The 72089-nt window shown below is 36.1% G+C and overlaps 2 protein-coding genes across 3 annotated transcripts; one reads left to right on the forward strand and one right to left on the reverse strand.

Moving 5' to 3' along the window:
• The first annotated feature begins 19891 nt into the window (after positions 1 to 19891).
• On the forward strand, positions 19892 to 26362 carry LOC114275929 (uncharacterized). Of its 2 annotated transcripts, none has more exons than XM_028217788.2 (7): positions 19892 to 20810; positions 21795 to 21897; positions 22018 to 22547; positions 22720 to 22834; positions 22964 to 23775; positions 25673 to 25771; positions 25915 to 26362. In XM_028217788.2, the coding sequence occupies exons 1-7, from the start codon at positions 19989 to 19991 to the stop codon at positions 26035 to 26037; spliced, it is 2604 nt and encodes an 867-aa protein (XP_028073589.2). In that variant the 5' UTR covers positions 19892 to 19988; the 3' UTR covers positions 26038 to 26362. The 2 variants fall into 2 exon arrangements, with proteins under 2 accessions (XP_028073589.2, XP_028073590.2); XM_028217789.2 differs by having other exon boundaries at positions 19894 to 20810; positions 25924 to 26362.
• A 1196-nt stretch (positions 26363 to 27558) lies between these two features.
• LOC114275955 (xyloglucan endotransglucosylase protein 1) lies at positions 27559 to 29708 on the reverse strand. Its single transcript, XM_028217790.2, has 3 exons — positions 29201 to 29708; positions 28313 to 28506; positions 27559 to 28143 (listed from the first exon to the last, which is right to left on the reverse strand). The coding sequence occupies exons 1-3, from the start codon at positions 29480 to 29482 to the stop codon at positions 27765 to 27767; spliced, it is 855 nt and encodes a 284-aa protein (XP_028073591.2). The 5' UTR covers positions 29483 to 29708; the 3' UTR covers positions 27559 to 27764.
• Between the last annotated feature and the right edge of the window lie 42381 nt (positions 29709 to 72089).

The following is a 72089-nucleotide window of genomic DNA, read 5'->3' on the forward strand; positions in this document are numbered from 1 at the left end:
TTCTCTTTTTCCTTCAAGAACTTGAGGTAGGGATTTTCTTTGAGTCATATATACATTTTTACAACTTACATTATTATTGGAACTCCTTCTTGTGATGTTGAACTTGGTTTTTGACTAATGAGTTGTGGGTGATTTTAAAAGTGGATTTCCATAATGTTTTCTAAAAACCTTTGACATTTTGAGCTATATTGTTGTAGAGAGGTGTTATCTTGAATGATTTCTTTCAAAATGAGGAGAAAACCAAGTTTACGGAAACCCTAGAAATTTGGAAATTTTTTAGAAAATGTGGTGATGCTATGAAATTATTTGACCAATATTATGACAAATGTTGAAATGAGAAATTTCATGGTATATGAGAATTAGTTGGTTTGGAAGTTGTTCAAAATGTTGATATAGTCATGGAATGACTAAGTTGATGAAAATGCATGAAATGCGGAAATGTTGTTACTCCTCAATAGATATAAATGAATATATGTTTATCTTGTGAAATTGCATTGTAAAGAGAAATGAGAATTGTGATCACAATGAAAAATTGTGTGAGAGAATTGAAAATAAAAAATAAAAAAAAAATATTACTATATATTGTTATACATTGCATTGACATTTCAATTCATTTGGTTATTACAAGTTGTGAATTGAGATTTGACACCTTTGCATTAAAAAAAAAATGGGGGAAATTGTTTGTGTAATAAGATCTCATTGAATTGTTTCGAGGTAAATACATTGGTAAGTCTGGATAGGGGGTGTAGATGAAATTGATTAAGTTGACCCGAGTGTCCAGGGTGAAAGACCGAAAACACACACGGAGGAGGTACCACGTGCCTTCCTGTTAGCTACCGGTAAAGTGAGGTTTTGGTAGTGCTAGTTATGACTACTTGTAGACACCAACCTAGGGATTACCTGAGTCGTATTTACCACCCCTCGAGCTTGATTTAAAATTGTTGAATTGTTGAATTTTCAAGATTTCATTGTACATGATGATTTTCAAAATGATGAGGTTGCGGCCTTCTTCTAAAGCACGGCATGACATATGCATTTCATCTCATGAGAATTGTACAAAATATATATATTTTGTTAAGAATTTTCTACTGGGTTTTATACTCACCCTATGGGATTTTGTGCAAGAAAAGATGTGGTGATTCCACCAAACTAAGGGTGTGGATGTGTACATTGAGAGCACAAGGCTCTTGTTTTTGTTGTGATTATATTTTTTGCAAGCCAGGGGCTATATTTGTGTGGGTTCGAGTAACCATTTTATGTAACCGGGCTTAAACCTTGGACTTTGTTGCCCCTGAGGGCATTTAATTACTTTTGATTAGATGTTTTACATGATATAGATTCATATACTGAAATCATTGAATGTTTATTTGCATGTGGAACTATTTTGCAAATCTCTCATGATTATATATCCAAGTGTTGGAGTTTTACGTTTGTTTACCGTAAAGAGCAGTAGTTGGTGTACTTTTATTGTGTGTTTTTTTTTGGGCGTTATAAAGACACAATCGCAGGTGCAGTCTCAACACCATGGGCAGGATTACAAATTCACGACCTACTCTCATGGCCCCTCGTGGGCCATGCAACTATCCCAAGTAAAAGACTTGAAGGTGTGTTTTGGTCGCAGGCACAATCACATGGATCGCAGCCTCTTTCGGGGGCCATCGCGGGCCACGCAATTATGTTAGGCCAAGAGACCTGATGGCCATATTTTGTCGCAGCCCCTCGCGAGGGCGATTACAAACATAAGAAAAATCTACCAAAGGTACTAAGTATAAAGCAAGGTCCCCTACAACAATTAAATAACCAAATGACATCCAACAACACCAACAGATGCAATCCAATACTCAAAGGTATAAAATCTTCGGGTGTTAACCGGGGTTGCTATATTTCAGGACCTCCATTTATGCTTTAAATAAATTTGAAGTATAATTACAAATATAATAAAACCAAAACTTTTAACTTATCAATTGGGTTTCCATCGGTAACAAGAATTGAAAAAAATAGAAGCTTTAAGGCTTCAAAGCCCTAATACTTTCTTTCCCTCTCTATTTTAATTTCTTGTTTTTGATGAAAGTGTTTATCTATTTTTTTAAAAAATAAAAACTAATTGAGAAACTACTATATTTCTTAGCTTTTTTGTATTAAATTTTATTTTATTATTTGTTTAACTATGATGGAAAGTCTCAAATTTGTAATATACAAATGGGATTTCAAGTTACAGATTTTGTAATGGAAATGAGTACAGTTTTTCTTGATTAAATATTTATTTGATCATAATATATATATATATATATATGTATATATTTATATTGTCTATTATGATTACATGATTTTTATTATTTTATTTTTTTATGTTTCCTTTCATTGATTATTTGATGAAGAATTTGGACAAGCACAAATTTTTTTTTTTTTTTAAAGTCTAGCACACATCACTATTACTAAAACATCCTTAGTGACAAATTTAATATTTTAAATTTTAAAATGATATAATTTTTTATCTAGATATAATTTTTTAATAAAATTAATATTTTTTAGAATCTTCTCGTCAAATCGTCAAGATCTATTAAACAATATACATGTTGGTTATGAAATTCTTTTAAAAAAATAATAATTTTTTTATCGTCAAAATTAACATCAATAATAAAATTTTACTCTATCTCACTGTAAAATTTTATTATGATTCATAGTAAATTTTATTGTGAAATTTTAGTATTTAAATAGTAAAATACTATCATCATCACTAAACACTATATTCATTATAATTGTTACTGGCAAAATATTGAATAAAAAATTATTAAAATAATGAAATGATAATGTTAATAGAGTAAAATTTTACTATTAATTTAAAATAGAGTCAGCAAATAAAAAACAAATTACATATTATAATAGCAAACATGGTAAAATTTTATTGTCACTTTAAAACAAAGCATATCAACGAATAAAACACATGCCACACATTACCTGAGTAAACAAAAGTAAAATTAATATAACAGCAAACAAACATAATATTATTCAATTAGATTCAAGAACAAATAATCATAACAAATGAAATACAATTGTTCAATCTTTGATGTCACCAAATTTTTTTTTAACAATTATTTACTATTTCATAGAAAGAAACAAATGAATATACATCTCTTGTACGACTCAATTGTAAGTTTTGATTCAATTTTCAAATGATCATTGAAATACAAAATAAAGTTCAAAATACAATAATTATCAAAATTTTACGACTCAACTGTAAAACCATCTCTTGCAATCTTGTAAAAATTTTCAACTATTAGAATATTAAAGATGATGTATATAGATTTAAGTGTATATATAAGGAAGGAAGGAGAGAGAGAGAGAGAGAGAGAGTGTGTGTGTGTGTGTGTTTATCACGTTAATAGTTGAAATAGGAAGAGAGAAGTAATGGAAGGACAAAGTTTTCTAAAATGAAAAAATATATTTTTTATGTTCTTAATCCATGATTAATCAATTTTAAAGGATTTTATGCATTAGAAAATATTTACTTGTTCTTTTAACACTACATAATTATATTAAGAGACTTTTGACTAAATTTTCCTTATTTGATTTTGTTAATTATGTTGTTTAATTTTGATGATGTCTAAAATATTAATTGAAAATTTGTAAATGATATACATATTTCATATTATTTGACACAAAATATTATCTGTTTAAAACATATATTTGTTAAAGATTATTTAAATAAAAATATTTTTGAAAACTCTACTATTCACTTTTTGAAAAATTAGGCTAATCACTATTCATATTTTGACAAATTTGATATTGATTAGTTGTATTATTTTGATAAATGTGATATTAATGAATTGTCTTCTTTTGACAAAAGTGATATATCCACATGGAGTGGTAGGTTATATTTATTTTAAAATCTCTACAACATATATAGAAATTTAAAAAGGGTATATATGTTCAAATCTATCATAAATATTACTTAAAGAGATTTGACTGTATATGCAAATATTTGATTAGAATATTATATATAATGCATATAATATAAGTAGAATACATCACGTGAGTAATTAGATTTGTTTTACACTACATTGATTATATCATGTCTCACACACACACACACACACACACACACATATATATATATATATATATATATTATAATAAAACAAGAAGAAAGAGATGGAGCAAAATCATTTGCCTGTTTAAATTCAAAGATGTGTTAATTGTATTATATTATTTATAATGTTCAATTTGCCTTCAAACGGTGGCTCCATGTTTGAAAAAAAGGAAAAAGTTGGTTTTACTTTTATCATTTTTTCAAACATTATCATTTGCTATCTATTTGAAATCAAGGAGCTTGTGTGTGGAGAAAAATCAAGAACTTGAAGAGAAAAAATTTCTGTGTGCTCCAAAATTTTGAGTATATTGTATTCTGCTTTTTCACTTTCAGATCTAAGTGTAAATTTGTTCTTACAATTTCATATCTACTCTTTGTGAGAGAATTATTGTAAAAGATGGCTTAAGTACCACTTATTTTTATTCATTATTTTTGTGAGATATTTTTATAAGGGTAAGGCATTTATTGTTGAGTGAGACTCAATAGATAACAGTAAATCTTGTGCAAAATCCACAAGCTTGGTGAAGAATTGGTGGTGTGTTAATTCATTTTGATAGTAAAAAAATTCTCAAAGAGGTTCCTTGGGGAGTGGACGTAGGCCTGGCGTGCGAACCATTACAACTTTCAGTGTTTGAATTTCTTTCCCTATCTCTCTTACTTTTATATTGATAATTATTATTCTGTTTTTTATTTGTTAAAATTCTGAATATTGTGTTTATAAATTTTAATATTGTAAAATTTTCTAAATAACCCAATTCACCCCCTCTTGGGTTGCCTATCTGGGATAACAATTGGTATCAGAACCTAAACTCTAGTTTGTGTGAGTTAGTCGTCTTAGAGTAGATCGATCGTGGCAACCCCTAGTTATTCCTTACCTAAGGAATAAGCATCCAATAGGCCACCACTATTTAGCGGCACAAATTTTAGCTATTGGAAAACTAGGATGACCATACATGTTCAGTCTAATGATTATGAATGTTGAAAAATTATTTAAAATGGTCCAAAAATTCCTACCAAAATTGTAGATGGACTTATAGTACCAAAACCTGAAGATGAGTGGAATGAATCAGATACTAGAATAGCCCAAATTAATGTCAGAGCCACAAACATGTTGTATTGCGCCCTAGATGCCAATGAATTCAATAGAATTTCCACATGTAAAACCGCAAAAGAAATTTGGGATAAGTTTATAGTGACTTATGAGGGAACCGAACAAGTTAAAGAATCTAGAGTCAGTTTGCTAGTTCATAATTATGAACTCTTTAAAATGAAACCTGATAAAACTATTCCTCAAATGTTTACTCGCTTTACTAATATTATTAATGGTTTAACTTCTCTTGGCAAAATATATACTAATACTGAAATTGTAAGAAAATTGCTTAGGTCATTGCCAAAAAGCTAGGAGACAAAAGTCATTGTCATTACCGAAACCAAGGATCTATCAAAGCTAAGTCTAGATGAGTTAATAGAATCTCTCTTAATTCATGAGCTCATAATGCAAGAAGAAAAAGAAGAAAATGACAACAACAAGAAGAAAGAAATAACCTTCAAATCCACTTCGAAACATCAAGAGGAAGAGGAAGATGATTCGAATGATGATGAGGAAATGACATTCATCACTAGAAAGTTCAAAAGGTTTGTGAAAAAGAAACAAGGTGTGCGAAATTTTTTTAAAAAAGATTTCAACAATAGGGATTTTCAAAGGAAAGAAAATCACAAAAAATCTAAAGTTACCTGCTACGAATGCAACAAACCTAGACACAACAAATCAGAATGTCCGGAACTTAAGAAACAATTCAAGAAAGACAAGAAGCAAGCCATGATTGCAGCATGGAGAGAAGATAACGATGAAAACAACTTAGAAACCGAAGTTTGCAAAAATAAGGTTGCTAACCTATGCTTAATGGCATTTGGAAACGAAGATGAGGTAAATAACGAATCTTTTACGTTTGATGAATTACAATCAGCTTTTGATGAATTACATGTTAGCTTTTGATGAATTACATGCTGAATTTATGAAACTTAGTTTGAAAAGTAACTATCAAAAGAAAGTGATTTCAAGTTTATCAAAAGAAAATGAATCCTTAACTTCCAAGATAAATACTTTAGAAAATGAAGCCATGAAAATGAAAAAGGAAAATGAGATTTTAACTCGAAAAGAGTTTTCAATTTCTGATAAAAAAATTAGTTGTATTACAAGAAGAAAATGAGTCTTTAAAAAAGGAGCAAATTGTTTTGAACAAAAATATTGAAGACTTGAAAAATACTCTTTCAAAATTCACTCAAGGTAGAGAGACTTTAGATAAAATTCTTAAAAATCAAAATCGTACTTTTGATAGAGATAGAATTGGATATAAATCTTTTTCAAAAGTAAAAACTACCAAAAATGGTTTTGTGCATGCATCTTCTAGTCACTCTCATCTCACATGTCATTTTTGTGGTACAAAAGGTCATATTTCACCTTCATGTCCCGTTAAAAGAAATCATTTTGCTAAAATAAAAAAGATGTGGGTTCCTAAAGACATTTCAAAAGAATCAAATATAACTTTTATAGACCCAAGAAAATATGGGTACCAATAGAAAAATCAGATTTTTGTAGGTATGTTTCAAGACAAAATCAATAACAATAGATGATATCTTGACAGTGCATGTTCGAGGCACATGGCTGGAAATAAAGCTATGTTCGCCACACTCCAACCAAAGGATGGCAAATATGTGACTTTCGGCGATAATAGCAAGGATAAAATGATAGGTGTAGGTAGTATCGGTAAAAATCATTTTCCTATTATTGAAAATATTTTGCTTGTTGAAGGTTTAAAACATAACTTGCTTAACATTAATCAATTATGTGATAAAGGGTATAGAATTATTTTTGAAAAAACTCATTGCACTATTAAGAACACCCTAAAAAACAAAACTTTATTTGTAGGTTATAGACATGAAAATGTATATGTGTTTGATTTGCATAATTTTTCTTTTTATTTTAATATTAAATGTTTATCTGCTATAAATGATAATGGTTGGCTTTAGCATAGAAGATTAGGACATGCTCATTTTAATTTAATTTCCAAACTTTCTAAAAACAAGTTAGTCATTGGTTTGCTAAAAATTAATTTTGAAAAAGACAAACTTTGTGATGCATGTCAATTTGGAAAACAAACTAGAATTTCTTTTAAATCCAAAAATATTGTTTCAACTACTAAACCGCTTCAATTCTTGCATATTGATTTATTCAGACCATCTTGAACATTAAGTTTAGGAGGAAAATCGTATGCTCTTGTTTGTATTGATGATTATACTAGATATATATGGGTATTATTTTTAACACACAAAAATGAAGCTTTTTATAATTTCTCAAGACTTCGTAAAAGAATTCAAAATGAAAAAATTTTTAATATTTGTAGTATTAGAAGTGATCATAGTAGAGAATTTGAAAATGATGATTTTATTATGTTTTGTGATGAGTTTAGAATTGATCATAATTTTTCTACCCCCAGAACTTCTCAACAAAATAGTGTAGTTAAAAGAAAAAATAGAACTCTTAAAGAAATGGCCCGTACTATGGTTTGTGAAAATAATTTGCCTAAATAGTTTTGGGCGGAAGCCATTAACACTGCATGCTATGTTGTAAACTGAGCTATGATTAGACCTATTCTTAAGAAAATCCCTTATGAAATTTGGAAAGATAGAAAACCTAATATTAGTCACTTCCGTGTATTTGATTGTAAATGCTTTGTATTGAATAACAATAAAGATAACTTAGAAAAATTTGATGCTAAATCGGATGAAGCTATATTTCTTGGTTATTCAATTTCTAGTAAAGATTATAGAGTATTCAATAAAAGAACTCTATTTGTTGAAGAATCTGTACATGTTGTTTTTGATGAATCTAACAACATTATTTCCAAGAATCTTGTAAGAAATGATATTGTAGAAAATCAACCAAGCATGGAGAACATTTACATAAAAGAAAATGAAGAAAATCCATTACGCGAACATCAAGAAGAAATGACGATAAAGAAACTTCAAGAAATATATGTTTTTTCAGAAAACGACTCAAATCTACCAAAAGAATGGAAGTATGCTCATGGCCACCGCAAAGACCTCATCATAGGTGATATGGCGGAAGTATAAAAACCATGTTTGTGGTAACTTAGCGTTTGTTTCACAAATTGAACCAAAATCGTTTTTACAAGCTAAAAATGATGAAACTGGATTTTAGCAATGCAAGAAGAATTAAATCAATTTGAAAAGAATGAAGTTTGGTTTTTAATTCCTCGACCTAAGGATCATCTCGTTATTGGTACAAAATGGGTTTTTTTAAATAAAATGGATGAATTCGGAGTTGTTACTAGAAATAAAGTTAGATTAGTAGCTCAAGGTTATAATCAAGAAAAGGACATTGATTTTGATGAAACTTTTGCACCAGTTGCAAGACTTGAAACTATTAGAATGTTACTTGCTTTTGCATGCTTTAAAGATTTTAAATTATATCAAATGGATGTTAAAAGTGCTTTTTTAAATGGGTACATTTCGGAGGAAGTTTATATTGAACAACCTCCTAGTTTTGAAAATCATAAATACCCAGATCATGTTTTTAAACTTTCAAAAGCCTTATACGGCTTAAAACAAGCTCCTAGAGCTTGGCATGAAAGATTGAGTAATTTTCTACTTGACAAAGGTTTTTCTAGAGGAAAAATTGGTACAACACTTTTTATAAAAATAAAAAAGGCGCATATGCTAATTGTTCAAATTTATATTGATATTATTTTTGGTGCTACTAATGAAAATTTGGGCAAAGAGTTTGCTAAAGATATGCAAGGTGAATTTGAAATGAATATGATGGGGGGAGTTAAATTACTTACTTGGTCTACAAATTAAACAAACTAATGATGGAATCCATTTAAATCAAACGAAGTATATCAAGGATCTACTCAAAAGGTTTGAAATGGAATCATCAAAACCTGCAATAACTATAGCGATCCCGGGTTTACCCTTGTTGTACAGTGATCCGGACATGTGTCCGTGGATGTTGGTAGTTGTTTATTATCTTGTTTGCATCCTTTTTACTTTGTATATTGAGTTATGGGATGTGTTGGGCAGGTTTGTTACAGGTTGGTTGTGTTTGGGAGCCTAGTGTTGCTGCCCAGATTTTTGGACCTTCGCTCGAGCGAGGAGTTTGTCGCTCGAGCGAGAGTGAGGTTCGTGTCTGGTGGGTCGAGCCAGGGTGGCTTCGCTCGAGCGAGTGTTGCGTCTGGTTCTGGACCTGAGAGTTGCCTTTCTTGGCTCGAGTGAGCTTCCTTCGCTCGAGCGGTCTGGGTTTTTCTTCGCTCGATTGAGAACTTCTTGGCTCGAGCGAGAGTTTCTGTGTCTGGTCGCTCGAGCGACAAATGCTTCGCTCGAGCGAGCGTGTTTTATATCAGCGGACAGTAGCGATTTTGAACATCACTTTTCACTTTCTTTTTGTGATCAAACCCTAGATCCGAGACCCTCTCTCTCTACACTTATATTCTCTCTAAGAATTGATCTCCCTAGAGTGTGATTCTAGCCTAGGGCCTTTGTTAAAAAGATAGAGGGCGTTGAGAGCTTTGATTTAATCTGAAAAAGTTTGGATTTGGAGCAAGTTGATCTTCGAGTCTTCATCTCCTTTTTGGCTCAAACTTCGAGGTAGGGATACCCTACTCCTTTCTATGGATTTTGTCTTTAAATTTTGGTATTTTGAGATGTTGGGCTTGGGTTGGTAATTTTGTGAAAGTTTGGGGCTTTTGTGTAATTTTACAAAAGTTGGGGTTTTATTCATAATACACCTAGATGCATGTTTGGCATGGAGAAATGGAATTGATGTTAAATCATTGATGAAAATGGGACCTAAGGGTTGAAATGGTAATTATGGAAAATGGCCTAATTACATTGTTTGATTAATTGGGATAATTAATGGTGAGAAATGAGGAAATGAAATGTTGATTGAATATCCATTTGTGCATTTATTTTCTATTTAGAAATAACTGCTTGGGCTATCGGTGGAGGATAGTCGTGATTGTTGTAGACAATGCATGATGATTAGGCAAACTGAAACTAATCAATGAAATGTGTCATGGAACTTGACGGTTGATAGAATACATTAACTGTATGTATTGGGTGATTGTATATAGACCCAATGTATTTATATACGTTATGTGTAGAGGAGGAGATGGGGGATGTACTCCGCGGTTTAGGGGAAGATAGGGGATGTACCTCTAAACCGGATAGTGTTGGGAGAAGATAGGGGATGAACTCCATAGATACAGCTCATATGCTTGTCTAGAGAAGTGAAGATAGAGCTTATATGCTTATCTTGGTAAAGTGTGGATACAGCTTATATGCTTATCTGTGAATGTGGGATATTGTTGTTATACATATCTGTTGAGAATGTGAATATAGCTTATATGCTTATCTGAATGTGGGATATAGTTTTTATACATATCTGTGGAATGATGATAGAGCTAGCATGCTTATCTGTTGAAAAAGGGAAAATGAAAGGTAACTTAGACTCATAAGTTGTATGACATAAATGTGTAATTTATGTGAATGTATCTGTGTTAGCCATCTATCAATTGCTAATCTTTTAGTCATTGTTCATGGTTGGTTTAGTGTATTTCTACTGGGCTGTGGCTCACCCTATATGGGAATATCATTTTCAGGTACAGGTAGCATGCCACCTCCAAGGACATAGCTGGGAGGCTAGAGGCGGACATACTTTTGTCGCTTAACTTTTGATGTATTACATGTAACTTCAAGCCAAGGGCTTAATGTGTAAACGAGTTAGTACTCTTTTGTTATAACCAAGTGTTAACTTGGAAAGCTGTAAGCCCGTAGGGCATTTTGTTTTGATGTTAACATGTAATACTTATGTAATGGAACTCTAATGAATAAAAGAATGTGGTTAGTTTATATGTAAATGCATGTCTTATCTGATGGGTTTAATGTTGTTATTTTGAGGGCGTTACAGCAACTCCAATGAGCACATCAATAAAAATCGACAAAAATGAGTAAGGTAAACTTGTAGATGAAAAGAAATATCGAGGTATCATTGGTTCTTTACTCTATCTTACTACAAGTAGACTCGATATAATGTTTAGTGTTTGTATGTGTACACGTTTTCAATCCGCATCGAAAGAGTCACACATCACCGCAGTCGGATTATGGTATCCTAAAGGAACCACTTTTGAACTTTTTGGTTACTCAGATGCCGACTTTGCGGGATACAGACTTAACCGAAAAAGCACTAGTGGCACTTGGACACTCTTTCACTTCTTGTTTTTGCAAAAAAAAAACTCAGTGGCTCTATCAACTGCTGAAGCAGAATACATTGCCGCCGCTGGGTGTTGTGCACAATTGCTTTGGATGAAACAACAACTTCAAGATTTTGGACTTCACTATGATCATATTCCTATAAAATTTGACAACACAAGTGCCATTAATCTTTCCAAAAATCCTATTCAACACTCATACACTAAACATATTGAAATAAGACATCATTTTCTAAGAGATCATGCACTCAAAGGTGACATTGAATTCAAATTTGTGCCTACAAATCGTTAATTAGCTGACATATTTACCAAGTCTCTAAATGAAGAATAATTTTATTATATTAGAACTGAACTTGGTATGATGAATACTCTAATATAATGTTTATATTAAAAATAATTTTTCTATAAATAAAAAATAAATAATTAAATGAAATAACTATAATAGTTATTATTATTATTAAAATAATAATAATAAAAAAATATATACACACATATATATATATATATATATATTCTCTCTTTTTCAACCACTCTGTCTCTATCTCTCACCCGCTCTCTCTCACACTCTCTGTTTTCTCATTCTCTCGCTCTTTTGCTTTCCCTTTCTTCCTCTCATTCTCAGACGACACCATCTTCATACTCACCATCGTCCACAACCAGCTCTACCATCAACAACATCATCCATCACCTTCATCACTACCATCATCTACTCAAATTCCTCATTGACTTTCCAAGATCCATCATGGCTCTACTTCCATCACCGATCTTCAACATCATTTCTGATTCATCCAAATCAATTACCGATCCATCAAGATCAGTTATTGATCCATCAAAGTCCATCACCGATCTACAAAAATTCATCACTGATCTACACGATCTTCTCCATTCTTTCCGATTATCAAGGTCATCACCGATCAACATGTTAAAACTATTTTTACACTGTGTTATATTTTTTATCTTGCTGTATGTGCTCCAAACTCTCTCGGATTTGATAATGATTGCTTCTACCTTGTCTGAAGAAATTATTTTTATTTGTATTTTCTCTTTTTATGCTAGTGCATTTGGTGTAGTTGTTTATAGCTAGATCTTAATGGCCTTTAGTATTATAGATTGGTAATTTGTTTTTTCAAATTCATGTAATTTTTAGTGCATTAATTTAGGGTGAGACTCATATATTTTGAGATTAACAATTATTATAAAAAAATAATAAAAAAAGGAGGCGTTTGTATATTCTATGCATAATTTTATGGGGAGTATATATGCTCTTTTTTTCCTTTTTTTTTAACTCCTTATCTGCACCAACAAATTTTTTTTTTTTTGCAAAGACAGAATTTATATAAAAAAAAAGACAAAAAGAAAAGAAAAAAGAAAAGAAAAAAAAAAGGAGAAATGCTTGCAATTTTATTGCAGAAGGAGAAAATATTACTCGATTACATGTAAGTTTTCAGAAGGCTTCACAGATTTTTTTTGTTTCATTTCTCTCAACAATTTTTCATGAGACTCTTTTACATGTCTCTCTCTATTTTCGACTTTTGTAAGTCCTGGCATTATAACCATTGCATAATATTGCAACACATTCTCCAACTGCGCATTTTTTCTTTCTAGGTCTCTCTTCTCTCCTTACGAATATTAGCCAATTGTTGTTTTACCAAGCACACCTCATCTTTCCATTGTTGATTTTCTTGTATTCTTACTTGTAATTGTCGAGCTATATTGGAAACTGCAGTCATTGCGTGTGTACTCAGAGCTATAATGTTATTAATAGTATCGATATCATTCCGATTACCAATACTACTAGGACCCTCATTTACAGGAATAGCGTGTGCTTGCACCACTGGTGACCTCTCATTTGCCTGCATTACAGGCACCTCATGCATGTCCGAACCATTAATGGCTAAGGTAAAGAATGACATGATTACACAAGAAGTAACACAAATTTTTCTCTCCAACACTTGATAATTTCGTATCTTTGCCTATCATCCTTGTCACTTTTTATACACTCCATCGATCTAATACTCAATGCATATCTGCTCAAATCTTTTGTTTGTTAACATTTTGTGAGCCAGAAATGCTCCAAAATCCCCAGAATGATTTTGACAAGACCTAAGGACCATTATTATATTTTTGGCATCTCAGATTGTTTTATCAAATGTGTTTATTTCCTATCTTCATATTTTATTTTGATGCTATTAAAGGGGAATAAAAAATATGATATTAAATTGTAGTGCATGCATGTGCTTTAAATATCTTATGTTGCAAAATTATCTTACAAAATTATCAACTAACTTGTTGATTTTTATTTTGTGTCAAATCCATACAAATATTGATATCATCAAAAAAGGGGAAATTGTTAATCATGTTATTTAATTTTGATTATGTCTAAAATATTAATTGAAATTTTTTAAATGATATATATATTTTATATTATTTGACACAAAATATTATCTGTTTAAAATATATATTTGTTAAAGATTGTTTAAATAAAAATATTTTTGAAAACTCTACTATTCACTTTTTGAAAAATTAGGCTGATCACTATTCATATTTTAACAAATTTGATATTGATTGGTTGTATTATTTTGATAAATGTGATATTAATGAGTTGTCTTCTTTTGACAAAAGTGATATATCCACATGGAGTTGTAGGTTATATTTATTTTAAAATCTCTACAACATATATAGAAATTTAAAAAGGGTATATATGTTTAGATTTATCATAAATATTACTTAAAGAGATTTGACTGCATATGCAAATATTTGATTAGAATATTATATATAATACATATAATATAAGTAGAATACATCACGTGAGCAATTAGATTTGTTTTACACTACATTGATTATATCATGTCACATATATATATATATATATATATTATAATAAAACAAGAAGAAAAAGATGGAGCAAAATCATTTGCTTGTTTGAATTCAAAAATGTGATAATTGTATTATTTATTTATAATATTCAATTTACCTTCAAACGATGGCTCCATGTTTGAAAAAAATGAAAAAGATGGTTTTACTTTTAACATTTTTTTAAACATTATCATTTGCTGTCTATTTGAAATCAAAGAGCGTGCCCATGTAATCCATGGCGTTAGTAAGGAGCGTCCTACTTCCAACGGATATATTTTTTGGTACAAATAGAAGTGTTGTGTGTGGAGAAAAATCAAGAACTTGAAAAGAAAAAATTTCTGTGTGCTCCAAAATTTTGTGTATATTGTATTCTGCTTTTTCACTTTCAGATCTAAGTGTAGCATATGTTCTTACAATTTCATATCTACTCTTTGTAAGAAAATTATTGCAAAAAATGGTTTAAGTATCACTTATTTTTATTCATTATTTTTGTGAGAGATTTTTGTAAGGGTAAGACATTTATTGTTGAGTAAGGCTGAATAAATAAGAGTAAGTCCTGTGCAAAATCTACAAACTTAGTGAAGAGTTGGTGGTGTATTAATTTATTTTAATAGTAAATAAATTCTCAAGGAGGTTCCTTGGGGAGTGAACGTAGGCTTAGCATGCCGAACCATTATAAATTTCAGTGTTTGATTTTCTCTCTCTATCTCTCTTACTTTTATATTGATAATTATTATTTTGTTTTTTATTTGTTAAAATTTTGAATATTGTGTTTATAAATTTTAATATTATAATTTTTTTTAAATAATCCAACTCACCCCTCCTCTTAGGTTGCCTACTTGAAATAACCGATTTGTGGTGATTGAGAATTAAGATAGCGTTACGATGATGTTAATAATTTTTGTATAATATATCAAACAGGTCATCATGACTCCTAGAAATTATAGTTATAAACGTAAAAAAAGAAACAAAGAATAGAAGACTTATTTCACTTTTTATTTAATACTTTAGCTTTGTAATATTTTTTTAGAAGGATAAAGACAATATAATTTTCTATAATAGTATAGGAGCTTCAAAACACACAATGACAAAAATACCCCTACTATATGTTTCAGGTAACATTTATTACTTTTTAAATTCATTTGAAAATTTCAAAATTCTATTACTTTTGATCTAAATTTCTATTTTCTTTTTTAATGAAATTTATATTTTTGAAGTTATTTCATTGAAATTTATGAAACAAAATCCATTATCAATACAAAATTCTAAAAATAATAAAAATAACGAAATTTCACTTACATAAGACAGTGCAATTTCATAAACAGTGAAATTTCGATGACCACTTTTCGGTGACCATCAACAATTCTTTTTCTAGTAACTTTCTAGTGAAATTTTCATTGTTTGCAAATATAAAATTTTCAAATAAACCTTTGAGCCCTAGCTATAAACAGAGAAATTATCTAAGATAAGTCAATCCAACAAAACTCAAAATAACACACATTGAAATCTAAAAAGCACGGAGCATTTTCTATTTGTTAAATATTTCGTACTTTGCTAAAATATTTCATGTAGTACAATTGAATAACGTGTCTAATTCATATATCTAATTCAGAAAAATTTACAAATCATAAATATATTGCAAACTAAACTTTTTAACTTAAATTCACTTGAAAATGCAAAACACAAAAACACATTAAGCTGCAAAAAACACAGAAAAATTCCTATTTACTAAATATTTCATAGATTATGATTAATTTTTCCAATCCATAATTATAATCTAGAAAAATTTAGAAATCACAAACATAACAACAATGCAACAAAAAACAGAACAACATACATTGAAATCCAAAAACTATAGAGAAATTTCTATTTGTTAAATATTTCGTAGATTACCATTAAGTTGTCCAATCAATATATATAATTCAGAAAAATTTATAAATCATAAACATATTACACATTTCAGTTTCTAACTTCAAAGCAAAACACAACAAATACAGAGAAATTTTTCTTCGTCAAATTTAATCACTAAAAATTATTTTTTTACATCAATATATATAGTAAAAGCTTCAATCACCATCAAATGGCAAAGAAGATATTAATAAGTTACAAAATACATACATTCGAACAAAATTCTTAGAACAATGAAATCGAATTAACAATGAACACCTCCAATGCAAATGAAAGAACTAAATTGATGGAAAATTCTACAAAATCAGCGCTATATCGAACTTGAATAAACCTTCCAAACAAAAACCTCATAGATTGAGAGCAAAATAGCAATATCTAAACAAAATCCAATCACAATCTTCATTGAAACTGGAAGCAAAATTGTCAAACTAATCTCAGTATATATTATAAAATAGGGAAAAATAAAAAAAAAAATTATTTAGAAAAAAAAGGGGCAAACGGACCTAAACTCAATGAGGGATCTTAACTAAGGAAAAATATCTTGAACCTTTTCTACTACTCAAATTATAGCAGGGATGTATAGCTAATTTCCCTATATTTTTGTCATTTTTGTTATTGTAAACTTTGTTACATTTTAAAGTTAATGATGTATTACAGATTCGTGTATTAAAATAAGATTGGATAAATTACAGTTTATCCCATTATGTTTGACTATTTTACCACTTTGTCACTTAAAATTTATTTATTTTTGTTTTGTTTTGTTTTTGTTTTTTCCACCTTGGCTCTTTATATTTGAAGTTTTTTTCAATTTACTTTAAAAGCTATCTTATATCCAAAATTAGAAAACAAATTATACATTAATGGTCATATGACATAATAATAATTTATTATATAAAAGTTGGATACAAATTCAAACTTTAATATAATAATATATATTTATATATTATTTAGCAGTTAAGCGACATTTTTTGTTTAATTTTAAACAGAAATTAGCTTTAAGAAAAATTTAAAACATAATAAAAAGTCAATGTGAGGGGAAAAAAAAATTATGCCAAAATGAAAAAAGGGTCATTTTTCTAAAAGTCCTATTCCTAATTGTTATATTCCATTTAACTCGTCATCTTTTTTAATATTCCATTTGGTTATGTTTAGAATAATATGACTATATCACCCTTCTAATTTTTTGTGCGTGTGCCCCTCATTCCATGGAGAAAATTTCTCCTTTATTCCATAGAGAAAATCTCTTATTATTCGAGAGAGAATCTCTACATTTCAGGAATAAAATATTTTCCTTATTCCATAAAGAAAATATTTCCCTTATTCTATGGAGAAAATCTCTCCTTTATTTCATAGAAAAAATCTCTCGCATTCTTAAAACCTTAAATCATCTATCTTTTGAAAATTTCTCACTAAATGTTAATATGAATTTTCATATTACAAGTGTATGCTGATAAATAATATTCCCTCATAGAACCAGACACTGTGAATATTCGCATTGTTTGTGCTAGTATAACTATTTTTTAATATGAATATTAACATTAATTATGATTTGTTGTAATGCATTGTTAATGTTGTCATGTTGTTTTGATATTATAAATACACTGTGAACCTTCACATTGTTGATTATTGTTTGTTATTATGTGCATATAACCATTGACTTAGTGTGTATTGTAGTAAATGCAATATTAATATGAACATTTATATCTCTATGTTATATTATTAAGATACACAATATGTTGTGACCAAAATATCATATTCTTATTTGCTTGTATGACTATTTCTATGTGAATATTAATATTCATTGAAGATATGATAATCACAACATCAATGTGAGCTGTTACACCATATAATAATCATGTAAAAATCATAGAAACTCATACAATAATCAGTGATAGGTAAATGCAAACATTCACATTATGCAACAATCATGCAATCATTAGTCTACATTGCACATCATGCAAACATCACATGTTTCTAATGTTGAAATTCAAATCACCAAATGCAAAACATTAAAATCTGATAATTTACAACGAAAATGACTTCAGTGGATGTGTACATTCACATTTACAAAAAATACCTGATTAATAAGCATACATATACACGGATGTATAATACCATATCAACCCATCTTGAAACAAAAAGGTCGAATCAAACTTTAATAAATTATTGAACAATTCCAAACATACATCCCTACCAACGCATACCTATATATAGTTGGAAAAAAAAAGAAGAAAGAAAAGGGTGCTAACCTTGCCCCCATGATATATGAATGGAAGAAAAAAGAGTTTCGAACTATAATAATGAAAAAACATAGAGTTTCGAACAGTAACAGAGTTTACAACTGCAACAATGAAAAAGTGATGATGATGATGAGCTCCTTTATAGATTTGTTCTATTTTGTTTCTTTCTTTGATGATCATCATTCAATTCATTTCTTTGAGTGGGTGTTTGGGAAGTGGGCTTTTATCTAGGTTTTTTTAGTTGTAGGATATTATTGGATAAAATTTTTTTAGTGTTTGGAAAGATAATTGGGTTTTTTTGTGGTTGGATGTGATGTTTGTGAGAGAAAAAAAGAAATAATTATGGGATTAAATGTGATATTTTGTTTGGATTTGTTTTTTTTTGGTTTCGCAAAACCTTTGTCTTTTAGTGAAAAAAATGAGAAAAAAATCTGGGAATCAAGTTCCCATTTTTCCCAACTCTCAAATGGGCAAGTTAGAGAGAGAGAGAGAGAGAAGGAAGGAAATTTCTTTGTGTTGCAAGATTATTTTTCAACCATGTGTTATTGTCAATATTATAAATTAATAATATATATTTAGATTTTAAAGAAACCTATCCCACTAATTTTAAAATTGTCAAAAAAAAAAAAAAAACAAAACAAAAGAAAAAAGAATTGTATGTAATACTTACTATAAAAAATAGAACAAAAGGTATATTAGTTCTAAAAATATTATAAATAAGGAAAAAACAATCCCTTAGAATACAAGTCTATATATAATATATAGGACTAAGCACAATAAAATTTTATAGACTTATTAAATTATAAATCTTCTAAATGAGATTTATAAATAAATCACTTAAAAAAATTAACTAAATATAAAAAGGATGAAATGTAATTTATGTAATAAAATTTTAACTTTCAATCATAGTGGTGTTGTTTGGTGTACCTGTTAAAACAGATTATAAATTATACCTTAACAGATTATAAATTATAACTTTAATCAGAAGCTATTAATCTCTTTGGTATAGCTGTTGGATTATAAATTTAAGTTGCTGAGTAGTGTTTGTTAAATAAGCTGTGAAGTAGTTTTTTCAATTAATTTTTATTTTTTATTATTCACTATTTGTCTACATTTCTCATAAAAAAAAAAAATAATATTTTATAATCCATTTGAGTTTTTTTTCTATTTTAAAAAAAAATAAAATTTTAAGAGTGTAACCGTAAATTAACATGTCTACAGCAGAAGCTGATAATCAGAAGTAAGGGATGAGTAGTTTCTCAGAATCAATTTTTTGGACTTAAAATAAGTTGTTAGAATCAGAAACTGTTTGAAATAAATTTAACCAAATAATTCAAAATAACTTTTTAAAAGCCAAAAGTCATAAGTTGACTAAAAAAATTCCACCAAACACCCCCATATAGTGTGACGAGGACTAAATCGCAATATTTAAACCATATTCTGACTTTTTCCCGCCAATTTTGTCTTTCCCCCCAATTTTCCATCAGTTCATTTCCCGCCATTGCCAACACTACTTTTTCCCTCCAATACTCTCTCTCTCTCTCTCTCTCTCTTTCTGGTATTGAAACCCTAGTTTCAGAGCTCCGAAGCAAGAACAAGCCAGTCATGGAAGCAAAGCTTCGCACCAGGAATCAGAACCAACATTCACTCTCCAAACCCTTCACAGGCATCTTCACTCGTAGCAAGGCTCAGATCTATGTCCATCGCACCCGATCTGGCCGAGCTCGATCTGACGCCATTCGAAAGCGCCACCACCATCTCGACCTCCATTCCTCTCAAGCACCCCCCAGAAAACGCAGAGCACAGAGCGAACAGCACGAGGCTTCTGATATCGACAATATATCTCAAATCTCCATCAAGGATCTTCGAGCGAGGAGGGTTTTCTCTCCTGCTGCGATCGTCAATAACGAGTGTTGTTCAAATGGGAGTTTCGGAGATTTGAAGGATTCGAATATTAATGACTCTGATTCGGGTGAGATAAAGTTGTCTCAGATGAAAGCGCAGGTTGAGAAATTTGATTTAGGGTTTTGTGGAAAACCTAATTTGCAATCAGTAATTGATCATGGTTGTGCTGATAGAGGTGATGCTGATGGAGCATTTTTGGGCGGTGTAGAGCCGGTGGAGGATGGATGGAAAGACAAATTTGAGGAGGGGTTTAGTTGCAGAGCAAATGATTTAGATGCTGCAAACCCTAATTTTTTGGAGATAAGAGGGGAAGGTGGAGTGTGTGATGTGGAACAGAGAAGTGATGATGGTAAAGTTGAGAATTTGACTGAAGAATGCATTCAGATGACACCACCTGATGCCGGTATGTCCAGTGAGCCCAATCTGAATGAAAATACTGGAAATGGGGACATTTCAAAGGGAACTGCTTGCGGTAATGATAGTATTGATCAGAGAAACCACTCCATCTCTAAGAATAAATTGGTAAGAGATTGTCCATCTCTTGAGTTTTTGATTCCTAGTTTTTACTTGAAGTACATAAATTGATTGCTTAGAGAATCTCCAACCCTTGACTCCCTTTTTTTTCCCATTAAATTTGTTGAAGGATTTAGACCAAAAGCTTGATTTGAAATAACTCATTCCAACTGTGATAATCAAATTTTTCATCATATCTTTTTAAAAGTAGCTAACCTATCCCAAATACCTCCTTTAACCAATTCAGGTGGGAATAAAAAAACCATCTCCAATCCTTCATCTTTTAAAATTTTGGGCAAATTATACATGCAGTCACTTCATTTTGTTGCTTGTGTCATTTTGGTCCTATAGTTTCAATTTTGACTCTTAATTTTAGATTTTGCCTCAATTTGGTTAAATTAATAATGCTGTTAGGGTGTTTAACTGAGAATGATCACTGATTTGCTTGATGTTAAGCTACAGAATTGATCAAGTTTACAATTTTGCTTCTAAAAGCATGACACATGCTACTAATGTGCATATTTTTTTATAAAAAAATTTCTAACAATTGGAATCAATCAGACCAATTTGAGATCAATTCAAAAATTTAGGGTTAAAATTGAGCTAATTGAAATTATAGGGACTAAAATCACGTAAGGGTCAAAGTATAGGGACTAGCTGTGTAATTGCCCGGAAGTTTTATTTATTTATTTATTTATCAAACTTTAGTGAAAAAAATGATGTTGGAAATTGGGTGAAAGATTTGATTCATGTCTTATTTGATGAAACCTTTGGTGAAACTTGATTTGATACAAGTTTGATGAAAGGATTGAATATCATTTTTACCAAATTTCTCATCAAATTTAAATTTGACGAAGGATTTGGTGAAGAATTGCAGATGCTCTTCTAGTAATGCTTGCGATAAGAACATTTGCCTATATGAGTATGTTTTGTTGGGAGAGATAAAAAATGATCTCTATTAATGTAAGTTGTCCGTTTGAGTTTGTGGTGTAGGTTCTTAATTTGCATACTCAACCGAAGGTGTTCAAAACCCCAAGCTCATTCAGCTATAGGAGATTGTTACCTTTTCTGACGGATATTGCGAAAGTTGATCCTTGTAACTCCTTGTTCATCATTATCTATCTTTTAATTTTTGTTTTCCTGAAATTTTTGTTTATTTGGTTCACTTGAAGCTACAGTGCATCGAAACTGATTTTTGAGTTTTCTTCCCCCATAGGTGTTTCAAAAATTGAGGAATCTGGTTTAGGAGTTTCTTGTAAAGATCAGAGATTAAATGGTGCAAAGCCTAAATTCTCTTCCATCATGGGCAATTGTTGTTCTCCTAAAGATGAAAATGGAGGCGCATATTCTGATAGAAGAAAGCCATCGGAGAATGGAGAAATAAAGAACTTAGATACTGAATTGTCTTGTAAAGCTCAGAATTGGGATCACCCTCATATGTCTGAGGCTGAAGGGAACACTCAACTGCATAATGTAGATCAGAGGAGCAATGAGGATGGCAACTTTCCTAATGGAGTTGATGAACTGATTGAAGATATTCAGATGACACCACCTGATGTTGACATCTTCAGTAAACCCGAGGTTAATGATAACAGAGGAAATGATGAAGACATTGATTTACATACCGAGGATCATATTTTGGGGAAGGTAATGAAAGGGAGTTTCGGCAGAAATGACATTATTGCTTGCGAGGGTTATTGCAAAAATGTCAATCGGAAGAATGACTGTAATTTGAAGAGTAATTTGGTGAGAAACTATGAATCCCTGAATTTTTTGTTTACCGTTTAATCAAAGATTTATGGATTTTTTTGCTTATTTTCCGATTAATTGGGAATGAAGATTTTGTTTTCATACACTCTATGATGTGACTGAAAATTATCTCTTTCTAAAGTAAGTTGTCTCTGCAATTTTGTTGTAGATTCTTAATCCACGTTCACGGCTGAAGGTATTCAAAACTCCAAGCTCATTCAGCTATAGAAGATTGCTTCCGTTTCTGATGGATATTAGAAATAATGATTCTTATAATTCCTCTGGTAATTTTTATCGAGCTTTTCTTTTCCAGCTTTTCTTTTCCAATTTTTCACTCTGCAGATTATTTTGTTAATGTGGATTCATAATGCTCAGAAGCTGACCTCGTTTATACTAATTTTTTTCTCTGGTAGATGCCTCCAAATGTACTCAATCTCCAAAAGTCGAGAATGTTTCAGAGGAAAAGATACACTTACCTGCGTCAGCTTCACATTGTCAAGGAGTCCCCATGGAGATATCTAAAACAGATTATTCTCCCACAGTGCATCACACTGGTGATTCAAAGCTGAACCCCCCAGCTGCTATATTGATGTCCAACAATGATTCATCTAATAATGAATTAATATTGACATCTGCTGAAAACATTATTGAGCCGTGGTTGCCATTTGACACTCAAAAGGAATGTAAGTTGCAAGTTGAACTGGTTATATCAGATAAACCCATAAGTTCGGAGCCTGCCCCAGAGGGTGTGTGTTCCGACCTTGAAACAGCATCGCCTGCCATGTCAGTATGCTCCTCTGTCAGTCGTCAAACTTTGCATGGAGATGGTGCGGTGGAGTTCTCTCATTGTGTATCTATTGCCAGTCAAGAGGACTGCACAACATTGCCGAGGGAACATTCTAAAGATACGAAGTCAAACAAAGCAGTCAGCTTGGATGAAAACTCATCCCAACTTGAAGCATTTATTCCTACAGAAGTTCCTGTTGATGGTCTTACGAAGGGCATTCTCAGGAGAAATCCACGAGGATGTAGAGGACTCTGCAATTGTCTGAATTGTGCTTCATTTCGTCTCCATGCAGATAGAGCATTTGAGTTCTCTAGAAATCAGATGCAAGATGCTGAGGAAATTGCTTTCAATTTGATTACAGAAGTATCATACCTTCGAAATATGTTGGAAAAATCTGCTGTTGATGCACATGATCATGCCATTGCCCATATAAATCAGGTAAGCAGGAACCAAAGATGCATTTTCCTGTTATTTATTGCTTTGCTGTGGCTGATTTGCATGCTGTGATTATAGTTGTTCTTTTGTTTCATTTGCCTACTTGATTGATATTTAAATTTGTGTGCATTGGTTGCTTTATGTTCTGCTCATGGCATACTATTGACAGCTTTTGTTTATTCTCATAAAATGTAGACTGTCAATGCGGTTAATTGAAAGGGATTCAATAATCTTACAATTTTTTCTAATTTTGGTATTCTAAAGTGTTCATTGGTGCCATCCTCGAGAAGCTTCTTTGGGTCTATTGCAATGTTGATTCTATTATTTCTTTGGTTAGTCATTGGAAATGAGTATCTCAAGCTCACATAATTTCCATTTGTATTTGATTTTAGTTTTACTGATACCCATCTAGCTTAGATTTCGAAACGGAATGTTTTTACTATTATTTTTTATAATACTTGCATACTGTAAAAAATACTAAACAGGTATTGTTGATGTCTAAACAAATTATCTTAACACTGCAGATGCTTCTTCGGTTCTACTTTTCCCTTACACTGAGTAAATCAACTTAATGCTATAGTTGTCACTAGAATAGGCTAGCCTATGAGGAGGTGAAATTGCCAGGATGAGCCTTTGTGAAAATACTGGCTGAAAGTCTGCTTGCTGAGTATGCCTATGTTATTGTTTATGTTTCTACATCAAAGTAGATGATTAAGTGGTTTTGGCCCTAAGTTGATTTCTTTCCCTCACGAGTTTTTCCACATTTTTTACTGCTTTGAAAGGAAATAGGCTTATTTAAAGTGATGGAAGTGTTTTTTCCATCATATTTTCTTTTCCACACATCTTTCCAAACCCATCCAAAGATAATTGAAATCTTCATGATATTTTGCTTCCTTTTCACTTATGTTTCCCAATTTCCACGAGAAATCTAAGAATTTCAGGCTGGGGCAGGGGAGGCTTTTTTAACAACTTTTCCTCAGGCTGAATTAAAAGCCATAAATCCCAGAAAGACTAACAAAAGATGTTGTTTCTTTGAAAGTTGAATTTGTCTATTATGGGAGATTTCCTGTTGTGAGTGACTCTATGCTGAAAAGCAAAAGTACATTCACGAATTTATTTGAATGTCTATGAAGTGTTACTTTGACTTATCAGTTGTCGTCACCTTCACACAAGTTACTAAGCAATAAGCACTTAAAAAAAATAAATCACCAATTGCATCACAGCCTTTTGGGTACACACCCTAAAAACTATGGAATATACAGTGGGCTAGTTTATCGTACAACAATTGCTTACATAGTGCTAGAAAGGAAACTCTTATTCCACTCATTTCCAGGTCCTAGTCTGGTGTTTTGTTATGGCATTGTTTCTGGTTTGTTGGTATGTTCTGACATTTTCATTTGTTATAATATTCTCATTTCTCATATTCTTTGATGAGTGGCGTGATTTTCTTTGTTAACTCGCTAACTCAAATGTTTCCGTTTGCTTTTGGCAACTATTGTATGTATTGTAGCTGCCAGATACAATTTTCACTTCCATTAAGATCAGAATGTAATTAGTTATTCATGGGAAATTGAATGGAAGAAAACATTTCCCGAGACTGATAATTTACTCATAAAATCTTCAGAGTTATTTAATTTCCATAGTTTTGCATATAAAGGGGAAAAGACAACTATGCACACAAAAATCAAATTGACAACAGAGAGAAATGAGTAAAAACTTCACTTTCATTTATTTATTAATTTATTTTATTTACAGAAACAACCTCTCCAAAAGTGGGGGTAAGGCTGCGAACATCTTGTCCTCCCTAGACCCTGCAATAGTGGGAGCTTCGTGCACTAGGTTGCCCTTATAACTTATTATTTATTTATTTATGTATGTCATTTATTTGTTTTTCCTTCAGGTGAAGGAAGCTTGCACAAAAGCTTTCAAGGTAGAAGAATTGGCAAAATGCCGCCTTAACCAAATGAATGATGATCTAAGTTTTCATTGCAGAAGCACGGTACGTGCTGTTACAAACTTTATTCAATCATTAACTGTTTCTCACCTGAAATTATTTTCTATTTATATTTTTCTGCTTATGGCATTTAATATTATAATCTTATTAAGCATACGATACACGGAGTTCATCTTAGTTTGTAACAGCTCTTGCAGCGACCGAGGGTAAAGTTTGCCGATTATGTTGAAGAAATAGTCATTCCCAATGGCAGACGCAGACTTGCTAAGCAGACAGTCGAAAAGAACAAGAAAGAAGACGGCAGAAGTTGATGAATGATTATAATCAATATGTGTGCATGTTGTGTGTAGATGTGAGGTGTATTTGAGCAATGGCTGGTCTTAATATCTTATTGCTCGAGGGATAATCCTGTCTGCACAAGTGGCTGCACATTAGGTAAAGGCCTTTCATGGAGGGCAGAGAAGAACGTGCTTCAGATCTTTAGAGAGAATAAAGTTGAATATCAACTTGTGTGAGTGGTGATGTTTGCATGCCAATTATTTGTGGAATTTTGTACCTACTTCCAGGTTTGATTATGAATTTTGAAATTCACATGGGATTTTATATATCATATTGAACTAGTGAGTTATTATTCAAGTGTTTTATAGATTGAAACCATTAAAGAGACTTGAAAATTTTTATTTACAAATGGAATGGTAGGCAAAATAGACGATAATGGATGCATATATGTAGGACTAGTAGTGTTGGCACATGATATGTGTGCGCCAGTGAAATTATTAAATTGGCAATTACGAATTGAAACAGTTAAATAGGGTTAAAAACTGCTCCAAGCAGTGACAGTGTGAGCCAGTTTTGTCTACATCACTGTGGCTGTTTGCTTTATAATAGTATAGAAGATAGATGGGAGCAGTAATCAGAAGATAAAACATAACTTCTAAATTTGGCAGAAAGCAACAGCCAAAGGTATGAGATGATCCATGATTGAATTGAATGACACTCATGTCACAAATGGAAGGGTTAATATAAAAAAAACTTTTGTCTAGGTAGCTGAGTCTCATTTTTAAATTAATATTTTTCTTTTCTTTTCTTCCCTTTTTTATTTTATTTTATTTTTTGTGTTGGTGTTTTGGTTGTGTAGTAGTTATTCCATTGGCAGCTTAGCTTTTACTGTTTGAACTTTATCTTTTTTCTGTTCTGAAATTTTCAAACAAATGTTTGTTCTAAGTTGTGGATCCTCTATGCCTGATTACGTTTGTTTTTTATTTTGTTTTGTTTTGCCCCTTTTATTATTATTTTTTTTTAAATTCAAAATTAAACTACTGTATGAGTATGTTAAAAATCATTCTTCTTCTTCTTCTTCTTAATTTAATTTAATTTAATTTTTTCTTATGAAAGTGTGCTAAAAAACATTAGTTGCAATATTACTTTTAACAAAATGTAATTTCTAACCATGATTTAACATGGAATGGGAAATGAGTTTATCTGTACACTATTTGTTAAAAATTAAAAAAAGCAGTAATTATTTTAAAGACAGTTATGGATGGGAAATCAGTTGTTTAGTTATGGATGGGAAATCAGTTGTTTGGTGTATGCATTCTGCCTTGGCAGTGGCAATGACTGTCACATGGTGAAGATGCCGTATGCAGGTACGGCAGTAGTGTGTTGTAAATTATGACAAACGGTTGACCTAGTAAGTGCTATGGATGAACTGGTGAACTGGTTGTGGCATTTGAGCCATCACTAGGGCTTTTGTATAGAGCTAGGAAAGTGAAAATGTATATGGGATTGATGTGATTAATGAAGAGCTCTTCGTGAATCAGATGCAAATGACGAGAAGTAAAAAAGTCCTCTAGGTTTACATTGCCAACTTCCCAAATTGTACATCCCTCTTAGAAACAAACAAGATACAGAAAGAACTGGATTTATTTGATATATAATTTATAAAACAAAGTGGAACTTGAATACAAACAGAGCCAGAAAGAATTTTAACCATGGACTATATAGTACAAACTCCATTAACATTTGTTCAGAGGAACCTTCATTGCCTACACTCTGGAGGAAAGCCTTGAGGGAAGCGTTTAAAATCCGTGCAGTAATTGTAAATCATGAAATATTTCTGAACCCATCTTAGTCTTCTTCGGCTATAGGCATCAAGTTCTTGACTCTGCCATGCTCCACTCGAAAATGAAGTGGTAGAGGAAGTGCACGTCCCGGAACAGGTTTGGACATTGAAATTCCGGTAGTTTGCTGTGAATGGAGCTTTTGTCCAATCGGTTTTCACTAATCCTCCTCTTGTGGCCCAATCATCGGCATTCCAAAGGCTAGAGTAGATCCTCATGGGTTGGTTTTTGGGGAAAGGGACGCCGATTGATTCACCATTCTTGAATACTCTTATGGGAGTGTCATCCACCAAGAAACTGAGAAGAGAAGCAAAGTAAAAATCATGTTAGAAAAATGATTAAGGATATAAACTGGTTTCCAGTGTTTAAGTAAGTTGTTTTTGTATTTTGTTGCAGTGATTTAGCAGCACTTATTTCATTAAAGTAAATTCTTTGGAAAATAGAAATTTGGAGTTTCTCTTCTTACATGATATGGTGGGGGATCCATATGATGGAGTAAGTGTGGAAATTTTTGGTGGGATCAAACCAGAGATAGAATTGTTGCTCTCTGTTGCCTTTGCCTTGAGTGAAGACATTGGTGTGGAGTATATAAGGATCACCACTGAGGTTTCCCAAGAACTCAAAATCAATCTCATCATGTGTTAGCCCTTCAGAAGACAACTGCAATATACACACAATAACCAATTTAATTATTCAAATTAAAAGGGAAAAAATGGGTATATATACTTGTACATAATTATTGTCTAAACAATTATGTGAAAAGTTCACTTTCTAAACTCATTTTTAAAATGTGTAAAACAGATAATTGATTGATGATTAGATAAGATATAAGAAATTGTGAGTTATCTTGTATATCCCAACAAACTATCATCATTGAATTTGAAAAACGGGTTTTAATTTTTGAGTTAGAGTATTATTGCTCAATTAATAATTGAGAAATGACATATATTACCAATTTTTTGTACACCATTTTATATCAACTCCTATAGGAATTAGTTTCTTCGTTTGGTGATAATTATTAAAGCAATAATAAAAAAATAGATAAATAAAACATATAAAAATAGGAATTGACAAAGTATTTATTATTATGCATTTGAGTGTATGTATTGAAAGGATATAATATTATTGAAATAGAGTGATGTTTGTTTACATTTTGTGTTATCCAATTGTGTCATTTTTAGTTTAGCATTTATTACTAACCAGCTCCACTATGCGAACTTTTATTCAGTTCATGTTGTATTAATGTCTATTTGTCAAAATCTTTGAGTGTAGCCACTGACATGTCATTTTTACCCAGCATTAAAACACATCACAGAACTAAAAATGAAAAGATAAAAGTAGTTTAGAAACATACATAGTAAGTAGTGACAGTGCCAGCGGAGTTGCCAGCAACAAGTTTCAGCTGCATGTCAATCCTCCCAAACAAGTACTCTTTCTTGGATCGAAATCCAGAGCCAGAGGTCTTGTCTAGTGAGAGAGACAGAAGCTGACCTCCATTGAACATCTTGGCTCGTTGATCACCCCATGTTATGTCACAGTCTTGGTAAAAGTTGCCACCATGGGTAACCATCAAAGAGCTCATCACCATTACACTAACCAACAATACCATGCACAACCCATTATTCGAAAAGGCCATTTTAGAGAGAGAGAGAGAGAGAGAGAGTTTGATGAATATTGTGTTTAGTGTTTTGTGGGTAATATAGAAGAGAGGTGTGTGTATATATAGGGGGAGGGGTGGAGATGAACCATAAAAGGAAGATGAGGATGCTTGTGAGAGAGAGAGAGAGAAAGAGATGTGAGACGCGGGGGCTCCGAGGCCGGTGCCAGCTGAGCAATACAATGAAAGCTGGAACACTTCTGTTTGTTTAGGCATTCAATTGTTTTGGATTTTTGGATTTTCTTTTGGTTTAAGAGGCGCTTAGACTGTTTGGTGCAGTTTATGAATTAATTATTTTTATTATTATTTGTTTATTTGAAAATTTTTACTATAATGGGCGTGTTTGTTATAGATTTTAAGAAGTGATAATAATTTATTTTAATTTGAGAGTCTGTCATATTGTTTTGTGCAATTTCTGCTTGTAACTTATTAGGGAGATATAAAAAAACTATTTATTTAAAAACTGGAGAGTGGATACTTTTATTTTCTGCTTTCTAATTATTAAATTTTAATTTAAAAAAAAACTCTATCAAACAGAGCCAATGTTTGATATAATTTTCATTTATATTTTATAAGATAGAAATAATGTAAATAAATTTTAAAAATTAATTACTAAGAAACGAGGAGAAATTTTAATTTTTACTTTTTGATTACCAATCTTACCTTATTAGAAACAGAACCAAACAAAGTCGAATGATAATGTTGATGGTTGTTGGTATGGCCACCATTTTGCTATGATTGGTTTCGACCAGTGGGTGGATGACAACTGGGTGATACACTCAATTCATCACCATCCCCTACACTTCTCATTCATGAGTTTTGAACTCGTTTTCAAAAAGTGTTTTGAAACTTCATTTCAAGTGCATTTTTTCTATTTTCCTTTTTTGTTGTCTTATTTATTTATATTTTTTAACTTTTTATTTTTTGTTTTTATAACGATAGTATAAGAAATTTTGTCCTAACTAGTCTGTAACAACTTGCAACCTCTCGTACTAAACATAAATGATAATTTTCAACCACATGCACTAAGGTAATCCGAAAGAATTAAGCAATTCATGAAACTTAACTTATAATTTACATACAATTTGCAAGATATTTATCATGGTTTGACTTGCCGATCGATGAATCCATTTTTTTTTTTCAGTGTTAGACTATAATTTGTGTAGAATTAGGGAGTCCGATCATTTCCTAAACCTAAAGCACATTATGTTATTGGAAGTATTATTCATAGAGCTTTAAACAATGATCAATGATTAATTCAAGATGCAAATCAAAATAGTGGAAAATAAACAAATATATATCAGCCATCATAGCAACGACCCTTTTTTCCTAGAACAATGGTTACAATGCAGAGTAGGGGCAAAGTGCGTGTTACCCATTCCTCTTTTTTTTTTTTCTTCAGTGATTATTTTGACATAGAAACTATGAAATAGGATTCTGCAGATATTATGGAGGAAGAACAATCCAGATTTTGGATTGGAGTAGGGCTGAGCAAGGAATCCGTGAAATCCGTAATCCGATCCAGTCCAGTCCAATCCGATAGGTTTGGATTGATTTTTTGAATCCGTGGTTCGGTTCCGGATTGAAGAATTAAAAATCCGTAGTCCACGGATTGGTTCCGGATTGAACCCCACGGTTCCGGATTGGAACCGGTCCGGACCGTATACAAATAGTGTCTATATTTTTATTATACATCCTTACCCATAGTATCTTCGCTTATTCCATATAAAACCTAAACTCAAACCTAAACCCGTTTAATATCTTCTTTTATTACTTTTGTCTGTTAGTTTTTAGTTTTAACTTGTAATGGTCTAAATACTTATGGTGAAACTAATTTTCTTATGGTTGTTTAAATTCTATAACAGTATGTTGCTATTATAAAGACATATTGCTATTGTGGAACTAATATAGTGCTATGTTTATGTTTTTATGAAATTAAAGTGTTATATATATATTTTTTATTATTTAATTATGTGAATCCGTGGTCCTAAACCGATCCAATCCGTATTTAAATGGATTGGTTCGGATTGGTTCCATGATTTAAACGGATTGGATTGGTTCTAATTTTTCAGGAACCGTAAATAACGGATTGGTCCTGGTTTTACACCAATCCGGTCCAATCCGGACCATGCTCACCCCTAGATTGGAGATTGCTGTTTGAGTCTGTAAGACCCACCATATGTCCCATTTCGATGATCTGAACCGTTAATTTTGTCGGGTATTTTGTATATTCTATTCACAAAAATAATTAGATCGATCCGATAACTATAATTTGTTCAATTTATTACGTTTTTCATTAAAAAAATGTGTAGTTTATTTTAAAAAACACAATTATTGTTTATTTTTTTAGTGAAAAATTGAATAAGTTGCAGTTATCGGATCGACCTAATTTTATATGTGGATGAAAGACATGAAATGCCCAACATAATGAACTGTTTGGATTATCAAAACGAAACCCGTGATGAGTCTCACGGGCTCAAACAACACCCTCTAATCTAGATTTTGGACCAGAGAGAATCCTCCTTTTGTTTTGGGCTCTTGCAAATTTTTAATGAAAAATAATTTTTGTTGTTAGATGGATTTTCATTGTTTGATTTAGTATGTGTATTCATAAAATAAAACGTATGTATATATGTAAGTTTTATCATATTTAAAAAGTAATTGAACTTTTATGACATATGAGAAACTACGTAACAAATGAAGAGTTATAATGAAATATTTTGAGAAAAAACTAGAAAGATGAAAATTTATCGGAAAATAAAATGTGTGAATTCAAATTTAAAGTGATGTGAGTTATATCTAAAATAAATTTAATTTATACACGTCATTTTATAACAACTATTTAAATAATTTTTTGAATTGGTCTATACATTTTATTATCGGTAAAATTTTTCAAAAACTATTTTTATTATGTGCGTAATTACTTCTAAAAGAAATAGTTGTACGGAGTCATATTGATATTAATTATGTGCATAGTTGCCTTATTTTTGTAATTATGTGTATAATTATTATTGGGATAAATTACATTGAACTCTGTTGACATTTAGAGAAAATATAGCAAGTTTCACAGTTTTAACATAATTACATTTGTCCTCATTTTAGTAAGGTTAAAGCTACTAAAATTAATACAGATGATATGAAAACATACAGATATATAAAGTAAAAAATATATATTTCTATGTAAAAAAAGATGATAATATGTATATATATTTATTCATATGACCAGCAAATTTATGATGAAAAATGGGTCAAGTGTTACATGAATTAAAACCTTAAGAAAGCCTAGTATAATTATGTCAAACTTGTGGAATTTATTGTATTTTTTTCAAACTTAAATGAGGTCAGTGTAATTTATCCTTATTATTATTATTATTATTATTATTATTATTATTATTTATGAATAGATAGTAGATTAATTACAAATATTAGCAATTACTAAACCCAACAATCACAATCGTAAATAGTCCAATTTCATAAGAATTAAACAATTTCATACAATTTTATAATGGGAGAGAAATAAACAATCTAAGTAATATTTAACACTTCTCCGTTGGATTTGAACCACAATTTCATGCCACAAAGTGGTACTACATAACTATTAAGTCAGAAGCCCTCATTAATAATGTATATAATAATGTGTAATTAATTTCAAATAGTATTTTTGTATTTTTGACTTGAATTTGACTTTTGACTTTCTTAGAGGCGAACATTTCTAGCTCTCCATTAATTTAGATAGATTTGTATAGATTTTTTTAATTAAATAGAACAATTACTAGACGGTCAAATTTATAGAAGGTGACTCTGCGCATTACTAATGTGCATAGCTTAAGTTATTATATGTAAATGGTCTAAAAATAAGGCGATAAAGAGAATTTTGTCCTAGTTGCAATGACCAAACACAGCTAGACAGACACAAGCCAAACTGGAATCAAACAAACAAAACTTGTTCCAAACAATTAGGATTATGGGATTTGGGATGGGTGAGTCTTCGAAAGCATGTCTCAAATTTATTTTAATAATTTGAACTGTTCATAATGTAGGGCTTGTTGAAGATCATCTATAAAAAAAATTAAGTTAATTAGATATTTGTAACTCACAACATGATCACGTTTTTGTTTAAAAAAAATAAACGATTAACATGATTTTAAGAATTTTTTAAAGTTATTATTCAATTTGATTATGGGATTATACTTATCTAATTGAATTCATTTTTTTTTTTATATAAATGAGATACTTAACATCCCCTATAATATAAACCATTCAATTATCAAAATATAATCTAAATAAACCATACAAAATCTGTAGCCACCACAAATCCTAAGGTTATGATTGTTTTGTCTGGTAATGTTTTAATTTGTGGTTGCAATAATTTGCTACTATTGGAGCATCACTCTCTTGGCAACCACCCCAAAGATTAGGGCATCGCAAGTAGGAAAGCGGGCCATCACCATAAAGATTGTGTGGGTGGCTATGGCCCGGTGGAGTTTATGCCACCAACCAAGTCGGCTGCGGGCTATCACCGTAATTTGTTAATTAGATTAGTAAAGAAAATTTCATAAATGCAACCTGTCAAAAAAAAAATTTAAAAAGTTCAGATTAAATTTAAATAAATTATCAACTGAATGTGTTGGCAGTTCTTTTATCTCAATAAAGACTTCCACAATTGTCAAGTGTAGAAAAAAATAAATAGCAAAGACGGAGAGAAGAAAATGAATAAGATGAGCTTTTGATAAAACTCTCTTTAGAATGAACTATATTTCGTATTGAATTTTTATTACTTATTGATTCATATATTTTGCCCAACGGCTTACATCCTTTTATATAAAGAAGGTTATACATAAGTTCAATGAATAAGATTCATGAACCTAAACAACCTTACAATTAACCAGGTACATGAATATAATCTAGACAATGTACTTAATAAATATAAAATACATGATACAAAGAATGTATGAACTCAATGTATCTAATGTAAATATGACATTAACTTTAACACTCCCCCTTAATACCATATTGTGTGACACCCAACATTTCTCTAAAAAATTCAAACTTGTCCCTTGGTAGAGCTTTGGTGAAGATGTCCGCAACTTGATCTTCAGTCTTGCAATACTTGATTTGAATCTCATCATCTTCCATAGCTTCTCTAATGAAATGATGTTTGATAGCAATGTGTTTGGTACGAGAATGGTAGACGAGATTCTTTGTCATAGCAATAGCGGACTTGTTATCACACATAATTGGAGTAGCTTCACCTTGCTTCTCACCAAAATCATCCAAAATTCTTCTTAGCTAAATTGCTTGTGTAGTTGCCAATGATGCTGAAATATATTCGGCTTTAGCAGATGATTGTGCCACAGTTTGTTGTTTCTTGGATGACCATGAAATTACGCCCGATCCAAGAGAAAATGCATACCCAGAAGTGCTTCTCATATCATCAACACATCTAGCCCAATCACTATCACAAAATCCAAGTAACTTTGCATCAACAAATTTCTCATAAAAAATTTCATAATCAAGTGTACCTTGAATGTATCTCAACACTCTTTTTGCAACCCCAAAATGAATTTGGCTTGGACTATGCATGTATCGAGACAATAAACTTGTAGCATACATGATGTCCGGTCTTGTAGCAGTTAAGTACAACAAACTTCCAACCAAACTTCTATAACAAGATGCTTCAACTTTTTTGCTTCCATCTTCCTTTGACAACTTTTCATTCACAATCAAGGGAGTAGCAGCTGCTTTGCAATTCTTCATTTTAAATTTCTCAAGAAGTGTTTGAGCATACTTCTTTTGGCAAATAAAAACACCACCATTGTTTTGGTAAATTTCAATGCCTAAAAAATGATGCAATAGTCCCAAATCACTCATTTCATATTTCTTCATCATCTCTCTTTTAAAATCTTCAATCAATTTTTCATCACTACCAGTAAAAACCAAATCATCAACATAAAGTGAAACAATGACAATACCGATTGTACCTTGCCTCTTGATGTACAAAGTTGGCTCACTTTTGCTTCTTTGAAAACCCTTTTCATTGAAGTAAGCATCAATTTCACTATACCATGCCCGGGGTGCTTGCTTTAGGCCATATAAAGCCTTCTTCAACTTGTACACTTTATCTTCTTTGCCTTTGACAACAAAACCTTGAGGTTGATCAACATATACCTCTTCTTCTAATTTTCCATTCAAAAATGCTGATTTTACATCAAGTTGGTGCAAGAACCAACCCTTTTGAGCCGCTAAAGCAATGATAGCTCTAATTGTATCAAGTCGAGCCACAGGAGCAAAAGTTTCTTGGAAATCAATTCCAGGTTGTTGTGAATACCCTTTTGCCACAAGTCTTGCTTTGTTCTTTTGAGTAGAGCCATCCGGATTGAACTTTGTTTTGAAAATCCACTTCACACCAATTATTTCTTTTTCTTTCAGTTTCTCCACTAACTCCTAAGTCTTGTTCTTCTCAATCACATGAATTTCATCTTTCATTGCTTTCTTCCATGCTTCATCTTTAATTGCTTCTTCAAAATTTTTAAGTTCAACAATGCATAAATTGCATCTTGCATTCACATCACTAAGACTCCTTATATTTTTTGGAGTTGAACTTGGAGATGAAGAACTTGAACTTGAACTTGAATTTAGAGAAAATTGTGAACTAGCAATTGGTGACAATCTTTGTAGAGATTCAAGAGTTGCAACATCTTCAACTTGTAGACTTTCCGATTCTTCATTGAAAGCAATGCTTTGATCTTGGACTTTCTTTTCCTTCCAATCAAAAGGCGCCTTCTCATCAAAGAGAACATCTCTACAAATAATCACCTTCTTTTGATTCAAACTGAAGAGTCTATAGCCTTTGGATTTTGAGCTATAACCCACAAAGATGCATTTCTTACTATTTCCATCAAGCTTGTGCCTCACTTCTTTTGGAACATGAGCATAACAAATGGAACCAAACACCTTCAAGTGATTCATCGATGGTTTTTTTCCACTCCAAGCTTCAAATGGAGTTTTGTCCTTAAGAGTTTTTGTAGGACATCTATTCATCAAGTAAACTGGTGTATACATGGCCTCACCCCAAAAAGTTTTGGGTAGCCCCTTCTCATGTAGCATAGACTTGGACATCTCCTTTATGGTTCTATTCTTTCTTTCCGCCACACCATTTTGTTGTGGAGTGTACCCAACAGTCAATTGCCTTTCCATTCCAATATCTTCACAAAATTTCATAAACTCATTTGAGTTGTATTCTCTACCTCTATCACTTCTCAATACTTTCATCAAACAACCACTTTGTCTTTCAACAAGATTTTGAAATTTCTTGAAGATAGAGAAAACTTCACTCTTTTGTCTTATGAAATACACCCAAGTCATTCTAGTAAAATCATCAACAAAGATAATAAAGTATTTGTTACCTTCATGAGTTGGTGTATCCATAGGTCCGCACACATCTGTATGGACAAGCTCCAATGGTGCTTTAGCTCTCCATGCTTTCTCCTTTGGAAATGACTCCTGGTGATGCTTTCCAAGTGCACAACCTTCACAAATATGTTGCACTTCATGAATGGTTGGCAACCCAAAAACCATATTGTTTTGTTGTAGATGCTTCAAGCTTTGAAAATTCAAGTGCCCAAATCTTCTTTGCCAAAGCCATGAATTATCAATCACATCCATCTTCAAAGCCGCATTTTTGCTACATCGGAAAATGAGAGGAAAACTTCTATTCTTCTCCATCTTGATTTTTGCTATAACTTGGCTTTTCCTCCCCTTTGTCAAAAATTTTGCAAAAATTGTCTTCAAAGTGAACAAGGTATCCATGCTCCATAAGTTGTCCAACACTTAGCAAATTTTGCTCCAAGTCTGGAACTAAGAGAACATCGGAAATGAATCTTGTACCCATCTTGGTTTCTATAGCAATAGTACATTTTCCTTTTGTTTGGACTAAGGCACCATTCCCCATTTTTACTTGAGAACTAGAGGAAGCATCCATTTTCACAAAAATGATTTCATCTCCTGTCATGTGATTGCTACATCCGCTATCGAGAAACCATACATCCTTGGTTTGATCCGATGCCTTGTGACAAGCATAGAACATGTGCCCTTCATTTTCTTGCTCCTCGGAAAAATTAGCTTGTTGAGTGCTCTTGACTAGGCAATCCTTCTTGATATGCTCAAATTTGTTGCAATTGTAACATTTTGGCTTTCCTCGAAACCAACAATCTTTATCAACATGATTGCTTCGGTTTCAAATTCTACACTTTTGTTGAGTGGACTCTTCATTTTTCTTTCTTTGAAAATTAGACCTTCCTCTTCCTCTTGCATTTCTTACTCTTCCGGTTGCATTTCTTTCTCATCCTCATCCTCTTCCTTGGGAATTAGAGGTACTAACATTAAACTTGTATTGAAAGGCACTTTCAATTGACTTTTTAGATTGCCTACTCAACCTTTGCTCAAATGATTTAATGGAACCCATCAATTCTTCAATACTCAAATTAACAAGATCTTTAGTTTCTTCAATGATAGCAACAATGAGATTGTATTTCTCTAGCAAACTTATCAAAATTTTCTCAACAACTCTTTGATTAGTAATATTATCCCCATAAATTTTCATTTGGTTTACAAGTTCCATAACCCTAGAAAAATAATCCTTCAACAATTCCATATCCTTCATCTTTAAATTTTCAAAATGTCTTTTCAATGATTGAAGTTTGATGGTTCTTACCTTCAAGTTGCCTCTATACTCTTTCTGAAGAATATCCCATGCCTTTTTCGCTTTTGTTGCATTGATAATTCTTGGAAAGATTGCTTCTGAAACTCCTTGTTGAATCAAAGAGAGAGCCTTTGAATCCTTCTTCCTTTGCTCTTTTAATTGGTTCTTTTGGGGATTTGTCAAAGCTCCTTCATCTTCAGGTTCCTCGAACCCATTCTCAACAAAATCTCAAAGTTCCGTATAGACAAAAATAGTTCTCATTTTCACATACCAAAAATCAAAATTTTCACCATTAAAAATAGGAGTGGATACATTTTGGTTGTTAGGATTCTCTATGGACGTCGGTTTGTTCTTCTTTGGGGCTTGTTTTCCCGTACCCGATCTCTACGCCCAACTTGCTCTTGACCCAACCAAAGCTTTGATACCACTTATGTTAACTTTTGATAAAACTCTCTTTAGAATGAACTATATTTTGTATTGAATTTTTGTCACTTATTGATTAATATATTTTGCCCAAAGGCTTACATCCTTTTATATAAAGAAGGTTATACATAAGTTCAATGAATAAGATCCATGAATCTAAACAACCTTACATGAATATAATCTAGACAATGTACTTAATAAATATAAAATACATGAATACAAAGAATGCATGAACTCAATGTATCCAATGCATGCAATGTATCCAATGTATCTAATGTAAATATGGCATTAACTTTAACAATAAGGTGATAGAATGAAGAATCAAAGTAACCATCAAATTACCTATACTTTTATTGGTTTGAAATAAAGGTGTGAATAAATAAATATATATATATATATATATTTTTTTATAAAATATAAATCTAAGTTATATCTAGTGCTATGATAAAAGAAATGACAAGAAATATAAATCAATTGTTTTTAATTTGAGTTAGAGCCATTCCCCAATAAAATATAGCCATAAGAGGATATATATATATATATATAAAGCATTATTATTCAAGTTTAAAAATAAATTTATTTTTCAGGCTCAATAATATGGCAATTAATTAGAATATCTAATTCAATAGTCTTTCTCATATCTTTTTTAATTATTAACCAATCATATTACTTACATTTCATTAAATTAAAAAATAAATTTGTATTGTTTTTTAAAAATAATATTAAAAAAAAAACTACCAAGTAATTATTTCCTAATCTTTATCCTAGCAATACACACGTCCTTCCATTTATTTCACTTTATGCTCTATGTATTTCACTTAATCCTTCATTATTATTATTTTTTTTTGGTGAAGTGGAATTGAATATAGATTAAAGAGAAGAGTATAAAGTTCTGGGATAAGTAATCCCTCTAGCATCACCATACATTTGGGTTGCAATACAATGACGAAATTGGTGTAAAATGTGCAAACCAATTAATGATTGTAAACCAAAATTTGCTGGAGTATCGGTGCATCTGTAGGCTTCACGGAAAGTATGCTCAATTAAGTGCGCTCCCAGTTAGTTCAGTAGGTACTTGCAATCACATACGAGATTATTGAGGTGATGAGAGTCATTTTGATCTCCAAAGATGAATTGTATAGCAAGAAGTGCATCTGTTTCAACTATTAGATCTGTGAAACCATTTTCTAGGCCAAAGTTAAGGTCATCTCTTAAGCCCCATAATTCAACACATATACTTGTAGCAGTGCCTATATTTCTGGGGAAGCCAGTAACCCATCTACCAAGGTGGTCTCTAGTAATTCCCCCACAACTAGCTGGGCCTGGGTTTCCTTTTGCAACCCCATCAGTGTTGAGCTTTAGCATGCCTGGGTCAGGTGGTTTCCAACTAATGTGGCAAGTGATTAAGGATTTTTTTCCCCAAACTGAAGTTGGTAAAGTGCTGCCACTGAAGAGCAAAGGCTGGGATGAGGTGGGGTTTGAAAGGGTTAGGATTTGAGGGTGAGAAGTACTGAGAATTTTTTCCAAATTTCCCAACAGACTAGGGGAAAGACAATGTAGGTATTGTCATAGGTTTCGACTGAAAGGCAGTTGACTTTGATCCAATCAACTATGTTAAGATTGAAGGAGGAGACGTGGGTGAGGGGAACGCTTATAGAGTTCCAATGATTATTGGCCACAATGCAATCTTGTAACGCATGGATGGTTGTTTCAGGAGAGGAATTGCAGAGGGGGTATAGCTCATCCGGGGAGCTATTTCTGTGATAGAGAAAAGCTTTTGTGGTGATCCGTTGGTGCAAGACTAACCAGAAAAAGTGACGGATGCGAGGGCTGGTATTGATCTTCCAGACCTAAGACCAGTTGTCCAGAGGAGGGGATTTGTGAAAATCCTTGGTGTGGAGATAGGCTGAGCTGCTATTGAAAACACCATTAGGTGAGTATTTCCAGCTGATTTGATTTGGTTCATTAGAGAACCAAGGGAGAGAAATGTAGTGGATCGAGTTGAGAAGGCTAGAGGGTAAAGTGAGTGAGATGTTAGTGAAATTCCAACTGTTGTTGACCTAACAGTCCCTTACAGTAAGTTCATCTTTATCTCTAGCAAGTGGCCCTTCTACCAAATTTCTAATTAAACCAGAACCAGTCCAATCATGGTACCAAAAAGAGGTATTGAGCCCACTTTTGAGTAGGATTTTGGTACACTTTTTGAATAGAAGAGAGCTTTTCTGAATGCCCCTCCAAGTGGGGGATGCTTTGTTGACTTTTTTCTCTTGGTTGAGGTATTTAGCATTGAGGACATTGGTCCAAAGGGCATTTTTCTCATTTCTCAGCCTCCAATTGAGTTTGGCCATAGCTACTTTGTTGACTAAGTCAGCTTGTCTAATCCCTAACCTACCAAAAGATTTAGGTTTGGTAACAATGTCCCACCTAATAACATGAATTATCCTTGTCTCAATGTTGGATCTCCAAAGAATGTCCCTATTCAATTTGTCAAGAGTGTTAGAGATTGACTTGGGGAGATAGTTGCATTGCATCACATAGCCAGGGATGGCTATATTCATGACTTTAATAAGGGTTTCGTGAGCAGGTCTAGAGAGTAATTTGTTTTTCTAACCAGCAAGCTTGGATTGAATTTTTCCCACCAAGAATTGCAAAGTAGCTTTGTTGGGCCTTTCATGGTGAATTGTGTATCCAAGGTACTTACCAATATGGTTAGTTCTTGGAATATAGAGAAGATGTGCCAGGTGATTTTGAGTGGCCATGTCAAGGTTCAAGGAGAATAAGACTTTAGATTTGTGAAGGCTAATCACTTGACCAAACTGTGAGCAAAATTCTTTAAGAATATCCTTGATGCAGTGGCAATTAGCAGTAGAAGCTTTGCCAAAGAGAATCAGATCATCAACAAAGAACAAATGGGACAAGGGGGGCCTTTGTTGCTAAGTTTAATAGGAGACTAGGCTTTGGTCTCACAGGCTTGAATGATGCTGATGGATAGGTATTCTAAGTAGAGAATGAAGAGATAGGGAGAGATGGGGTCCTCTTGTCTAATACCTCTTGAGGGAGTGAAGGATTGAGTATAACTACCATTGAAAAGAATTTCTATGGTTGAAGTGGATACATAGGACAAGAGAAGGTCAATCTAGCGAGGGGAAAAATTGAAAAAGATGAGGAGTTTCCTAATAAAGCTCCATTCAAGTCTGTCAAAAACTTTGTCAAGATGAAGTTTAATGAGCATGTCTCCAGAATTGCCTTTTTTGGCTTTGAAAGAATGGATGCATTCTTGGACAATGATGACATTATCTGTGCCTCTTCTACTTGCTATGAAACTAGATTGAAATGGGCTAATAATGTCATTGAGGAAAGGCCTGAGTCTGGAGACAATGAGTTTGGTAATCAGCTTGTAGATTGTACTGCAGAGGCCTATAAGATGAAATTGAGAGATGTAGACACCCCATTTTTGATCGCCCTGACGACTTGGACGTCATCGCTTGCACACACAATGATGAGTGTATATGCTCATTAAGTGCTCGAAGTCCTCAGCAGAATGCCACAGCTTTAAGCCCTTCAAACCTTGCACCCTTGTTGTCTTGTTTTTGGACCAAAACCTTGGATTTTCAAGCCTACAACCTCTGGTGGCCTATCGGCCACTACAATGGGCTGCTGGCCGTTGCTTTTGGTTGCCGGCTACTAATATGGCCTGCCGGCCACCATTAGTAGCTTGCCCGCCACCAATGTGTTTTGCAGATATTTTTCTGCCAGCTGTGCCAACTATTGGCACAGATGCATGCACTTTCCTACACTTGTATGTATAGATATTTCTGAGGGTGTTACTTGGTTTTCTATATATAGGAGGCCTCCCCTTCTATTTTTAAGGTTGGATTTTTTTGGAGTAAAAAATTCTCTCTCTTTCTTTCTTTCTCTCTCTCTCTCTCTCTCTCTCTCTACAATTTTCTTTCTCTCTTGAAATTTCTTAGCTTTTTGCAAGCTTTTGCCTATACACTCTTAACCAAACCTCTCAATCTTTGAGCTGAGGTACCTTGGAGCCTTATTTGAGCTCTTGAGGGTGTGTGTGTCTCGATTTGTTGCCTAGAATTGGTTCTCCTCTTCAAGAGGTATAAAGCTTTGCTTCTTTACTTGCTTTATTTACTCTTTTTCCTACTGTTTTTCGTTTGTTTTTAGGCTGTATAAACTCTGTATTTTTGGGCTAAAAGTTGGGTTTTAAGGCCAATAAAGGTTGAGGGGTGGTTTACCATTCTTTGCACCTTGCTCTCAAGGCCTTTACCCTTGTATTTCCCACCTTTACACTACTTTTTTGAGCTTTTGAACATTGATTTTTAGAGTTATTTCAGTAGCTAAAATCATGGTTTGAAGTCCAAAATTGGAGGGGTTAGCCTCCCCTTCTTGTGTTTTGCTTACTAGCCTGGTATGATCCATGTTTTAACTTGTTGTCCTAGCTATTTTTGTTTTAATTCCAGCATATTTTAGGACTTATTTAGCACTGTTTTAGAACTATTTTTAAGTGCTCATTGAATTTGAGCCTTATATTGCATGCTTATAGTGTAATTGTCCTCATGAGTTTGGTGTTTTAGGCCTTAGACACCACCTTATTTGAGTTGATTGCATTTATTTAGTGCTTTTCTTACTTGTACTCACCTTTAATCACCTCTGCAACCTCCCTCATTTCTTGGATTTTTCTTTGCTTTGAAAGTGGTTTTAAATTATTTGTTTGTTTAAGCATGAGATTGATGTGTCATGCTTAATGGTTTTATCTCTTTGGAGGTTCATTGCCAACAGTATGATGTCTCTTTCATGCCTAAAGCAACACTTGGTTTGAGCCATCTTTCCATTAGAGGATTAAATTCACCTTTGGACTTAATTGATTAAAGAATTGAGAGGTAACTAAAATGGAGTAATAAAATTAGTGAATAAAAAAGAGCAAGATAATAATTTGATTTGGGTTCGATCGGATGTTAATTGAACCTTGTCTTGAGCCGTTTCACACTCATTAGTGATGAAAACGGTTCAAGATTCATTTTCAACTACTTTCTTTGATCTTTCATGATAGGGAGGTGATTTTGAGAGTCTTGTTTTGTTGCATTCATTAAACTTGCACACTTGATTCATAAGTCATCATGCAATGAAATTGCATCCATTGGTGATTTGTGAATCAAACTTACTACTCGTTTGAGTTGTTCAAATGATAAGGAGGGGTAAATTGTGCAAACAAACCCTTGAGAATACCTTGTCCCTGCTCTGTTTGCTCTTTCTTACAACAGGACAATCTAGTCATCAGTAGCCGGCAGGCCCTCTGCCTGCCACCAGTGCAAAATCTAACAGTGTACTTTTGAAGAAAAACAGAGTTGCTTTGGAGGTGGAAATCAGTACAAGTGTTCTACTCTGCAACAGAGGCATTCAGCAGCAGAAACAGTGGCTTTTTCAGGTGAAAAGTCTGTGCATGCATGAGCATTCCTCGTTTCCCGAGGAGGAGTAATTAGAGTAGTTAATTTGGTTACTTTGTTTTGTAATTAATTAGTTAGCTAATTTTGTCTTGTAATAATTAGTTAGCTAGAATAGTTTATTAAATCGGTTTGTAATAATTAGTTAAGTAGTTTAGCTAAATTATTCATTTGGGTTTGTAATAGTTGCTTAATTAGCTTAGCTTAGTTAGCTAGTTAATTTATTTAGACCCTCCTATGTGAGGGCGCAATGTTATAATAGTGTGTATGTTTTCCAACCCTACGTCTTTCCTCCTTTTATTTACTAGGTTATGATGTTTAGTTTAGAGCATCATGTTTTGTTTAGCATTCTCCATGTTTGAATCCACTTGTATTGCATGCACTGGGGCTCGGCGCATCATTCCAACTTGCATTGTTAGTTTAAATACTTCTTTGAATACGTGCTTAGACCGTCATCAAATTGATTCATATGCCATATTAGTAGCTGAGCCTAGTAATTGCATATCGCATGTGTTGCATTCGTCATATTGCATAGTTAGGAATCATACATTTTTCTAACTCGTTTCTCTTATTGGCTTAGAGTACTAGGTGAGCCTTTACTCACTTTAGCATATCGCATGTTGATGTTGCCATGTCTAGCATGCTTTCCATGGGGCCAAGTGCTTAAAAGATAAATTTCTTGAATGCTTGTGGATGAAGGCTAATTGCTTCAATTGGAATAATTTGAGTAACGTTCATATGTGATCACTTTTTCAAGTGGTACATATTCAAAACAATTTTCAAAATAAACATGAAATCAAGTGTTCCAATTTTTGCAAGTTAGTCTATATTTATGTGTGTGCACATAGTAATAGTAATGCTAGAAACCGGAACAAGAGCATATAATATAAATAAGATTCATATCATGATTAGTAGAGGCCGATCTTTGATCGGACAAGTGGGGATGCTCAATTCATGATCTTCTCCCCTCCTACCTAAGTTCCCGAGCCGAGACAATCTTGGTGATGAACACATGGCCTTTGGCACGAGTCATGGGTTTCCTAAATTTTCTCAAAAAATATTTAGGTGGCGACTCTGTATCTAGCAAAGTAGTCTATTTTTGGCATTTTTGATTCAAAATTGATTTTCTAAAAGATTTGCCGAATTTGGACCCTTTGGTGATTATCTATTTCACATTGCACTTGCGAGATCAGATTTAGAACCGCGGGAGTCCGATACTGTAGGGCTTATTCGTCTTCCGAAAGGGGGCACGAAAAGTCGAGCTACAGTTTCTGGCGAGTCTGTGGGAAAAATTAGAGAACTTGACTCGAACTTCATAATATGAAATTTTATATACACTTATATGCTTGTTTTTTTTTTTTTTTTTGTTGCATCGCATTTGCATCAGTGCGTTTAAGTCACTGTGTTTGCCATCTGCTATTCCTTGACGATTTGCCGAAGGCTTGCCTGAAAAGCTTGCCAAAAGGCTGGGCTCTGCCATGTTGGGAGCACAATCCTTGGATCTGGACTACCGCTGTACCGTTTGATCCTCCTTTCACTTCTCAGTGTTAGGTGTGAGAGGTATATTGGGTAGTCTTGCTGAGGTATGCTTTTAACCATTTGGCCTAGTTGCATATCGAAAAGCCATAGAGACTGTTCCAAACTAGGACATGATGCTCACCCGAATACAGGATTGCGTGAAATCGCTTTGTTTGAATAGTGAACCCTAGTGCCTAACGAAACTAGGACAGGGTAACTTTCCCCCCCTCATAAGGGTGTTTTGGCTCTCACTTAACTGGTATGTGCTTTACAGTGAAACTATATAGGAATGTGCTTATTAGTTGCAAGTTTGGTATCCATTTTGGGGGCAAAATTCAGTGTTGAGTGCATTCCTTCAACTTTGATTACATCTGTGTTAGTAACATCATTAGTTGAGGTGCTGTGCGGTTTCTGATTACTGCTTTCTGTTTGCTTTATTTTTTTTTGCTTGGTAGTTTAACACCATAGCTTCAGAGAGTTTGGATATCCCTCAAGTACTCTGGACCCAAGTCAGAAGGCTTTGCAAAGCCGATGAACCTGTTCGGGGACAACCCGTGTTTACTTCACTCCCATCGGTTACAAGACAGAGGAGAGTTAGACAGAGTTCACCGGTCCAGTTTTTAAAGCAGTCACCCCTCAATTCACCGGCATCCAGTCAGGCTTAGGAACAATCTTCTACTTCTAGTCCAGCATGAGATTTCTCACATATTCTGATGGCACAGTATCCCCCACTCAGTATGGAGGAATTAATACATCATCTTCAGCAAACAGTTGAAACCCTATAGCAAGTTGCTACTCATCAGGCCGAGGTCACAGCCCGTTAGGCTAAGGTAATAAACGGGTTACAACAACAACAACCACAGCCGACAGCGGCTTCTGCATTCCATGCACCTCCTACGGGAATCCCAACACTCGGAGCCACTACCCATACTGCTAATGTCCAAGAAAATCAGTGCAATCCGGTAGACTCGATCCCATCTCAAGCCTCCAAAACACCTATGTATCAAACTGAAGCTCCATTTGAGTTTGAGGTTGATCCAACTGTGCTTAAGGTCAACAAGGTAGAGAAGCTATTCAAGAGAGCCCAAGGTGTTAATTCCATTTCTGACATAGAGGACGGGTATACCGAATCTGCAGTGACATTGCTAGATCGATTCAAAATCCTGCACATTGATCGATTTGACGGCTCTTGAGATCCCATGGTTCATCTACGACTATGTTTAGACATCCTGCGGCCGATGGGCCTGACCAAATTACAGAAGCTGTCTCTCTTTGGCCGTACCATGTCTAGTATAGTGGCCATTTGGTATGCGAAGTTGGAGGATTTTGTTAAGCAGAATTAGGAGGAAATAGCCGAGGCCTTTATTGCTCAGTACTTGTATAACACACAAATCGAGGTCACAACTCGTGATCTTGAGGCAACGCTCTAAGAGCTGAATGAGGGCTTCTCAGAATTTGTGACGAAGTAGAGGGCTATAGCTTTAATGATGACCACAAGGCCTTCTGAGAAAGATTAGATAAGGATGGTAGTCTACAATCTGCATGAGAAGTTGTTATAGAAAATGATTGTCCCACCTCTGTTCACATTCACTGAGCTCCATGAGATGGGGGTTCAGATCGAAGACGCCATAAAACAAGGACTGATTATAGATAAGAAAGAGTAAGCATAAAGGCCTTTTGTCCACAGTTCTAATGCTACCACTAGTGGTAACACAGCTGTGAGGCCGTCAGATGCGAGCGTTATCACCACCACAACCAAGATTGCCAATCCCTTTGCCAACATAGCTCCACAAACTTCAGCTAATTCTGCCCGATCCCAGAGGACCTTTACCCAACTCTATATGACCCTATCTCAAGCCATGAAGGTGTTGTTGGTCAAAAAAGGGCACCTCAAACCATTAGAGCCTCACTCACTACCTGATCCTCTTCCACTTAAACACAACCCAGCAAAATACTGTGCGTTTCACCAACAGCATGGTCATGATACCGACCAATGCTTCCGATTGCGTGATGAGATTCAAGACCTTATTGACAACAAGGTGATCGCACCACCCCAGAAACCAAAAGTAACTACAAACCCTTTCCTGGCCCACAATCAAGTTGCCCCACCTCAAAATCTAAACCTAATACATACACTGGCCATCCCCTATGACCCCAATGTATATATTACCCCTTCTCACCCACTAAGACCGGCGTTGTTCATTTCTGAAGGCACAGACTTCTGCATGATGGACACGTCTGCACTTCAACCTAAGCCTGTGGTGGTGACAGTTGCAGTAGAAAGGAGGCTGGTCTTAGAGGAAAATATAAGTCTGTTACCAGAGAGCTCAGAGGACTTGCCTAAGGCAGGGTACGATCCAAGCTGCTACATTGTACCGACTAGTCAAGTCAAGTCGGAATTGGTGTTTCCAACTGTAGTGGAGGTTAATGTGGTTAGAGAAGATGGCCCAAGCCAGGGGTTGTATGATTTAGTGGAACTAGAGGAGGATTTAGACAACTTGCAGTTCATTGATGAACAGGATCAAGGGGATGTGCAGATTGGCTGTTTCGATTTGAATGGACAACTCTGGGTGGCTGAGTGATGAGCCGGATAAGGAAAAAGGAACTAAAATGAAATCGGAGGAAAAGAAAGTATGAATTGCTATAGTGGTCGGAAAGGCTGATGAAAAGGGAAAGTTGCCGGAAAACGCCAACAGAGAAAATTCAACTCAGGAACCGGGCGCTGTGAGCACTATGGACACAGAACAGGAAGCTGCACTGAAGCAGTTTGAGCGAGAAAAGGTTGAAGACAACCAGAAAGTAGTAATGACCTACATCCTATGGGGGATACCTGTGATGTGAAGGTAATACAAACGGAGCTGGACAACTGTTTGTCGGCTATTGAAGGTGTATAGTGGGATGATGACGATCTACATCTGGCTCACACTGACGAAGACTGGGGTGAGTGCCTTCCAAACAACATGTGGTACGTGGAAGAAATAGATCACATGACAAGAAGTGGACGGTATTTTAAGCCACTGCACTTAGATCAAGCTAAGACATCTAGAAAAGACAGAGAGGTTGAGAAACAGAAAGAGAACCAGTTGGAGGAAGAGGCAGTGTTGAAGCAACTCAAGAAAATCCAAGCTGACATCTCAATCTGGGGTCTTTTGATGGCCTCCTAGGTACATCGACAAGTAGTACTGTCAGCAATGGACAAAGCTAAATTGTCCATTGACACTACCCCTGAATAGCTTGTGGGATTGGTCTTCCTAGGTGGTGCTGGGCCAACCCTAACCTTTTCTGACGAAGAATTGCCACCAGAGGGCTCAGCCCACAACAAACCTTTGTACATATTTGTTGAGTGCAGGGAGAAATGGGTGTCGGTGGTGTTGATATACCGGTTTGGCTATCAATGTTTGTCATTCCCGCACAACTTATGCAATTGGTCTAAAACCAGTAGACCTTGTGCCCACAGTCCAAGTAATTCGGGCATATGATAACACGAGTAGGGAGGTCATGGGCATGGTGCAAATCAGAGTCCAGGTGAGCCTAGCTCAATAAGATGTTGAGTTCCATGTCCTGGATGTGCCGGCCACCTTTAATTTACTGCTAGGGAGGCCTTGGTTGTATCATGTGAAAGTTGTCTCCTCCACCCTCCATCAGATGTTGAAGTACCCTTACGGAAAAGGAGTGGCGATTGTTTTCAGGAATTCATCCATCCATCCATCCCCATCCAGAGGTAACTACACTAGTGTTGGAGATCACTCATGGCAATGAGGATGTATTCCTCTCAAGGTTCCCTCTGGCTGAAGCCCGGGTAGTGCAGACCATTTTGGCCATAGACAAGGGCATGTATGTCAATGCCTAGTCTATCTATTTAATGAACAAACTGTAGTATGTGCCAGGAATAGGACTCGGAAGAAGCGGTCAAAAAGGCATCGCTACACTAACAGACGTGCCACACAATCCACACGCCTTTGGTCTGGGCTATGTACCCACCAAAGAGGACTGGATTAGGAAAGGAGAAGAAATCAGAGCCAGAGCCAGAGCTAGAGCCAGAGCCAAAGCCAAGCAGGCTGGCAAACACTATGAGCTCATCCACAGGCCAATCTAGGGAACGTTGAATGGCCACTTTGTTTGAGAGGGAGAAGATTTCCCCCTTTTGTAGCTTTCCCGAGCCTTGGATGAATTCCACGAAGCAGTATGTCCTCGGGTTCGAAATCTTCCTAGACCTGCAGCTGCAAGATAGTGATATCGAGGAAAAGGCTGAACCAAGTACTGAGGCTGAACAGAGCATGGAAAGTGACTCAAACAATAGCGAACTTAGAGTAGGGGCAGCACTGGCTTGTCTCCTTACAGATCTTGCGGCTGACTTAGAGAACTTTGGGGATAACCTTACCATCTCTATGATCGGGGAAGAACCGGGTGTGAACCCAACCAACAGCATTTTGGATGCATTAGAGGCATCATATCTTATCTGGTAGCTAGAGGAGGGCTATCTGTGTAGTTTTGAGTCGGGTGATGAGCTAGAATTTGATTCCACTAAGTCTGTGGGGTCGGGATTAGATTCCGGTTCTTCTGAGTCTGAGTCTGGTATTCCTGGGGGTGGTAACCCGGATGCCAAGGTCTTGTCCAGGTCCTCTTTTTCTTTTGCTTTTGAGTCGGTTGTAACTGAGGAGCCATAACTTATGAATGAGAACGCTGCTGATTTTGAGTATTTCTCTGTGCCGCTTATTTATTGTATTGACCAAGATTTTCATAATTTTAATGAAAATGAAGAGGAAGGAATTCCCTTGGTTTTGAAAAACTTGATTAATTGAGAGGATGAGAGGTTTGCTAAACCCTGTGCTGATGAAATCATAGCTATTAATGTGGGTACTGAGAAGGATTCGCGTCTAGCTCAGATCAAGTCCATGTTGTTTTCGGAGGAGCACAAGTGCTTAATTGCTTTGTTAAAAGATTTTAAAGATGTTTTTGCGTGGTCTTACGAAGACATGCCTAGAATCGATCTTGAGATTGTACAGCATCGAATCCCTCTTGACCCCAAGACCTGACCCGTCAAGCAGAAGTTGCGTAGAATCTGTCTGGATTGGGCATTGAAAATCAAGGAAGAGGTCACCAAGCAGATCGAGGCAGGTTTCTTGTTAGTATCTGAATATACAACTTGGTTGTCCAATATCGTCCTAGTGTTGAAAAATGATGGTAGAATCCTGGTGTGTGTGGCCTTCCGGGACTTGAACAGAGCCAATCTAAAGAATGACTTTTCTCTGCTGCATATTGATGAGTTAGTGAATTTTACTGCGGGCCATGCATTGCTATCCTTTTAGGACGTGTTTTTCGGGTACAACCAGATTCTGATGGTGCCCGAGGACAGAGAGAAGATCGTATTCACTACGCCGTGGGGGATCTACTGCTACCGGGTTATGCCGTTTGGGCTGAAGAATGTCGGGCTACCTATCAGAGGGCTACGACCACCATTCTGCATGATATGATCCACAAAGAGGTCGAGGTGTACGTGGATGACATGATTGTCAAGTCCAAAGAAAAAGAGGGCTACTACACTACCTTGAAGAAATTCTTTCAACGAATCAGAGAATACAGGTTGAGGTTAAACCTGCAGAAATGCATCTTCGGCGTAATAGTGAGGAAAATGCTGGGCTTTCTGATCACACAGAGAGGCATCAAAGTAGATCCTTCCAAAATCAAGGCCATCCTAGAAATGCCATCATTAAGGACTGAAAAGGAGGTGCGAGGCTTTCCGGGTAAAGTGCAATTCATAAGACGGTTTATTTCCAAATTAACCTAGACTTGTGAACCACTTTTTGGTCTGCTGAAGAAAGGGAATAAATTCCAATGGGATGATCGATGTCAATTTACCTTTGAGCAAGTTAAGCAGTACCTCCAGAATCTACTTGTGTTGTTGTCGCCAGAGCTACAGAGGCCTTTGATTCTGTACTTGTCAGTAACAGACACGACCATGGGATGCATGCTCGCTCGAGAATCTGAAGATAGGGCGGAGAAAGCCATACACTATTTAAGCAAGAAAATACTAGATTACGAGACCCGCTTTACTTCGTTGGAGAAAGCTTGCCTAGCCTTGGTATGGGTTACCCAGAAGTTGAGGCACTACTTGTTAGCTCACTCTGTAATGTTGGTTTCGAGATTAGAGCCCATCAAATATCTCTTTGAGAAACTAGCACTTATTGGTAGGCTAACCTGTTGGTTGCTTCTCCTCTTTGAATTTGATCTCAAATATGTCACCCGTAAGTCGGTCAAGGGAAGAGCTGTAGCAGAGTTCCTGGTAGATCACCTGGTAGAAGGGGATGAGACGGTGGAATACTTGTTCCCAGATGAGGCCATTCTACAAGTTGAGGAGGAGTCTTGGATGATGTACTTTGATAGAGCAGCCAATCAGTACGGCTATGAGATAGGTGTGTTGCTAATAGCACCCCGATGACTCCCATATACCTTTAGCCTTCAAACTCTGATTCAAAGTATCCAATAATGAGGTAGAATATGAAGCGTGTATTGCTGGTTTAGAAGTCGCCCTGGAACTAGGGGCAAAAAGGTTGGATGTTATCGGGGACTCGAACTTAGTTGTTTCTCAAGCAAATGGAGACTGGAAAGTCAAAGAAGAGGAGATGGAAGTTTACCATCAAACCCTGGATGTTCTGATTCCTAGGTTTGAAAAGCTGACTTTCACGCATCTACTGAGAAAGAACAACAGGTTTGCTGATGCTTTAGTAACTCTATCTTCTGTGGCAGACATCCTACTTGGAGTCTGGATGCGTCCAATTATCATTGAGCAGAAATACATGCCGGCTTATGAAACTATCGCCGCAATAGATGAAGCGCAAGACAAAAACCCCTGGTACTATGATATTTAGAACTTCTTGGAAAAGGAGATTTATCCATCAAGGGCAAATGCCAAGGACAAAAAGGGAATACAGCGAATGGCCGTCCAATTCATCATCTGCGTAGGTACACAGTATAAAAGAGGTCATCTGGGAATGCATAAGTTATGTGTGGAAGAAGAGGAATCAAAGCGCTTAATGGAGGCCATCCATGGAGGGGAGTGCGGGGCGCGTATAAACGGTGTGATATTAGCCCGGAGGATTCTTAGGCAAGGTTGCTACTGGTCCACCATGGAGGAGGATTGTATTGGTTTTGTTCGGCGATGCCACAAATGCCAAATTCATGATAATCGCATCAATATCCTGTCGTCAAAACTGTGCAACATGACTTCGCCATGGCCTTTCTCGGTCTGAAAAATCGACGTCATCAGCGCAGTCATGCCAAAAGGATCGAATGGGCATGAATATATCTTGGTGGCAATTGATTACTTTACAAAGTGGGTAGAAGCTCAGTCCTATGTAGTGTTGAAATCATCCCATGTGGCCAAGTTCATTAGAAACAATATCATTTGCCGGTACGGAGTCTCAAACGAGATCATATAAGATAATGGCTCCCACTTTAAGAAAGAGGTGATAGACTTGTTGGAGAAATACAATGTGGCTTTCCATAAGTCATCCACATACAGCCTACAAACCAATGGAGCTGTTGAAGCCACCAACAAGAACATCAAGAATATCTTGCAGAAGATGGTTGAGACCTAAGGGCACTGGCTAGATAAATTGCCATTTGCACTCTGGGTTTATAGAACTTCAATCCGGGCGTCTACAGGGGAAACTCCTTGTTCTCTCATCTATGGGATAGAAGTCGTTTTGCTAATTGAAATAGAATTCCCGTCGCTGCGAGTTATGGCTGAGTGTCAGATAGCAAAGGTGGACTAGCAACATAGTAGATTTGAGGAGTTGATGTTGTTTGATGAGAGAAGGCTGAAGGCATTGTATCATGTTCAGGGCTACCAACGCAGAATTGCTAGGGCTTTTAACAAGAAATTTAAGTCCTGGAATCTCAAGGAGGGGAATATGGTCCTGAAAGACAACCGAGCTCCCATTCATGACCACAGGGGCAAGTTCAGACCCAATTGGATTGGTCCTTACATCATCAAAGCTATCTGGTCTGGTGGAGCAGTTATTCTCATCGACTTAGATGGCCTAGAATTTTCACAACTAATCAACATGGACAAGTTGAAGAAATACTATCCTTGAGAGGCTCCCTAAGTCGAAAACCCGGAAGGGCGACTTAGGCAAAAGTTAGAGCATGAAAAATTAGAAATAAAGAAAACTGAGCTCACAAGGTTAAAAACCCTAAAAGGAGACTTTGGCAAAAGTTAGAGTGCAGAAGGAGAGAGTTAATACTCGAGTGAACCTGAATTGAACTATGTAAGACTTGATTCCCATCTTTGGGATACGTAGGCAACTTCATCCTGAAGTTCGGCCGTAATCACCTCCAACTCAATTGTCCCGTCCATGTGTTTGATTAGGTTATCTTTATCTGTTTTTTACCTGAGAGTTCGGTTATGATCTTCATTTTGGAAAGAAGAGCTGGTTACAATGCAGAGCAGTGGTGTATGCAATCAAGGGGTATTTATGATCTTTTGATTCGGGGTTGCACATCTTGAGGATTGATTCCATGCATGTCAGGTGGTGATCCTTTTTGAAAAGTTTAATAAAAGTTGATTTTGTTTAAAATTTTGCCTTTTATAACTTAGACCATTTTGGACTAAAAGGAAAATTTTTAGTGCTCACAACTTTAATTTCATTGATTTCAACATAAAGTTCTCCAACCCTCTGATACAAATCAAAGTTACTTTTATTACATCAAAAAAAGAAAAGAAAAACTTGAAAAACAAAGGTCAAGGCAATAAACTAGGAGCATAGGTGAGTTAGGTGCTCCTGCGTCCTCTACTTGCGCTTGTGGAAGCTTCTGAAGCCAAAGTGGGCCCGGTTTGTACCTCATCCTCGAGCCAAGCTAAGCACTTGCCAAAAAAGGTATAACTGAAACTAGGGGCAGGGGCTAGAAGTTCTCTCGTCCTCCAAGCAGTGAGGTACCTAGCCAAGTGTGAACCACGAATATGGAATGAAACCGGGTATTCTACTCCCTCCTCTGGGCGGGTCTGATCATGCCCGAACTGATGTCTGAACTGGAAAAGAAAATAGAACACGCAATGCGTGAGTCCAATCAATTGTATTCCAGGTTGCTGAGCCATGTTGTAACTCATCTCGGTCAGATTAGGCTAGGGGCAACGCCAAGCTATGTCAGCAGCAGACCTGTTGCATATCTAGTTACACCACCATCCCTTGTTGGGGAAATCCACTAGTCGGTGGTGGAAGAAATAACCTCGAGTTGAGTACTCAGGGCAAGAGTCTACTACATTCAGCTTATCCATAAGCCACACCTGGGAAGGGATGAAAGAAAAGAGAGATTAAAGAATATAGAGATGTATGTTGAGAGAAGAGTAAGGAAAGGGCTTTGAGAGAAAAATAGAGCATGAGTGCTGAGTGATGTGAGAAACACATATAAGGAAATGCCAAGCTATGTCAGCAGCAGACCTACTGCATATCCAGTTGCACCGCCATCACTCGTTGGGGAAATCCACTAGTTGATGGCGGAAGAAATAACCTTAAGTTGAGTACTCAGGACAAGAGTCCACTACCTTCAGCTTATCCATAAGCCACACCTGGGAAGGGATGAAAGAAAAGAGAGATTAAAAAATAGAAAGATGTATGTTGAGAGAAGTGTAAGGAAAGGGCTTTGCGAGAAAAATAGAGCATGAGTGCCGAGTGATGTGAGAAACATATATAAGAAAGGGTGGGAAACAATACCTAAAGAAGTAGTGGACTCCCCGCGAATCTGGTAGTCTCTCGCCGATGAAAGGCATCTAAGCCTATCAAGGTATCGGCCAACGCCAAACCAATGCAACTCTTACTTTCTTTCAGACTTTGGGCCACTTCGATCAACCGAATGCTGGATTCGCCGAAACTAGGGGCAAGAAGGAAATGTGCAAGTATACATAAGCAGAGGGCATGTTGTCGAAAATCCCGCCAGAGAAGGTCGCCTCTGTCACCGATGTTGGAAAATCGATGAATTAAGCTGGGTATGTCTAGTTCTTTATTGTGGGCCAAAGACCGAGCCTCGTGCAGAGTGAGCCCACACATCCGTCCCAAAGCTTGGCCATGGCCAAAATGGGGCTGAAGCATGATTTCCTCATTGCGCCAGGATTCCATTAGTGCCTGAAATTCTTCAAGTGTCGGGCATATTTCTTGTTTCTCAAAGCGAAAGACGTGTGTAATTGGGTCCCAGCATCGGGCTGCGGCATGAAGGAACAGAAAACAAAGTGGAGTACGGCTTAACGAAAAAAGTGTATTTTTGCCGAAACCCCAAAAATTTACCTTTTTCATGCTGTCTAAAGCAGCTATCCAATCCGTGAGCTTCTCGGCAAGGAATATCTCCATTTGTGGAAGAAATTGCAGCTGAAATGAGGTTCTGGAGAAGAAATCACGATGCAGAAACTTTTGTAGAAGATAAGGCTGTGAGTGGAAGCCAGCTATCAACAATCTGGAGGTTACTTACACTAATGGCCGGCAGGCTACTTTGGTGGCCGGCAGGCCACCCCCCTCTGGCCGGCGACTTCTCTTTGTGGCCGGCAGTCCCTCTTTCTGGCCTGCCATCCACCTATGTGCTGGGCAACGCTGGCAGCATGTGTTTTGTCCTGATCTTTGTGTGTTTTAAGGTCTTGTTTTGAGTCTTTTGGTTTTAGCAAGTTTGCTTTTTTGTATTCGAATTGTTTTTGCTTTGTTTATCGAGTTGTATTTTGTATTTCGGTTGTTGTTCGGCTCATTACCCGATTAAGAACATTGTTTCAATCAAGCGTTCTCTTGGCCAATTCGATTCCATTTCCATTTCATGCAAATATGGTGCTCATGATGGAAAAATGACAACACTTTTCATAAAAACAAAAAAACTGCGAGGTTTTATTCCGATCATGGTTTTTACAAAAGAGGTATACAAGTTTCAAAAGCAAAATAAAACCTATCTGAAGCTATACATGTGCTAATGCTACTAACCAAAAAAAAAGAAAAAGACTAAGCAAAAAGTACAAAAAAAAAAAAAAATTAGCGGTAATCACCTCAGACCCGAGAGGCCTTCTTCGTCTTCTCCCTCGGAGGGGACTCGAGAGCACTATCTCCATCAGCACTGCTGTCAAAATCAGACTCTGAACTAGAGCTGGTATCATCTCCACTCCCTGTCTCAGAGCTTGCCTTGGCGTCACCTCCGCTCTCAGACCCCGAGCCAGTATCATCACCTCCGCTCTTGGATGACTCAAAATGCCGACTCACTGCCTCCTCGGAGTTACTAGTTTTAGCATCATCGTCGCTCAAAATGGGCTCTGAAGGACTACTCTGGCCTCTGGAGCCCTTATCCTTGCCTCGGCCACGACTTACATCTTGATCACGAGTTGGGGCCTGTCTCTCTTTCCTCCCTACTACTGGAGAAGGTGCTGCTGGTGGTAGTGCTGCTACTGCCGCTGGTGCCATCAGTGCAGATGGAATCTGGAAAAAATAATTGTCAACATATCAGCAATAGTGCGTGTATCAGATGCAGGCATAGTATGCAGAATAAGTGTCATGCAAAAATCAGATACAGTATGAGTATAGTGTGTGAGTATAGTGTATCAGTGCAGTTTGGGAAAGATTACAGTTGAAATGCAAGTGTATCAGTGGAAATATGATAGCATGAAGCCCAAATTGAAAGAAATTACCTGGATACCGTGGAAACCAAGCAGCATCTCCCTCATCTGCACCATACCCATCAAGGAAACCACCAGCTTAAGAAGGCTCCCTGTATACTCTATAGATGCCTGCAAGTGCATTTGGGTGATCAATGTTTGAAATAAACATGTCTGAAATGGAAATGTGGGGGTGCAAATTGTAAAGTGTGGTCCATACCTGGAATGAGCCTTGAACTCCGACATACTCGTGCCCTGCCTCTGCCGGCTCGATCGGAATTTGGTAAGCAGTCCCAGTAGGCCGCCAGCATATAAGCGCGGTGGGAATCTCTGGTCAATGGATAGTATGCTCAACAAGAGGAGCCCCTCTAGTATGGGCCCTAGTCGCCCGAGTCACCTCGCCCGCCATAGGAGCCCCTGTTTCCTTACCTGCGTGAGCACCTGTCAGAGGAGGCATAAGGAGGGTTTGAATAAATGTCGTGTAATCGCCCTCTCCTCTGAAGAAGTCAGCATCCAAGCCCACCATGAACTGTATGACTGTGCCAACGGATAGGCTATCCGCTGTCCTCATAGACTTCGGCGGTGGCATCGGAACGATTGGATCAGGGAAGCCCACAGTCTGGCAAACAAATCTCTTGCTTAAAAACCAAGCTGTACACACCCCATTTTTGACTGCCCTTAAGACTTGGGCACCACTGATGGTTTGCTTGGTGGAGAAAAGTGTGCAGGGGAAAGGTTCAGTTTCTTCGACAAGGAGAGAGACAAATCTCAACTTCACACCCCATTTTGGACCAAAGCTATTTTGAATGGTTTTTAGACCTTAAAACCCTCTCTTTCAAAATATTTTTGAAATAAAGTTTCTACAATGTTCCGAGGCTCACATTTTGTTAAATGATGCACTTTTCGATAAACCGAGCAAGGACAAAGTGGAAATGAATGAAAGAGAGATGAAATCTTTGAAAACTCTTTCAAAACACCTTGTTCGGAGGTTTGGAGTTGAAGAAAAGAGAAGTGGAGAGAAGAAACTTAGTTGAGAAAGAAGTTGGGCATGAATCGCTAAAAGAGAGTCGGACGGTCCTCGCTAAATCAGGTTTATCTGTCTATTCACTCTAAGTTAAGCTATGAGGCCACCACCGTTGGAAAGAGGACTTCCAGGGCTTCGTTTTGCACTCAAGAATCTCCTAAGGCCGAGTCCGGATGGGGGAGATATGATTGGTTGAAGTTGGGCATCATCCTGGTTGGACTGAAACTGAGTAACCTTCACCAAAACAAGAATAACTTTTTTCATATTTGGAATTTTGATGCAAGGCTGGTTCCATTGGAAAGCTTACTTCCGAGACTTCAATTTGGACACAAGAATGACCTGAAAATGAGTTCATATGAAAGAGTTATGCCCATTTGAAGTTGGACCTGCAGAGCAGATTTTTTCTACTGGCCAACCAAACAATGTGCCGACCGACCAAATAAGTAGCAGGCTGACCATTTATAGTAGCCGTCCGACCAATTTTTCTGGCTGACGACCTTCCGGTGTATTCTACAGATTGAATGGATGCCAGCTGTGCCAGCTGGAGGGCACAGACTGAATCCTCCATACACATGTATGGAGGATCTTTGCTCTTGGTTTGAAGCTTCTAAGAGAAGCTTTAGTCCCTTGACTCTATAAAGGAAGGCTCCCCTCTCCTTATACCAGGTTCAGAACTTGGTTAGGGCATATACACATATATCCCTCTTTGTCTCTCTACCTTCATTTTAGCTCCAAAGTGTAAGGTTCTTGGCTCCATTACCCTACACCTCATAACCTAACCTCTCCATCATCCATCCAAGCATCTTGGAGCTTGTTTTCAGAGGCTAAGGGACTGGTTTTTGGGACCAAAGGCTGCCGGAGTTCTTGGCTACAAGGGTAACACACTCACTTCCATTTTTTAAGGCTTATCTTGCTTCATAGCTTAGCCATACTTGCCCCTTTTCAAGCTTTGTCATAAACTGGAAAAGGTCTTATTTTGAGCTCCTCTTAAAGTTTGTTTGAGGACATTTTTCTGTTATAGGTCATCTACCCCTTTCCTTTTAAGGCTTTATTTTGATCCATATCTTAGCCATACTTGCAAGCATATTTGAGCTTTGTCATAAACTGAAAAAAGTTTTGTATTTTTATGATTAACATGTTTGTTTAAGGTCATTTTGGTGTTGGGGGTCTTCCACCCCCTCTTAGGCCTTGTTTGGCCTCATTTTGAGCCTCATCAGTTGAGCTTTGGAACTTTCATATATTGGCCTTCTCACCACTGAAATCCAAAGGGTTTTCAGTGGCAATGAAGTGGTTTTGAGGTCTTTTATAGGGAAGGGACACCCCTCTCCCTTTATTGTTTCATTTGCTTGTGTTTTGGCTCATAAGGCTAGCATGTATGCCTAGCTTTGTTTGGCTTCATTTCAGAGGTTATTTGGTGTTTATTTAGCATGTTTTACCTCTGTCCCATGTTGGTTTGTTGACCCCTTGCATGCATAATACACTTGCCTTGTATTCCTCCATTTTGCCTAGAAATACATCTTGCCTTTGGACCATCATGCTTGCATGGTTTGGCTTAGCTTTGTGAAGTTTTTGGTCATGTTTTAACATGCTTAAGGTTTGTCTTGAGTCTCTGGAGCCATGCTTGCCATGCTTTATATAGCCTTTTCGTATTCTAGCTTGTTGGCTTCGGGTGTGTGAGTCGTTAGCATGCCTCATTTGGTCTATTTCAGTGATTTGGAATCATTTGTCATGCCATTTCAGTTCATATCTTATGCTTACATGCTTGCATCTGTTACCCTTTTAATGCCTTGAAGAGTTGTGGTCTTATGATCTATGCTTGGGCTTTGGTGTATGTCTCTTTGTTTAAGTCATTTGGGATGCCATTTATGTGGGTTTTGGGGCTTATTCTAACATACCATAGCTCTGATTTTTGTTGGTCTAATGCCCATGTTTGTCTCTTTTATGGATGCTTAGAGTTGCCTCTTTCATGCCTTAGGTGATGGGCCTTGGGGCATGCATGCTTGCATATGTGATTTGTGCTCTTGTTGCGTCATTTTGGCCACTGTTATGGACAAGGCTGAGGTCTGTCCACCTATAGTGTAAGACCATGGGTCATGTATTTGCATTTTGTTGTATGCTCATTACATTGCATGGTTGTTGCATCCTTGTAGTTAGTGCATTGTTGCATGTCTATCACTTTGCATAATTTCTTATCTGGGTTGCATTGTAGTGTTGCATACTTGTCATATTGCCATGGTGTTTGCATGATATATTACATTGCTCATGTTGCATTGCATTAATTACATGTTTTCGCATTGCATTTTGCGTACATGCATTACATTATATTTGGTTTGGGGTGTCAAACCAAACATGAGGAATGAGGTGTGTTTGTACTTAAAGTGACGAAACACGTCTCACTCCTCGGTCGCCGACGCCTTTGATCTCAACATGATAGGGCGTGAGGCATCCATTTGCTTTGTTGCATGCATTTACATTGATTTGCAAACTTGGTGCCTTTGGCCATCATGTATCGAAATGCATGATTGGTGGCCCGAGAACTGAGACCCACACTCCTTTGAGTCCACAACATGATAGGGAGAGTGGACATGTACATATTGTCTTGAAAATTCCATACTATGCCTTGTCTGTCCTCTGTTGCTGTCAAACCAGTATTCTGCAGGCATAAATGGCCGGCCGACCACTTGAAGTGCCGACCGACCATCAGTGTCCAGCCGATGGCCCAGTCTTTGGCCGATAAGAATATTCTCCTGGACGATAATACTCTATCGTGGCCGGTGGCATCCCACAACACTCAAGGAGTGATCCAGAAGGGTCCTGGAAATTTTCATGAACTTCAGAGGAGCAAGGCAGTGTAAACAGAGGCAACAGTGGCATGGTACTGGGTTTCCGAGCAAGGCGAGTCAAGCATGCATCATCCACGCATTCCGAGGCAGAGCTGTGGCGGTCTCTTTAGTTTCATATTTAGACTGTTTCTGTAATTAATTTGTTGATTAATTAGAAGTTTTTGTAATTAATTAATTAGTTAGTCGGCTAGTTAATTAGTTAAATCTGTATTATTTATTCGGACCCTCTGAGCGAGGGCACAATTGTAATAAGTGTGCGTGAGTGTGTGTATGTCTTCTAACCCCACGTCTTTCTCCCTTTTATTTACTAGCTTATAATGGTTAGATTAGGGCATGTTTAAATTAGCATACCTTATGCTATGCAAGCGTGCATCATTCATCAGCATTGCATACACCGGGCTCGGTGCATCACGCTAACTGCATAAGTATTTCAAATCTAACTTGAATATGTGCATCAAATGGTTGCATTTCACATGCCATTCTAGGATTAGCCGAGCCTATCCTAATTGCATTCTATATGCGTTGCATTAGGCACTTAACATGGACTTGGATCATACATTGATTGCTAACGAGTTCTTTGTTTTGGCTTGGAGTACACTGTAAGTATTTTGTGTTTTAGCATTTCGCACGAGTGTGAATGTTAACATGACAGCATGCTTACCATGTGGCTAGATGCTTATGTGATATGAACCGCCTGAATGCCTGTGGGTGAAGGTTGGATTGCTTGAGTTGGAACAACTCATCAAAATCCGTGTTTTAGCCTACTCGCGGGTAGCAAAACAGTTTCCAAACAAACGGATATGCGATGCTTTGTTCCAAATTAGGCAATCTAGTCTATACTTGTTTTGCTGTGCGCATCACATAGTAATTCTAGCTAATTAACTGGAATAAGAACGCATAATGTTTTCAAAACTGGATATCATGGTTAGTAGAGGCCGATCTTCGGATCGGGCAAGAAGGGGTGCTCATAGCTGACCTTCCCCAATCGTACCCAAGTTCCCGAGCCGAGGCAACTTTGGTAATGACGGACACGTGACCTTAGGCAAACGAGTCAGGATTTCCTAAATTCCCCCATTAAAAAATATTTAGGTGGCGACTCTATATCTGGCAAAGCAGTCCATGTTTGACACTTCTTTTCTAAAAATCTATTTTCTCAAAACGATTTGCCGGATTTGGACTCTTTGGTTCAGACTAAGAACCGTGACACAAAAGGGAGTCCGAATTGTGGTGGCATAAAGCCCGAGGGCGCGTCCACATAAGCCCGGCAGACTGGGCCCTCCAACAAAATCTGGAAGCGCGATGTGCACCAAGCTCCTACATACTACTCTCTCACCCTGATCGGCATCATGGCCCAAGGCTGCCACGCGATTTGCAAACAGAGAATGTATAGATTGTTAGTTGTCATTAGTTGCCAAAGTGTGAATCAGAATAGTAGTAAAGCAAAAATGACTATGTTTCGGGTTACCTCGTGGGCGGCCACTGTATCAAAGTAATGGCAGAAGAAGGCAAAGGTCTCACGCCTCCAGTACTGACACCGACCATCGTATCGTCTTGAGTAAGAAACCACAAGGGGGAGCTCCTCCATTGGCTTTTGAGCGAGGGCTGGAAAATATGCATAAACCCATAGCTGCAAGGAAAGTGCAGTGATATGAACACAGAGCATGAACAGATATAGAAAGTGCAAAGTAGAAAGCACAGAGCATGAACAGATACAGAAAGTGCAAAGTAAAAAGCACAGGTGTTGAACAAATATAAAGCAAAAAATGTAAAGTAGAAAGTGTAAAGTGCAAAGAGAGAACTGAAATACATACCTTCCAGGCTCGCCAGTAGCCTCTGATCCGCTTTCTCCTTAGGCAGGAGGTGGAGCTCATATAGCCATATAGGGTGGCGAAGTCAGCTCCGCCCCAGTCATAGAATCGCACCAAAGGAAGGGTCACCAGGGCACTTAACAGATATAAACCCACAGTGTTCCACCTGTTCGAAAACAAGGTGGTACCGAGGACAAGCATCAGGAAGCCTGGGGCATACTGCTCCATCTCCTCCAGCATCTCAGGCTCACTCCTGCAGAATTGCTCGGTGCACCAACTGTATCTTACCATGGCTGGTCGGTACAGAGGTGGGCGCGCTCTAAACAGATCGATTCAAGTAGCCTCCTACTCGCCCATGTCTGTGTCAAAAGAGATCGGATCACCCCTTACTCTTAAGTCTGTAATCATGGCAAAGTCGTAGAGAGTCATCATCATCTCTCTGACAGTAAAGAGGTGGAAGGAGTTGGTGGTGTCCCATTACCTCTCTACTAGCGCTCCTCGAAGGGGGACGACTCGCTATGAAGCATGTTAGGCCAGAGCAGAAAAGGCCGAAGCCAGTCTCATTGATGATGTTGCGAACCCCGGCAGGGAGCTCATCGTACCGGTCCTTCACTATCATCGCTCCGTACCTCCTGTAGGCATGGGAGTCTCCCTGTGGCAAAGAAAAAGAGTGAATCAGGCAATGATGAAAAAGCAATCAGATGAAAGGCAGTGCAAAAAATGCAGAGAAAAGAAAGGCAGGAATGCATGAAAACATAGTTCATACCTCAGTGGCGCTGGAAGAAATGTGGGAGGCCGGTTTCCTCGGCAGGAGATCCTCTGGTATGCTGTGAGCAAAATTGCTGAAATACCTAATCCCTCCAGGCAATAATATGTGTGTGTGGGGATGATATGTTGCCGAATCGAAGGGCCACACTTTCAATGGTAACGACTCTGGCTCGAACTCAAGCGCAAACTTCGCCTCAAGGTTAGCCTTGATGCCCTCTGCCGCCTCTCCGGCCTCGGTAGCTACTGGCTCCTCTACCTTGGCAACGGGTGGAAACACAGGTGGAACCTCTGGAGGAGCTCCATCACAAGAAATCTCATCTGCCATTTGGAAAATAGGTGAAAAGTAGGTGAAAAGTGAAGAAAAATGGGGAAAATAGGGTAAACTTGGAAAAAGTCAACCCTAGAAGAGAGAAAATGGGAGAAAAAGTCAAAACTCGGGAAAGTTCACGAAACCTGAGAGAAACTCGAGGGGAACAAACCTAAAGTGGTGAAAATCTGAGAAAAAATGACGAAATCAAAATATGATCGGTTCAAAATGTAGAGAACTAAGAAGGTTTTATGAAAAAAGTTTGCGTGGGGCATTGAAAAATGCGTATAAAGCACAGATCTAGAGAGAGAAAGTACTTAGAGAGAGAGAGAGAGAGGAAGAGCTATTTCAGCCTTGTGGGTGTGAGGAAATGAAGCCTTGAGGCCTATATTTAAAGACCCGAAGCAAAAAGTCAGTTTTGCCTCGAATCTGCCATCGGTGGCCGGCAGTTTCCCCTGGTAGGTCCTGGTGCTGTTTTGTGCTTCTACTTCCTGGGTAGTGTATGGATGGTTCTATTTTGAAAGCTTGTAACTGTGTTCCCGTGTGTGAACGTGTCCCACTTGTTACTGTGAACGAGGTATATCCTTTTGAACATGTTGCAATTCCTCCGAGAGGTAAATCGAAACGTTTTGTCAAATTATGTCTTTGTTCTCTTCTGTTGCATAGAAGGTGCATTTCACATGTATACATGCTGCACGCACGTCTTATATCATTTATGATTCATGCATAGAACATGCTGTCAATTTTGCATAGAAGATGTTTTTGTTTTTTGCATATAACATGCCTTCAATTAACATCATACGTTAGTTATCCATCTTGCATGGAACATGCGTTGTCACTGTCTTGATTTATAATCACGTTCATTTTGGGCATTTGTCGCACGCGTTCACTTTGTGCATCTATCGCATTTATTTATTTTGTGCATCTATCGTAGACCTCTCTATTTTATCTCGGGATGCGTGAAGCGCGAGCCAGAGCGATTTTCTTGTGTCTCAGGATGCGTGAAGCGAAGCTCTAGGCGTGTTTTATCTCAAGACGTGTGAAGCGTAAGCTCGAGCAGTCGCACAAAGTGCGAGCCCGAGCAGTTTCTCTTGTATCTCAGGACGTGTAAAGCGTGGCTCTGGGCGTGTTTTATCTCGAGACGTGTGAAGCGCACACACGAGCGGTTTCTCTTGTATCTCAGGACGAGTGAAGCACGACCCTAGGCGTGTTTTATCTCGGGACGCATGAAGCGCGAGCCCGAGGGATTTTTCTTGTTTCTTAGGACGCGTGAAGTGTGACCTTGAGTGGCTTTTATCTCAGGACGCGTGAAGTGCGATCCTGAGCGGTTTTCATTCCTCTGTTTCTTAGGACACGTGAAACGCGACCTTGAGCAGTTTTTTTTATCTCGGGACGTGTGAAACACAACCCCGAGTGGTTTTTGTTTCTCAGTTTCTCAGGACGCGCGAGGCGTAACCCTAAGCTATGTTTTCTTTCCTCGTCTCGTGTTTTGGCTTGGTCAAAATGTGTTTTATATCTTTTTGCAAGGAACCTGCGTTGGTTTTAAGCTTGAAATTGCTCATTCATATGTTATTGTCTCATTATCTTGCTTATTGCATTTGTTATTACTTATTGCTTCATGAGTTTTCAAAATAGCCAGCTTCACAAAGCGTGTGAGTCCAGCTTTCATAGTTTTTGTGCATATCATTTGCATCTTGCCCCAGAACTACACTGGTTTGATTCTTTGCAAAGGGATATGTAGGTAGCCTGCGGGCGCAACCATTTATTTCTATCTTTATTGTTTGTCCAAGTCTTACGGCCTTGTCAAAATGGGTTGTCTTTAAGCTTTGACATTCACTCACGTCATTTCATGACTCCGAGTTCTGTCAAAGAGGGGCAACTGTAGACACCCCATTTTGGACTGCCTTTATGACTTGGACGTCATCGCTTGCACACACAATGATGAGCGTATATGCTCGTTAAGTGCTCGAAGTCCTTAGCGGAATGCCACAGCTTTGAGCCCTCCAAACCTTGCACCCCTATTACCTTGTTTTTGGACCAAAACCTTGGATTTCCAAGCCTGCAACCTTATGGGCTATTGCTTCAGGTTGCTAGCCACTGATGTGGCCTGTCGGCCACCATTAGTAGCCTGTCGACCACCAATGTGTTTTGCAGATATTTTTCTGTCAGTTGTGCCAGCTTTTGGCACAGATGCATGCACCTTTCTACACGTGTATGTATAGATATTTCTGAAGGAGTTGCTTGGTTTTCTATATATAGGAGGCCTCCCCTTCCATTTTTAAGGTTTGATTTTTTTGGAGCAAAAATATATATCTCTCTCTCTCTCTACAATTTTATCTCTCTTTTGAATTTTTTTAGCTTTTTTCAAGCTTTTGCCTATACACTCTTAACCAAACCTTTCCATCTTTGAGCTGAGGAACCTTGGAGACTTATTTGAGCTCTTGAGGGTGTGTTTGGCTTGATTTGTTGCCTAGAATTGGTTCTCCTCTTCAAGAGGTATAAAGTTTTGCTTATCTACTTGCTTTATTTACTCTTTTTCCTACTGTTTTTCCTTTGTTTCTGGGTTGTATAAACTCTATATTTTTGGGCTGAAACTTGGGTTTTAAGGCCAATAAGGGTTGAGGGGTGGTTCACCATTCTTTGCACTTTGCTCTTAAGGCCTTTACCCTTGTGTTTCTTACCTTTACACTATTTTTTTTGAGTTTTTGAATACTGATTTTCAGAGTTATTTCAGTGGCTAAATGGTTTGAAGTCCAAAATTGGAGGGGTTAGCCTCTCCTCCTTGTGTTTTGCTTACTAGCCTAGTATGATCCATGTTTTAGCTTGTTGTCTTAGCTATTTTTGTCTTAGGACTTATTTAGCACTGTTTTAGGACTATTTTTAAGTGTTCATTGCATTTGAGCCTTATATTGCATGCTTGTAGTGTAATTGTCCTTACGAGTTTGGTGTTTTAGGCCTTAGACACCACCTTATTTGAGTTGATTGCATTTATTTAGTGCTTTTCTTACTTGTTCTCACCTTTAATCACCTCTGCAACCTCCTTCATTTCTTGGCTTTTTCTTTGCTTTGAAAGTGGTTTCAAATTATTTGTTTGTTTAAGCATGGGATTGAGGTGCCATGCTTAATGGTTCCATCCTTTTGGGGGTTCATTACCAACGGTATGATGTCTCTTTCATGCCCAAAGCAACACTTGGTTTGAGCCCTCCTTCCATTAGAGGACTTAAATTCACCTTTGGACTTAATTGATTAAAGAATATAGAGGTAACTAAAATGGAGTAATAAAATTAGTGAGTAAAAAAGAGCAAGATAATAATTTGGTTTGGGTTTAATCGGACATTAATTGAACCTTTGAGTCTTGAGTCATTTCACACTCATTAGTGATGAAAACGGTTCAAGATTCATTGTCAACTACTTCCCTTGATCTTTCATGATAGGAAGGTGGTTTTGAGAGTCTTATTTTGTTGCATTCATTGAACTTGCACACTTGATTCATAAGCCATCATGCAATGAAATTGCATCTATTGGTGGTTTGCGAATCAAACTTACTACTCCTTTGAGCTGCTCAAATTATAAGGAGGGGTAAATTGTACAAACAAATCCTTAAGAATACCCTGTCCCTGCTCTGTTTGCTCTCTATTGCAACAAGACAATCCAGTCATCAGTGGTCGGTACGCCATCATTAGTGGACGACATGCCCTCTGTTGGCCACCAGTGCAAAATCTAGCAGTGTACTTTTGAAGCAAAATAGAGTTGGTCTGGAGATGGAAATTAGTACAAGTGTTCTACTATGCAATAGAGGCATTCAGCAGTAGAAACAATGGCTTTTTTGAGTGGAAAGTCCATGCATGCATGAGCATTCCTCGTTTCCCGAGGGGAGTAATTAGAGTAGTTAATTTGGTTACTTCGTTTTGTAATTAATTAGTTAGCTAATTTTGTCTTGTAATGATTAGTTAGCTAAAATAGTTAATTAGTTCGGTTTGTAATAATTAGTTAAGTAGTTTAGCTAAATTATTCATTTGAGTTTGTAATAGTTGCTTAATTAGCTTAGCTTAGTTAGCTAGTTAGTTTATTTGGACCCTCCTATGTGAGGGCGCAATGTTGTAATAGTGTGTATGTCATCCAACCTTACGTCTTTCTCCCTTTTATTTACTAGCTTATGATGGTTAGTTTAGAGCATCATGTTTTGTTTAGCATTCTTCATGTTTAAATCCACTTGTATTGCATGCACCGAGGCTCGGCGCATCATTCTAACTTGCATTGTTAGTTTAAATACTTCTTTGAATACATGTTTAGACCGTCATCAAATTGATTCATATGCCATATTAGTAGTCGAGCCTAGTAATTGCATATTGCATGTGTTGCATTCGTCATATTGCATAGTTAGGAATCATACATTTTTCTAACTCGTTTATCTTATTGGCTTAGAGTACTAGGTGAGCCTTTACTCGCTTTAGCATATCGCATGTTGATGTTGCCATGTCTAGCATGCTTGCCATGAGGTCAAGTGCTTAATTGATGAATTGCTTGAATGTCTGTGGATAAAGGCTAATTGCTTCAATTTGAATAATTTGAGTAGCGTTCATATGTGATCACTTTTTCAAGTGGTACATATTCAAAATAATTTTCAAAATAATCATGAAATCAAGTGTTCCAATTTTTGTAAGTTAGTCTATACTTATGTGTGTACGCATCACATAGTAATGCAAGCCTAATAAATCGGAACAAGAGCATATAATATACATAAGATTCATATCATGATTAGTAGAGGCCGATCTTTGATCGAGCGAGCGGGGGTACTCAATTCATGACCTTCCCCTCTCGTGCCTATGTTCTCGAGCCGAGACAATCTTGGTGATGACGGACACGTGGCCTTTGGCACGAGTCACGGGTTTCCTAAAGTTTCTCAAAAAATATTTAGGTGGTGACTCTGTATCTAGCAAAGCAGTCCATTTTTGGCATTTTTGATTGAAAATTAATTTTCCAAAAGATTTTCAAATTTGGACTCTTTGGTCATTATCTATTTCACACTGCACTTGTGAGATCAGATTCAGAACCGCGGGAGTCCGATACTGTAGGGCTTATTTGTCTTCTGAAAGGGGGCATGAAAAGTCGAGCTACAGGAGACGAGCTCCGAGTAGTCGGTTTTTGGGATGAGGCAGATCAAGGTTTTATTGATTGTAGGGTCAATATGACTGGTGGTGAAGGCTGGAAAGATATGTTGGAAGACGGAAGAGGAGATGTTATACTAACATTTTTGGAAAAAGACAGGTTGAAGTCCATCAGGCCCAGGGGCTTTCCACTGTTTGAAAGACCAAAGAATAGATTTTATTTCAGTAAGAGGGGGGGGAAGGGGGTTGAGAGAGCTTGATGAGAGGCATTGTCAAAAGGGGGAAAAGCAAAAGGGAAGTGGCCATTAAAGTCATTTTCAAGTGAGAGGAAATGAATAGGCAAGTAAAGTGCTTTACAAAAATATTCTCAATCTCATGAGTATCATAATGCCAAAGGTTGTCAGACCCCAAAATATCCTCCATGTTTCACTGTTCAAAGTAACTCCTAGAAATATCACATCTTATCATTTGCTCATTGTTACCGCAATAGCTTCGAATGACTTATAAGTGCAAAAAAGTATACAATGAGTAGGACTTAATAGTTAGATTTAATTTTGATTAAATCTTATTGAAAATAAGTTTTATTATAATCGTCACTAAAAATAATTTTTTATGACGATTTTTTATATATGTCGCTAAAAATTGACAATTAGTAATTTTTTTTATCACGATTTTTATAACTTGTCGCTAAAATTTACAATTAATGATGTTTTTCTATGACGAATTTTTCAAATTGTCGTTAAAAGGAAAAAATTAGTAATTTTTTTGTGATGATTTTTTAAAACTGTCGCCAAAACTTATAATTAGTAACATTTTTTATGACAAAATTTTCAAACTGTCGCTGAAAATTAACAATTATTGACATTTTTTTTTAATAATATATGATGAAAAATGTCATTAATTGTCACAAGACTTATTGGACAATAAGTCTACTTAGTAGGACCTATACGTACATCCCCTAAGTAAAATAAATGACTTCTTATGTCATGTTTGTTTGGGTTTTTGAGGAGCTAGATTGTACTAATAGTTTGTGGGACCTACTTAAAGAGTGTTTGATTGAGGACATGAATGAGGGGATTAACTATGTCCTTAAATTAGTAATCTCCTCATTGGTAGGACTCCCAATCCCATCGGAGGTTGGGATTAGAAATTGAGTGAGGGGAATAATGAATTTTTGAATGATTTTCAAATAAAATTTACATTTTTTCGAAAAAAAAAGAAAAGAAAAATTTACCCAAAAGTCCCATCTCAAAATCTTGTATACTCATAAGTTCTCTCTCTCTCTCTCTCTCTCTCTCTCTCATGATCACATAAATCCAATTGTTTTCAAAAGGTATTCTATGAGATCCTTTTTTAAATTTATTTTATATCATATCAAGACATTTTTATCCTTTTTCAAATATAACACACCAATATAGTAGGTATAATACGGCATTGGAAAAAGATTTCTTAGTGTAATTTTTCCCAATGTGGTGGGGCATGATGTGACATTGGGAGCATCTAGAAGGTTTGCTAAAAAATTCTTTAGTGTATTTTTTTCTTTAAATGTAATACTCTAATGTAACATTTCAACAAATAAAAATTTCCTAATGTACTTTTTCTAAATATAGCACTTCAATAAAAAAAACAACAATTAAGAAGATTATAATGGCAACTAAGTCATTACACATTCAAAAAGACCAAATGGATCACAAAAATAAATAAATAAATAAATAAATAATAAAAAATGGAATTATATGGATCACAAGTTCAACATATAGGATTTATTGATCAGTCTCCCCCCAAAAAATAATTATAACATTAAAAAAATACTAAAAATTAAAAGATATTAATCTTATATATTAATACTATCTGTGTGGGTGAAAATCTGACCACACTGCCTGCTTAGTAACCAGCTGGAGAGCACAGGCAGAATAGATGGCTTCAGCAACCTGTAACAGAAAGAAAAGGCTCCGGCGGTGGTTCTTCCACCCGGGGGCACTCCGACGATCAAGTCAGTATATCTCTAAAAGATAATCAAGTGCAAAACTTAATACTCAAAACATAAATTGCATACCTTAGACCCACGGGGGTGCCTCTCTTTTATAATATACTCAATCCAAGTCCCACTAGAAGTATGACTTCTATGCACTCCAATTCTGTGCTTACTTTGGACTCCTCAAGAGATAAAGATAAACTCCCTAAGAGCTTTATCCTTATCTTGGTTAAGTCCCCTCTTCGTCTTAGGACTCTTGTCCCTTATTCGTTTATCTCGGATTCCGATATCTTCGGAGATAAGCTCGGCAACACCGAGATCACCTCGGCCTAACTACCACGACACGTGGCATCTCGTCTGACACGTCGGCGTCACCATGCCACGTGTTGGTATTTCAGAAAATATATCCCCACAACTGCCCCCTAGGTTCTATTACCTTGGCATTCTGAGGTGATGGAACCTATATTGATATTTCTTTCTGCATTGTGGCCAAGAAACTGTTTGGCCGAGCTAATTCTTTTCCAAGCCGATGTGTTCGCTTCTGAGAACAAGAATTCAAATGTACTCCACCACACGCATGAGTTGTCATGCACATCTAACCGTTCCTTTCGCGTGCTTTGTTTTTATTGGCCCGTTCCTGCGACGCGCCTTAAGGCTGTCTTTTCATCCGTCTGCGCCGTCTGACGTATCCGGTGCTCCAGGCGCAATAAATGCCCTATTTTGCCGCCGTTTTAAGTTTTTGACAAAATTTTTCGTTGCCCCTTTCTTTCTTCACTTTTTCATTCTGATTTTTTGCTCTTTCTCTCTCCGAAAGCCCTTTTTTCCTCGAATCTGCCCTTGCTTCAATCTCTCTTCTGCAACTGTCTTTAATCTTCCATTCTTGCGAAGCTTTCTTTGCTGTCACAACCGACATCTGATTTCGGCGAATACTGCTCCGGCTTCATTTGTTCTGGTAAGATTCTGTTCCTTTTACTTTTAGTTCTCTTTATGTGCTTTCGTCTGCCTGTTGTTATTATTGCTTTGTTCAAAGCCTTGGATTCG

This window comes from Camellia sinensis, chromosome 7, assembly GCF_055761805.1.
Source record: "Camellia sinensis isolate YWXY chromosome 7, ASM5576180v1, whole genome shotgun sequence".
In the NCBI taxonomy this organism is placed as follows: domain Eukaryota; kingdom Viridiplantae; phylum Streptophyta; class Magnoliopsida; order Ericales; family Theaceae; genus Camellia; species Camellia sinensis.

Excerpts from the sequence above, each read along its gene's own strand:
- LOC114275929 (XM_028217788.2), top strand. The coding sequence starts at position 19,989 with ATGGAAGCAAAGCTTCGCACCAGGAATCAGAACCAACATTCACTCTCC. Across the intron at positions 22,548-22,719 it reads GTAATTTGAAGAGTAATTTG|ATTCTTAATCCACGTTCACG; the intron begins GTGAGAAACTAT and ends ATTTTGTTGTAG. Across the intron at positions 23,776-25,672 it reads CCATTGCCCATATAAATCAG|GTGAAGGAAGCTTGCACAAA; the intron begins GTAAGCAGGAAC and ends TTTTTCCTTCAG.
- LOC114275955 (XM_028217790.2), bottom strand. The coding sequence starts at position 29,482 with ATGGCCTTTTCGAATAATGGGTTGTGCATGGTATTGTTGGTTAGTGTA. Across the intron at positions 28,507-29,200 it reads GCACTGTCACTACTTACTAT|TTGTCTTCTGAAGGGCTAAC; the intron begins GTATGTTTCTAA and ends TGTATATTGCAG. Across the intron at positions 28,144-28,312 it reads TGGATCCCCCACCATATCAT|TTTCTTGGTGGATGACACTC; the intron begins GTAAGAAGAGAA and ends TTCTCTTCTCAG.